The 72,089-nt window shown below is 41.2% G+C and overlaps 1 protein-coding gene across 4 annotated transcripts; it reads left to right on the forward strand.

The window, feature by feature from the left end:
• The first annotated feature begins 29,448 nt into the window (after window positions 1-29,448).
• Window positions 29,449-51,394, forward strand: TRIM3 (tripartite motif containing 3). Of its 4 annotated transcripts, none has more exons than XM_044668076.1 (13): window positions 29,449-29,502; window positions 42,557-42,722; window positions 42,826-43,057; window positions 43,326-43,477; window positions 43,763-43,943; window positions 44,396-45,128; window positions 45,612-45,715; window positions 46,231-46,398; window positions 46,943-47,119; window positions 47,673-47,676; window positions 50,066-50,136; window positions 50,323-50,463; window positions 50,546-51,394. In XM_044668076.1, exons 2-13 carry the CDS (start codon window positions 42,592-42,594, stop codon window positions 50,696-50,698), a joined length of 2,247 nt encoding a protein of 748 aa, XP_044524011.1. In that variant the 5' UTR covers window positions 29,449-29,502; window positions 42,557-42,591; the 3' UTR covers window positions 50,699-51,394. The 4 variants fall into 4 exon arrangements, with proteins under 4 accessions (XP_044524011.1, XP_044524009.1, XP_044524012.1 ...); XM_044668077.1 differs by lacking the exon at window positions 29,449-29,502 and adding an exon at window positions 38,638-38,866 and having other exon boundaries at window positions 42,612-42,722; XM_044668074.1 differs by lacking the exon at window positions 47,673-47,676 and having other exon boundaries at window positions 46,943-47,111.
• Window positions 51,395-72,089: the final 20,695 nt, after the last annotated feature.

The following is a 72,089-nucleotide window of genomic DNA, read 5'->3' on the forward strand; positions in this document are numbered from 1 at the left end:
TTCACACCTAGCAGATTGGCTAAAATGAAAGAAGGGGAGAGTAATGAATGCTGGAGGGGATGTGGCAAAACTGGGACATTAATGCATTGCTGTTGGAGTTGTGAACTGATCCAACCATTCTGGAGGGCAATTTGGAACTATGCTCAAAGGGCTATAAAAGAATGCCTGCCCTTTGATCCAGCCATACCATTGTTGGGTTTGTACCCCAAAGAGATCATAGATAAACAGACTTGTACGAAAATATTTATAGTCGCACTTTTTGTGGTGGCAAAAAACTGAAAAATGAGGGTCTACCCTTCAATTGGGGAATGGCTGAACAAATTGTGGTATATGATGGTGATGGAATACTATTGTGCTCAAAGGAATAATAAACTGGAGGAATTCCATGTGAACTGGAAAGACCTCCAGGAATTGATGCAGAGCCAGAACATTGTAGACAGAGACTAATACACTGTGGTAAAATCGAATGTAATGGATTTCTGTGCTAGCAGTTATGCAATGACCCAAGACAATTCTGAGGGACTTATGGAAAAGAATGCCACCCACATTCAGAGGAAGAATTGCAGGAGTGGAAACACAGAAGAAAAGTAACTGCTTGAACACATGGGTTGAAGTGGACATGATTGGGGATGTAGCCTGGAAACTACCACACCAATGCAAATATCAACAATTTGGAAATAGGTCTTGATCAATGAGACATGTTAAAATCAGTGGAAATGCACATTGGCTATGGTGGGAGGGAGACGTGGGGGGAGGTGAAGGGGAAAGTAAGAGAATGAATCATGTAACCATGTTAACTTTTCTAAAAAATAAATATTATTAAATGTTAAAAAAAAAGAAGTAATGAGTGAAACTTGCAAAAGAGCACATTAGGTTTGATGCGGGGAAAAGTTTTCTAATAACTCAAGTTATTAGAAGTTGTAATAACATGCCTCCAAAAGTAATGAATTGCTTATGACTGGAGGTCTTTAAGCAAAGTCAGGATGACCATTTGGCATGTGCTTTGTAGAGAATTATTTTTTGGGTATGTGTTGAAATAGATGGCCAGTGAAGTTCCTTCCAACTCCAAGCATCCTATGATCAGTTCCTCTCTTCCCTACCTATCCATTCAGTTATTAAGCATCTTAAATTTCTAAAAGATGTAGCTACAGGTCTCTAATTCCTTCATTTCTTTCCTGAAAGATAGGATTCCATATGACTTTACTTTATCTTCTAAATGATGACACTTTATTTCCATACTCCACTTCTGAGGGAGAGATAGACCATTTACAATTACTTTCTCCTAATCACCTTCTTCCTGAAGCTGGTACCTTCTGGATTTAGACTGGGAATTCTTAACAATTAAGATGAACATCTTTTGCCCCTCTCACCAATGAAGTCAATCTAGAATGAAGCTAAGGGGTTTAATTTAGCCTGATAATTGTGTTCAGAAAAATTTCAGATTTTAAAATACCACAGATTCTTACAATGATTTCATATTAGCATCTTTGGATTTCAGTTTATTTTACTCCCAGGCTTTATCCTGAGGACTCTTAGTTCGCCCTCTGGGAGAGCTGTCATCTTCCTAGCTAGTTCAGTCTACTTTCTCCTGTTGAAAGACCAGGCTCCCCATGACTATCTCCTGCTCTGTGAGAATGACTGACTTCTTTGCAAAATGATATCGCAGTCCTGGTCAATTATTGATTAAAAGGTCTCTATAGAGAGAGAGCAGTATTTTATATCCAGAACTACTAAGTATCAAATTTTGGCAAGATCTGCTATTAGGCAGGCTAATAAAAATGGAATGTAACTCTCCATTAGGAAATCTATGTTTGTTATATGCTCCCATAAACACAGGATTAGATGAAATTCACACCTTTTGTTTATCAGGGAAATACTTTGAGATGATTTACCTCCTTTTCCTCTTGGTGAACTTAATTACAATCTAAGCTTATGTTGTCTTTATTGTTCTCCTTGTTTTGCTGCTCTCTTATTCTCTCCTTAGTGTCTTCTAGATTTGTGACTCTTACCTTCTAAGAGGTGGGTTTTCCCAGAAGAGGGACTTGTCCATCTGCGCTACTCAATAACACAAGGCTACTCCTCTGAGCTTTCTCTTTGAAATGATCCCTTGGACCTCATACTTCTTATCTCCATATAGTCACTGACAGCAAATCTCTTATCCAAGACCTTAGGGATCCTCTCTCAGAATTCACCTGAGATCATTCCTGGGCCCTCATGTGGCCATCACCCACTTCATTTGTCTCATTTGATTAGGAAGTTTTCCCTCTGTAGGCCCAGAGAACTGGCCATCAGCTTCCCTGCTTTGTTGCTACTACCTGTACTTCTAACTGAGATACTATCCTGGAACTACTAGAGGAAAGGATACAATCTTCCAACTCTTCCTCTCTTGTCCTTGAGCAAACATAAGACCTTTGGAAGATTCAAGGTTACCAAAGTTTAAGAAGTCTTAACAGTCTCAGGATTGGAGCAGCTGGGTAAGCACAATAGATAGAGTGCCAAGCCTGGATTTGGGAGGACCTGGTTCAGGTCTGACACTTCCTAGCTATGTGACCCTGAGCAAGTCACTTAATCCTAATTGTCTAGCCTTTATTGCTCTTTTTTTGCCTTAGAATCAATATTGACTCTAGGATAGAAAGTAAGAGTTAAAAAAAAAAAAAGTCTCACTATTTTCTTCCTGGTTTTCCACAGAATTTGGATGGAGTTGATTCTAGTGTCTCTGAGTTCCTTTCACCAACTCCTCATATCTCAGAAGGACCTCCAGATGATTGGATATTGCTTCATATAAGAAAGTTACCTGAGGCCAGTCTTATTACAGTCAACTCTCCATTCTCCACACAGTCATCATTCGCTGCCCTAAACCTTCACTTATCTTCTTAAACTTTGGTACTGATAGCAGCCCCAATTTCCAGCTCTCCTACTCAAGTCTATCTCCTCTCTCTGCCTCAGCCTCCCCTCCACCCTTACAACCTTTCTGGCCCAACAAAATCATTGTGGCGGGTTTCCAGAAGTAGGACTTATTATACCTCAAAATTAAGAGCTTGAGAAGGTCATAATGCTGCTAACACTAATAACAATAACAATAATAACGATACCACTATACAACGATATCATGGACTGAGTTGCAGTTTACAAAACGCTTCCCTAACCATTATCTAATTCAATCCTCACTTCAGTTCTGTGATCTAGGTGTAACAGGGATTATTCTTCCCATTTTACAGATGAGGAAACAGAGAAGTTGGCTTGATCATTGGCTTAACCAATGTCATTGTCCAATACTTTAATGAGTCTATGATCTCATTGCCATAAATATAATCATCCCTTGCTATATTGTGGTTCACTTATCACGGCTTCACTGTATTGTGGACTTTTAAAAACAATTCTAATTTTATATTGTGGAGTTACACTTATTGTAGCACACTATTTACTGATGAAATGAAAGGAGACCAATTACAGTGCTGTATTCTGTATCCTGGATGCTGATTGGCTCAGTGACCGTAGGTTAATAAGAGTGTAGAAAAGGTTTATAGGAGAATGGGAAGGGTTTATAAAGCCTTAAAATATATATTAATCATAAAATAAATATAACACCACTACTTTGTAGATTTTCACCTATCGTGGGGGTCTCTGAAACGTAACCCACAACAGGTGAGGGATCACTGTATTCCCTCCAGTGATGGAGATTATAAACCATCTCTGGATGCCCATCCACACTTTTTATGCATGTTCCCCCGTACATTTGAAGCCCAGTGACTTTCCTTGGATTCTCTTGACTAAATATAAGGAGGTCAATGGATCATATAGGCTATGCATTCATCAGCTATCCCTCACTGTTTTTTTGTTTGTTTGTTTTTATACCCTTAACTTCTGTCTTACAATTGATACAAAGTTTTGGTCCTAAGGCAGAAGAGAGGTAAGGGCTAGGCAACTGAGGTCAAATGACTTGCCCAGGGTAACACATCTAAGAAGTGTCTGAGGCCAGATTTGAATTACTCCTCATTCTCACTGTATGCCCAGCATAGTGATCCTTTGATGTCATCCTTTATAGCAGAGATACCAAATACGTGGCAACAGATTGTAAGCATAATACTCTCAAATAGAAATATTTAACCAAATAACTCAAATAACCAAATAACTCAAAAACATAGCATTTCATTTTAAAACGAAGCCGATATGCAGCCCACAAGAATCATTATGTATGGATTAGTGACCTGCATTTCTAAATGAGTTTGACATCACTGCTTTACAGAATATCTACTTTATGAATCTTGGTATGTAATGTGTTGCAGCCAGTAGTGCCTATCTTCATATCTCCACTGCTCTTTAAGTGGTCTTCAACTTCAATTCTTTACTGGCTGTTGTGTTCCTTGTTGTGTCACAGCTACCCAACTAGACCAGAAGAATAAAAGGTATTAAAAAGATGGGCCTTCATTTCAAGGAGAAATTTTGGATCCTTAAAACAACTCTATAGTTTTCAAAAGGCAAACCAGTTTGACCTAGTCCTCCTGTTCAGTTCTGGGTACAATTAAAAAATTTTTTTTCAGGGGGCAGCTAGATGGCTCAATGGATTGAGAACCAGGCCTAGAGATGGGGAAGTCCTAGATTCAAATCTGGCCTCAATCACTTCCTAGTTGTGTGACCCTGGGCAAGTCACTTAGCCCTTATTGCCTGACCCTTATTACTCTTCTGCCTTGGAACCAATACACAGTATTGATTCTAAAATAAATGGTAAGGGTTTAAAAAAAATAATACATTTTCAGTGTGTTTACCTGAGAGAGAGAGAGAGAGAGAGAAGCAGAGACAGAGAGAGATGGAACTAGACAAACAAATAGAAAGATAGAGAAATAGATAAATAGACAAATAGACATACAGACAGAGATGGATTGACAGATAAATAGATTTAGATGTTTGAATGAATGGTTGGATGGAGAGAGAGATAGTAGATAGAGAAAAGTTTATGTAACATAGAATCTGGACACTAGGTATTCTTCATTTACTTGTTTTTTTTCCAATGAGAATAGTTAAGGTAAATTATTTTGTGTGATCATATCTCATTTAGGAGGCAAAATTCCAAAGTTTGCTGCAATAAGCATAGTGTTATGTAGAAACAACATTTTGGGATAACTCGTCTACAGAGATTCCCCCTTTAACTTGGTAACCCCAGATTTCCCCCATTATGGTGACAGATACCTATTTCTTGCTTGATAATAATGATCAGAGGGTCATTAAACAATGTTATGTCTGTTGTTATATCTTTCGAGGAACCTTGTACAGTTTGACATAGCAAGAGAGATATCTTGCTAGTCTTTTGGTTAAAATACTGCCTTAAAGACCTAAATTATAACCTAGTAAATGACAGTGCTAAAATTGGAGTCCAGGTCTCCTGACTCTAGAACCTTCTTTCTGTACCATGTGATGGAAGGAGCTGGGACAACCATAGAGTTTTTAATTACTATGAATTTATGGGACCCAGATTGTCCTTTCCTGAAGTAATTAAGGCCTGGCTACAAACACAGGGCCAGCCCAGTATGCAGCCCCACCCACACTCCTATTCTTCACCTCACCCTGCTTGGGCCAGAAGCCAGAATAAACTCTCAGACTCCTGACTGGGAGGTGGTTGGGATTGGCACTGCTGCCAGGTGTAGCCGGATCCTCAATCCTTCCCGGAACCTGCCTCCTAGGTACTTATTCATTGTCCTTTCACTCTGTGGCCACACTTGGCCTTTCTCATCCTGTCGTCAGAGATTTTCCTAGGTTCTGCCCTACGTTCTCTCAGGACCTCCCTTGGCTCTTTTATATCTTACCCTAGTTTCCTTAAATCCTACCACCAACCTAGCCAAATTGGGTCTTGTCCTGGCCCTTTTGGATCTTGCCCCAGTCCTGGTCCCCTGATGTTCCTGCAGCCCTGATCCCTCTTAATCTTAACCTAGTCAAGTTCCCTCATCTTCTTCTTTTGGTTCTGGACTCCTCAGTTTTGTCTCTTCAGGTTCTAACCTAGTCCTGGGTGTATCAGGTTCTGTTCCAGGCCGGGCTTCCTTAGATCATGGTGTCTCATGTCCTAAAGGGCCCAACTCCTCAGGTTCTGCCCCAGTGAAGAACCTCTCAGGTTCTGCCCTAGACCTAGTCCCTTCCGGTATTGCTCTCAACCCTGACTGACTCAGATCTTGCCTTGGCCTTACCTTTTCAGGCCCTAATCTAATACAGCTTTATGAATCTTCCTATAGTCTCCAGGGCTCAGTCCTAGAGGAATTCAGTCCCTACTCTGACCTTCTTGGCCTGATTATCCCAGGCTCTGGCCACCTAGACTGGATCCTTTAGCCAATAGCTATTTGTTTCAAATATACAAGGCTGAGTAGCCTAAGTGATTGGGAAAGGATGTCTGACATCTAGTGGTTCCCAAACCACAATGTCCTGGTCCTAGCTCAGCCTCCACTGGAAGGGTAAGGTAGACCAATAAGTTGTAGGGCCATACATGCAGAAGAGTCACCCCCAGGGGTCACTCATCAGACTTGCACTCTCAGGAATGGCATTCAGATATTGCACACACTTGGAAGCATACTCAGGAATCTCCCAGTTGTGGGTTGTTCAGAAAACACTTGAGTCATACAATGCCATGCCCAGGGTGCATAGGAAATACTTTGGGCCCCCCATACCTGGTATTGCTTGCAATAATCGGGGTGCTCTGGAGAAATTGCTTCAGGGCACTGTATCTGGGTAAGCCAGCAGGTAGTACTCAAAGCCTGAGACCAGTAGCACGCTTCAAACTGAGCATGTGCAAAAAAACACCATTAGGGACATGAATAGGCGATTTTCGGATAAAGAAATCAAAACTATCGATAAGCACATGAAAAAGTATTCTAAAACTCTTATAATTAGAGAAATGCAAACCAAAACAACGCTGAGGTACCACCTCACATCTAGCAGGTTGGCTAAAATGATAGCAAAGAAAAATAATAAATGTTGGAGAGGATGTGGCAAAATGGGACATTTAATGCATTTCTGGTAGAGTTGTGAATTGATCCAACCATTCTGAATGCCAATTTGGAACTATGTTCAAAAGTTTTTAAAAGACTATCTGCCTTTTGATCCAGTCATACCACTGCTGGGTTTATACCCCAAAGATATAACAAGGAAAAAGACTTGAACAAAAATATTTATAGTTGTGCTCTTTGTGGTGGCAAAAAATTGGAAAATATGGGGATGCTCTTTAATTGGGGAATAACTGAACAAATTGTGGTATTTGCTGGTGATGGAATATTATTGGGCTAAAAGGAATAATGAACTGGAGGAATTCCATGTGAACTGGAATGACCTCCAGGAATTGATGCAGAGTGAAAGGAGCAGAACCAGGAGAACATTATACACAGAGACTGAAACACTGTGGCACAATCAAATATAATAGACTCCTATACTAGCAGCAATGCAATAATCCAGGACAATTCTGAGGGACTTAGGAGAAAGAACGCTATTTACATCCAGAGGAAGAACTATGGGAGTAGAAACACAGAAGAAAAACAACTGCTTGATCACATGGGTCGATGGGGATATGATTGGGGGATGTAGACTCTAAGTGATCACCCTAATGCAAATATTAATAATGTGGAAATAGGTCTTGATCAATGACATATGTGAAACCCAGTGGAATTACTCATTGGCTATGGGAGGGGGGGAGGAAGGGAAAGAACATGAATTATGCAACCATGGAAAAATATTCTAAATCAATTTTAGAATTGAGATAGAATTAGAAAAATTAAATAAAATTTTTCAATTAAAAAAAAAACAAATATCCGGCCTCAGCCACTTCCCAGCTGTGTGACCCTGGGCAAGTCACTTGACCCCCATTGCCCACCCTTACCAATCTTCCACCTATGAGACAATACACCGAAGTACAAGGGTTTAAAAAAAAAAACAAAAAACAAATAACAAAAACAACTACACCATTATCTTTAGCTTTCCCCTATATAATCCCTAGTGATAAATTCTTCATTTCTTTTAAGGGTTTGGTTTAATTCTACCCAAATATATCAAAACTATCTTGACTTTGTACCTCTATGTCCTTGGATTCAAAGTTTTGTCCCATTCTCAGAAAAGACTCCAAACAATTCACTCATTTGGCAGAGGCTATATGTATTTAGTTCAGTAAAAAATGAAAATAAAATATAACACTGTGAAACTCAAAATTAGATGAATTTAGCCATCTTTAGATAAGTTTGAATTTCTAATGCCCTGACCTCTGTATCCTATATCTGGACATGGGTAACCAAGAACAGGTGGACCCAAAGACCATCTTAAGAGGAATGCTTTCAAGCATTCTTAATCTCCCAGATCAAAAGAGGGCTAGAAGTCTAGTTTCACTACAATGGCCTCACACTATTTCACTGCTCCCACAGAGGTTATAGCTTCTGGCTGGTAGCCAAGCAAAACCTGCTATACAATACTTCAGTAGGCTTGCCCTGGGGAAAATAATGCCTCCAGGCTTTGCTCACACAAAGGAGTACACACATATGGATCTCATATGCACACACAAGGATCATACCACAATGACTTTTCCCACCAACAAGAGGAGGTTGAATTCCCCTTAGAGCTCAGAGTCTAGGACATGGTGACATGGTTGGAGAACAGAGTTGGAATAGGAAACAGCCTTGGAATGGGTTTTAAGTAGTCTTTGGAACCTTGATATCAATATTCCATGGAAGTTGGTGGGTTAGCAGCAGTTGGTAGTAAGGCGACCATGGAGAGGTAGCCTCTCTATAGACTCTGGTCCCTGGCTTCTAGCTCATCCTCCCTAGTCCTCTTGCTCATTGCTTTCACCTTCTTCCTGTTTGTTGTGCTATCCTTCATTGTCTTCCATCATTATCTATTTTCTTCCTAGAAAGAGAATGCCATGGATCCATCCAGGGCCTTCATAAGGCCTTCACCCCAGTGGGCAGGCAGCAGGCAGGTGGACCAGCAGACAATGCAGGAGAAGGAACTTTTACTAGGGGATAAAGGGCAAGCAGAATTACTAGGTGATAGAGGGCAGACAGACTTACTAAGGGACCAAATTAACTAAGGATTGACAGACTTCCCAGGAACAGGATCATATTTTCCAGGAACAAGGAGACTAAATTTACCAGAGATGGATATATTAACTAAAAAGGGGGTAGATAGAATAACTATGGACTAGTTGGTTTAAATCAATTGAACTGGGGTAGTAAGACTGATCAGGGAAAGGCAGTTCTGATTCAGAAGAGAAAGGCCAATTGGACTTATCATAAAGAGAAAAATTGGACAGGAAAGAGATTGGACCAAACTATCCAAAGAAAGATATACTGCTCAGATGATAGATGGACCAAACTAAGTAGGAACAGAGATTGACCAGAATACAAGTGGATGACCAGAATACACATGGACACAATCAATCAAAGACAGACTGACTAGAGACAGACATATTGGCAGGCACAAGCAGACCATACCAACTGAGGATAAATGGTTTAACTGGGGGACAAATAGCACCAAACTAATTGGAGAAAAACAATCGTATTGGAGGACAAATTAATCCAACCAGACTGATATGGACGGACAAAGAGACAAATGGGCCAGAACAAATGAGGACAGAGAGATTGACTAGAAGATAAGGAAGACTTAATCCATTATATAGGCACAGACTGATGAGGAGGTAGACAAAGCCAAATGGCAACAAATGAATTTTCTAGGGATGAAAAGGTCAAACCAACTAATGATGGACTTGGGATCTGATGGCTAAACTGACTAGAGATAACAGATTGACTGGTAGTGTGGGGACCAAACCATCTAGGATCAGACTGACCAGGGGACAAATGGATCAAATTGATCAGGGACAGATGGACCAAGTGAAGAAGAGAGAGGACAGGAAAAGTAAACAGAAGAAAGTTCCACAAGGAAGAGGCTGAATACCCAAAACAGAGAAACACTAACTATATGTGAACCAGAAGATAGATCAAATTGAAGAAAACAAAACCACCAGGGACAGATAAAGTAGGGAAAAGGAAGACTGATCAAAAAAACAAACAAACAGGATCACTCAGGAAAGAAAAACTTTCAAAAGTGGTGGCAGACTTGATGATAGACAAAACCAGAACACATTTTATCTATGAATTCACATTACTTGGTCTTGAAGTGTAGAAGACTCAGCTTCAGTTGTACCTGCCCCAAGCCCTACCCAAGACCTAGCAGTTGATCTATTGGCCTATCCATGCCTCTTCTAGGGAAGCTGTAAGTGTGGAGGAAATATCTCAGTAGGGGTAAGAGGGCTGGGCACAAGGAAAGAGGTTATGGACTCTTTCCAAGAGTAACAGTGGGGAATCTGGGGTTGTATTTATATGTTCGGGGGAAACAATGGGGATGTGTGGAGAGCACTGGGAAATGGGTTTGCATGGAGAAGAACAGCAGAGATCTGCCAGGAGGGCATTGAGTCTATGAACTTCCTGGTATCTGAACTGGTTTGGCTCTCTGGTGTCTGAGATCTATCATGTTCTGTCTCTTATTGCTTGTCCTACTCCTTCTGCCACTACCTCCATTCCTGAGGCCCCAGCACCAGTGTGTGTAAAGGGAATCCCCTGGGGTCTTACCTTTATGTCATGTGAGTGGGCTCCAAACATAGGTTGTGGGAGAAATGACCTAGGCAAAATGACCTGGAAAGGATCAGGTTAGGATCTGGGGGTAAAGGAGAAGAAATAAAAAAAAAGGGGTCCAGGAAGTGGGCTCGCTCTATTCTCTTGGAAGCTGTAGTGAAAGAATGGTGGCTGAGAGAGAGAGCCATGAGAACCAACAAAGCAAGATTAGAATAGGGATAATATCCCTCTATCTCTATGCTCTCTTTTTGAAGTAAATATTAATAAATTCTATGGAAATTAAGGACCAGAGTTTTAATTTAGTTTTTTTTTTAAACCCTTGTACTTCGGTGTATTGTCTCATAGGTAGAAGATTGGTAAGGGTGGGCAATGGGGGTCAAGTGACTTGCCCAGGGTCACACAGCTGGGAAGTGGTAATTTAGTTTTAACAAGTGCCTATTCTCTTTGTTTTCCCCTACTGCTACCTTCTCCCAACCACAAGAGTACATTGTCTATAGAGAACCTGCTCTATAACCAGAGACTTATCTGAATGTCCTAGGGTGGTCATGGAATGTAAAGAATGAAACAGATTGGAAACACAGCTTGTTAGCTTAAAGTGCTCCGAGGTATAATGGAGTCACCAGTTTATTATATAGAAAGTTAAAGATCTCCTTCCCCCAAAAGCCCAAGAAAGTTTCCCACAATTACAGAGAGCAGTATTTTTACTATAGTCAAAACAAAAGCCTTAGAAGCTTCCAGGTGTAGATAAAAACCTATGCTAAAATATCAACTATATGTGTTATCATTAAGTAAAGTCTGGGACATTTTTGTTAGGCCGGAAAGCCCCTGAATTTCTCAGTCTTGATGGTGTTAAACAATATTTTTGAGCCTCATTATTTTGCTTTAATTCTGGACAAAATGCCCCTGCTAAGGGTTCAACCTTGGCTGTACCAGGCAGCTGCATTCTTGGCCAAAGGGAAACTGTGTTAACCCTCCTCCTGCTGGATTACTGAGAGCCCAAAGCTTTTTCAATAAGACTATATTGCTTTTTAAAGAAAGGTGTGAATTATGAAAGGAATCGAAAGAGGAATCTCAGATTTTTATCTTAGATATCCCATTCCAGTCTTGAACCTGAGAAAGGTCAATACACGGCTCTGCCAGTCTGTATTGATCTTTTGATAGGTTCCAGATAAAAATATCTACTTGAGATTCTAATTTCTCTTAATAGCTTCCTACATAATCCCCATTTTCTTCAAATTAACATGATTTATTACACAGGAAAACTTTGAATAATGAAAGAAGTTATAAATTGGTTATAATCATCAGTTATAGCTGGATCTTATAGGATTTGCAGATCAAATTGTTTTTTTACGGCTCTCTACAATTGTCCATAGTCTATTCAATGCTTTATTATTTCAATGGATCTCTGATCTATTCACTATGGGTACTCCATGCCTTCTCACTATCCTGTGTATTTTTTTCTATGTTCTTTCTTAAATTCTCTGTAAGACTGTCTATGAAACACCCTGGAGGACTTCCTCCAACATTCTATAGGTACTAGTGCATAACTTGGCCCATATATCTTTGATCTTTTTCCCTTATTAAGTGACTAGCCCATCTCCTTTTATAATCACAAAATTCCTGGATCATGTATTTTATACAGCTTCTTGAGCACAAGTCATTATAAGTAATATACTACAACCTATTTATTACCAACCTGCATTTCCCCATTGCCCTTTGGGTCACTAAGCAATTTCGACTCTTCAGAGATTGTGACATTTTATAATTCTTGGACAAATAATATCAGTAGAAGGAATTTGTTCACAAAGGAACAATAACATTAATGATAATTATAACAATTTTCAATTCAAAAGTTCTTTAAAGTTTACAAAGCCATTTCTTCAAAAAATCTTGTAAAGAAAAGCTGAGAATGGTTATGTGGTTATTCAAAGTCACATACATAGTATGATTTGAACCCAGGTTCATAGATTTAGGGGTTGAAGGTACTTTAATGATCAATTAGTTCCATCCCCTAATTTTTATAGATGTTACCTAGGGCCAGGTCTTCTACCTTCTGCAAAAGGAATCTAGTTTTGGCATCAAAAGTATGGATTTCAGTTCTAGAAGAGCTTAATTCCAAAGGAAGAAGTCAGCCATTTCTTGTATTCTCTGTTTTATTGCCCCTGCCTTAGAATTCTAGAGAAAAACCTCCTAAATAAATAAGCTTATTTATTGTTCATATGTAGGGTCTCCCTTGAAAGGAATTACAAGCTCCCTTAAAAAAAAAAGGGGGGGGGCAGCTGAGTAGCTCAGTGGTTTGAGGGCCAGGCCTAGAGACGGGAGGTCCTAGGTTCAAATCTGACTTCAGACACTTCTCAGCTGTGTGACCCTGGGCAAGTCACTTGACCCCCATTGCCTACCCTTACCACTCTTCTGCCTTGGAGCCAATACACAGTATTGACTCCAAGACGGAAGGTAAGGGTTTAAAAAAAAAAAAGATATTCAGTATACTGGTGAAAAAGCTAACTCTATCCCAGTCCCTTATATATGTTTAAGTCAGCTATTTATTCCCTTCACCACAAAGAAATACTTCAAAAAACCAAAGATTCATAAATGTGTATTAACAAACATTTAAAAAAGGAAACAATAATCTATTACTTATTATAATCTCCCCAGACAGCTTTACAGGTCTATCTACCCTTAGATAATTCCCATTCACCTCAAACCTATACTGCAACACTGACTCATACATCTACATCTGGGCACAGGTCACAATTTGGACTTTCTTCATCCTTTTGGCTGCAGTCTCTTCCCTATTGGTAGTAATCTTCCCCTCCCAAATTGTGGTAATTACTTCTTCTGGGCTACCAGCACTCAACTTGGGATCTTCAGAACTCTCAACCGTACTCGGTTACCACTGAGAATGTCACTTTCTAAAGTTATGACTTGGGTTTAGAAAAGAAAAAACAAAAGTGAAGAGGTAGCCAGGGACTTGAGGTCTAGTCTCAGGCTCTCTAAACCAAGAACATGCTCTTGAAGCAATGAGTGTATAGCTGAAGGAGGTGAGAGGTCAGAATAGGGGAAAGGTAAGAGAAATCCCCTTGCCTTGATTGCTAGAGGCCGGATAGAGACTGCCTACAGTCTAAACAATACCCAATACACAAAACAGGAACTTTCCCCCATCATTCCCTCATAGACCTTCTAAGGACGGCAGTTCTTCCTTACAAGGCTAGTTACCCTCCATACAGCCTTCACTCATGAAGAAACAGGGGGACACTTTAGCAAAGGGGCCCAACACCATGACCTACTAGCAGGGCCATGGAGCATGCTCAGCCTTACTGGGTCTCTTAACATTGCTAAAGACATGATATCAGAGAAATTAAATGACTTGACTAAATCACAAAGGTTCTAAAGAGGAGCAGCCCTGAGATTCTTTTGTACCAGATCCAGTACTCTATCCCCTTCATCTTTACTTGTTTTTTTTAAATTTATTTTTATTTTATTAATTATGAAAAATTTTCCATGGTTACATGAATTAAGTTCTTTCCCTCCCTGCTTCCCACCCCCACTCCCATAGCCAACAAGCAATTCCACTGGGTTTTACATGCATCATTGATCAAGACCTATTTTCATATTATTGATATTTGCACTAGGGTGATCATTTAGAGTCTACATCCTCAATCATATCCTCTTTGACCCATGTGGTCAAGCAGTTGTTATTCTTCTGTGTTTCCGCTCCCACAGTTCTTTCTCTGGATGTGCATAGTGTTCTTTCTCCTAAGTCCCTCAGAATTTTGGATCATCACATTGCTGCTAGTGGAGAAGTCCATTGCAATCAATTATGCCACAGTGTATCAGTCTCTGTGTATAATGTTTTCCTGGTTCTGCTCCTTTCACTCTGCATCAATTCCTGGGGGTCTTTCCAGTTCACATGGAATTCCTCCAGTTCATTATTTCTTTGAGCACAATAGTATTCCATCACCAACAGATACCACAATTTGTTCAGCCATTCCCCAATTGAAGGGCATCTCCATATTTTCCAATTTTTTGCCACCACAAAGAGCATGGCTATAAATATTTTCGTACAAGTCTTTTTCCCTATTATCTCTTTGGGGTACAAAATCAACAGTGGTATGGTTGGGTCAAAGGGTAAACAGTCTTTTAATGCCCTTTGGGAGGAATTCCAAATTGCCCTCCAGAATGGTTGGATCAATTCACAACTCCACCAGCAGTGCATTTATGTCCCTATTTTGCCACATCCTCTCCAACATTTATTACTTTCCTTTGCTGTCATGTTAGCCAACCTGCTAGGTGTGAGGTGTTACCTCACAGTTGTTTTGATTTGCATTTCTCCGATTATAAGAGATTTAGAACACTTTCTCATGTGCTTATTGATAGTTTTGATTTCTTAATCTGAAAATTACCTATTCACATCCCTTGCCCATTTATCAATTGGGGAATGGCTTGGTTTTTCATACAATTGATTTAGCTTCTTATATATTTGAGTAATTAGACTTGTCAGAGGTTTTTGTTATAAATATTTTTTCCCAATTTGTTGCTTCCCTTTTAATTTTGGTTGCATTGGTTTTGTTTGTATAAAAGCTTTTTAATTTCATGTAATTAAATTATTTATTTTACATTTTGTAATTTTTTCTAACTCCTATTTGGTCTTGAAATCTTTCCTTTCCCAAAGATCTGACAGGTATACTATTCTCTGTTCACCTAATTTACTTATAGCTTCCTTCTTTATATTCAAGTTATTCACCCATTCTGAATTTATCTTGGTGTAGAGTGTGAGATGTTGATCTAAACCTAATCTCTCCCATATATTTTTTCAATTTTCCCAGCAGTTTTTGTCAAATAGTGAATTTTTGTCCCCAAAGCTGGGATCTTTGTGTTTATCATACACTGTCTTGCTGAGGTCATTTACTCCACTAAGCCTCCCTTCTGTCTCTTAACCAGTACCATATTGTTTTGATGACCACTGCTTTATAGTACAGTTTAAGATCAGGTACTGCTAGGACTCCATACTTTACATTATTTTTTTCATTATTTCCCTTGATATTCTTGATCTTTTGTTCTTCCAAATGAACTTTGTTATAGATTTTTCTAATTTAGTAAAAAAGGTTCTTGGGAGTTTGATAGGTATGACACTGAATAAGTAAATTAATGTGGGTAGGATTGTCATTTTATTATGTTAGCTTGTCCTACCCATGAGCAATTAATGTTTTTCCAATTGTTTAGATCTAGTTTTAATTGTTTGGAAAGTGTTTTGTAGTTGTGTTCATATAATTCCTGTGTTTGTCTTGAAAAATAGATTCCTAAATATTTTATATTATCTAGGATTATTTTAAATGGAATTTCTCTAACTCTTGCTGCTGGGATGTGTTGGAAATATATAGAAATGCTGATGGTTTATGTGGGTTTATTTGGTATCCTGCAACTTTGCTAAAGTTGTTGATTATTTCCACTAGTTTTTTTAGTTGATTCTCTAGAATTCTTTAAGTAGACCATCATATCATCTGCAAAGAGTGATAACTTTGTCTCCCTTATTGCCTATTTTAATACCTTCAATTTCATTTTCTTCTCCAATTATTACTGCCAGTGTTTCTAGTACCATGTTAAATAGTAGAAGTGATAATGGGCATCCTTGTTTCTCTCTTGATCTTATGGGGAAGGCTTCTAATTTATCCTCATTGCAGATGATGCTTGCTGATGGTTTTAAATATATACTGTTTATTATTTTTAGGAAAAGCCCTTCTATTCCTATACTTTCTAGTGTTTTCAATAGGAATGAATGTTGTAATTTATCAAAGGCTTTTTCTGCATCTATTGAGATAATTATGTGATTTTTGTTGGTTTGTTTGTTGATATGGTCAATTATATGGATGGTTTTCCTAATATTGAACCACCCTTGCATTCCTGGTGTAAATCCCACCTGATCATAATGAATAACTCTTGTGATCACTTGCTGGAGTGTTTTTGCTAATATTCTATTTAAAATTTTTGCATCAATGTTCATTAAGGAGATTGGTCTGTAGTTTTCTTTCTCTGTTTTTGATCTACCTAGCTTTGGAATCAGTACCATATTTGTATCATAAAAGGAATTTGGTAGAACTTCTTCTTTGCTTATTTTGTCAAATAGTTTGTGTAATATTGGGGTTAGTTGTTCTTTAAATGTTTGATGGAATTCACTTGTGAATCCATGTGGTCCTGGGGATCCATCATTATTGTTTTTAAGTCTAGCATTTTTTCTATTACCTCACTATGAAAGTATACATTAAAAAATCATGCATTAAGGTAAAGAAGGTCAGTAGATGTGCAGACAAAAGAAACTACCTTCCAGAATGAGTTGGGCTCAAGTTTTTCATCTGTTTTACTGAGTTCATTCGCTACTGACAATTATTTCCCCCTGGGACCTATAAAATCCTACTCTTGCTAGAATCCCAAATAAGAAATTGATCTTTCCTACTAATCCTAACAATCTCTTTTCCATCCCTCTCCTTCCTTTCCCCTTTATGCTTATTCATTCAGCCTTTAATCCCACAATCACCTGCCAATCAAGAATTAGCCTCATTGATGGCTTGCAGTCATTCCTATTTAATCATTAACTATATGAGACTTATCATGATTTTGCTCCTTTCTGACCAAGGAAGACAATAGAACATTTTAGGACTGTAACATTTAATGCTGGAAAATACCATAGAGATCATCTAGTTTGACTCCTTCATTTTTTAGGTAAAGATTAGACCCAAAGACAATATGATTCACCCAGGGGTACACTGACAAGAGATAGCAGAACCCATATCTTCTGGCTTCAAATCCAGAGTTTTTTACAGTATACATGCTCCTTTTGAGACCTCCTAAAGTATTGGTTTTCCCTATTATCCACATGGAAAATGTTTATATAACACATTACTTCCAAAATTCACAGAAATGGGAAGTCTTTGAGAAGAGGGGTAGAGTCTGATAGGGAAGGAAGGGAGAAATAAATAGTCTATGTGTATGTAGTGATATGGAGAGGAGTGAGCCCCCACATGTGTAGTGAGACTGTCTGTGTTGATGAGGACTGTAGTGGTATGGCTTGAAGGAAGGTAGAATTGATGTCTCTAGCCTTTTTTCCATTCTCCAAGGGAGACTTTAATTCCTACCAGAGGTAAAGTAGGATATGGGGGATTGGAGGTTACCACTCTGCTCTACTTGGACAGAAAGGCGTATCTAATTTGCTCCCTTAAATGTTATAAGTCTATGGGATATGACTGAATCCCATGTACCTTTTGATTATTTTTGTCATCTTGAGGGCAAGGAGGAGTCTAAGTTCTATAGCTAAGGCTATGCCCCTTTTCCCATCTAATACTAGTTTCACAATCAATATACATAGATAATAGAAACCCATTCATCCAAATCATAGCAAAACAAATCAGAGAAGGTATACCTAGGAGAATATATACCAGACAATACAGAATGGAGCAGTTCTTCCATTGTGAATATAACTCAGTTCAACCAAGAGAAAAAGTCCTGGATCTTACCCAAGGGGAAACTGTTTGAATTTTCTAGAGTAGCAAGTCGGGAATAGAGACATGGAGATTGTCGGTTCTTCTCATGTCTTCCCAGAGCCTTTCCCTTCAGTAACCAGAAGCAAGGTTGGCCGCTTCTTTTTTCTCTCTTGAAGCTGAAAACTAGCTAAATACTATGCTCAAAAACTCACATGGAGCATCCCCAAAGGTGGGGCTGACTAGGAACTGAAGCTCGAGACTTTTGCTAAACTCCTCCCCAACTCTCATACAGGGCAGGGCCTTCAGCTCCATGGTTAAGTATAGAGTCCCCTATCAATTGGAATAGGGATTAAATGTGGAAAGTAGAGTGTGCTGTGGGGACATGAGTGAAGAGTCATATGAGGTCTGAGTGGGGGTTTACTATTGGGTTTCTGTAGTTGGTCATATATGTGTGGAGGTGAGAACAGGAATTTGTGGAGGGATTGTTAGTTTTGAGTTGAGGAAATTGATGGGTTCATGTTTGTATGGAAGTCTATGGGAATCATTTTGAGGAAATGAGAAGCCAGTGGGAATAAAAAATATGTGCACGCATTGTCTCTCTGGTAGAGGCAAGAAGAAATTTCTGTGTGGTAATATTGTGAGGGATTCTATATGTATGTGGAAATTAGTAAGTCTATGGCAGGGAGATAATGGGAGTTTTATAGGGGACATGAATTCTGGAGGGGCTCTGAGGTTTTTGTGAGATGAACAAGTGGTTATAATTGCAAATAAAAAAAACTGGAAGTGACAGCTAACACCTTGAATAATAGATTTAGGCCCCAAATAGATCTTGACAGATTAGACCACTGATTACATCTATTACAATTGAATTTGACAAGGATTAATACAAAATCCAGCACTTGGGTTCAAAAAGTCGGCTGCATAAGCACAAAATGGGACCAAATATGACTAAAGAGCAGTTCATATGACAAGCAGAAGATTGGTAAAGGTTAGGCAATGGGGGTTAAGTGACTTGACCAGGGTCACACAGCTAAGAAGTATCTGATGCCAGATTTGAACCCAGGACCTCCAGTCTCTAGGCCTGGCTCCCAATCCTCTGAGCCACCCAGCTGCCCCCAGAATAGCATCAATTCTAAGACAGAAAGTAAGGCTTAAAAAAAATACAACCAAGCTGCCTTGAAAGGCTTCAGGGTCCAGGCTTAAGAAGGTGATAGTGCTGTTGTTTTAGATCACATTTGAAATATTGTATTCAGTATCAGAAGGACATTTTCAAAAGGACATTAATAAGCTAGAGTGTCTAGAGGAGAGCATTTAGTAAGATAGTGAAAGATCTCAAGATCAAAGTATATGAGTATTAAAGCTGTTATTTGAAATAAGGATTAATCTTTACTTAGTCCCAGAGGACATAAGTAGGAAGTTATAAAGAGGCAAATTTAGTCTTGACATAAAGGAAAATACTCCAAGAGTTAGAGGTATACAAAGTAGAGTTGGTTCCTTCTCACTGGAAGTCTTTGAAACAAGGCTGATTGATCAATAGACAAATATACCATAGAGGAGATTCTTATTTAGACACAGTTTTGTAATAGATGAGCTCTAGGGTCTTCCAACTCTGAGATTCTTGAATTCAGTTTGAGTCATGGGATCCTAAAGGGGGAAGAGAAGTTCTGGGTTAAGGTACAAAGAGACCTGTTAGATGGAAATTGCGGGGAAAATATTTCAAATTCATGATGTAGGGATCTGTATGAGAGGGATATTGGAGAGTTTCTGAGGAGAGGCAATGAAATGTTTGTATGATGGTCAAGGTTTATGTCCAAGGAAAATGATTAGGGAAGCCTCTGTGTCAATGGGAAATTGGAATATCTGCATGCAGGGCAGAATAGTTTCTCTTTGAAAGAATAGTTGATATCTATGTGTTGAAGTATAGATGTATTAAGGACACTGAATGACAATGGAATTTTTAATGAGAGGCTTAGGTGGAGAGATACTGAAAGGCCTGTTTTGGGTGAATAATGAAAATGTCTGTATTTGAACTATTAGTATGTATTGGGAAGAGGAAGAGTATTAATGATAAAGGGCAGTGAGTACTCTCTGTGAGTAGACAGAATCCTAGACTTACAGGGTTGATAAGCACATCAGAGATCAAGTCCATCTCTTTTCCAAAGTATGAATCCTGTTTACAATACCTCTTTCAAAGTGGTTTTATTTAAGGCAGTGGTTCCCAAACTTTTTTGGCCTACCGCCCCCTTTCCAGAAAAAAATATTACTCAGCTGCCTGGAAATTAATTTTTAAAAAAATTTTAATAGCAATTAATAGGAAAGATAAATGCACCTGTGGCCATCACCACTTTCCTGGATCGCTGCAGCACCCACCAGGGGGCAGTGGTGCCCACTTTGGGAATCACTGATTTAAGGTATCTAATGTTATAAAACTCATTCCCCCTTTTCCTTGCAAAGGTTCTTGTATGATCCTTGTATGGCAAGTGTGTTCTCCAAGCCTCCAATTTGCCCTATTCCAAGCATAAATTTTTCAATGTCCTTCCTTCATAGACTGACACCCAGAGGTTAGCACAGGTGTGGCTTGACCAGTGACAAAGTACAATAGAAGTGTCACTACTGTGACTATATTAATATATCCTAAGATCTCATTAGCTTTTTGACCTGAATAACACTGAACTCATTTAGCTTTCAAAAAGGGACCATTTCTTTTTCACATGAATTGAGCCCCTCTCCTCAAACTGTTCTTCAATGGTTGATTTTTTTTTAACCCAAGTGTAGAACTTTATATTTGTTAACTAAGAAAAAAACACAGAACTATTAAATAGTCATAAAGCCACTCTTTAATTAAGGAAAAGGGGGAACAGGGCTGATTAGGCCTCTACTTAGAGCCACACCTTATGCAGACTCAAAGATTGAACTCTGCTTGCTCTGGTCCCTGACCTCCTGGGAGTGCCACCACACTGGATAAGGTTCCTTGGAACAAAAGAAATTGAGGAACTTATATACCATTTGGGAAGATCCAGGGGCTGGGAAAGATGATTGACATTATCATACTAAGAGGATACAATCCAGCTTGGGAAAGGAACCATAGTCAGGGTTAGGGTGTAAGGGAACGGGCTACTTTTAATGGATACTAAAGGATGGTCCCTGCCCAGGTGTGTATTCCTGGGAAAGGGTCTCCTATACAATGGGCAAGACTACCTAAGACAAAAGGTATTTAGCATTTACCCTAGGGTCCATTATTCAGTCTGCAACTGCTAGTCTGGGATTCCCTTCAGGGTGATTCTCTAGGGAACTGGAAACAGGGAATAAGCACAAGCTTTGGGGGTCTCCAACTTACAAGCTATTCCTAAAACTTGGGGTTCATCAGATCTCATTAGGCCACAAGTTTGGGGTCGATAGATTCCATGTCAAGACTGATGCATATTAATTTTCTTTTTGTTAGTTTCACTGCGGTATTCCAGTTTGTCGAGATCCTTTGAGATTCTGTTTTTGTTGTCCAGTATGTTAGTGATCCTGTCATGTCTTCTATATCTTTGTTTGATAGACATCTTATTTAGAATAGGGGCAAATCCCTAAGGTATTTCACTAAAAACTTCATTTGAACTTGTCACTACATTAATCAGCATTTTAAAATGTTTTATTAATCAATTTTGAAATCTAATCAACTGAACTGTCCCCCAGCCCACATCTCCCTATTTTGTACACAAAGATACTGTAAAAGACTTTGTCGAATGCCTTGTTGAAAAACAGATGTAATACCTCTTTGCTATTCTAACAGTCTAATCATTTTATTAAAGAAGGAAATAATTCTAGTTTAGCATAACCTATTCTTAATGAACCCTTTTGGCTATTAATGATGAAAGCCTACTCTGAATATTCACAAGGAGTCTCTAATAGCAAGTTCTAAAATTTTACTAGGAATTAAAATTAAGTTCAAGGATCTGTAGCTACAAGACTCCAGCTTTTTGGAAAATCAGTATATCAACATGTTTCCAGGCCTGGGGGCATCTCTATTACACAGTTATATCAATCTGCTTAGCCACTTCCTTCTTTTCATCCTCAATGGAATCAGTTGTAACTTTACCCCCATCCCAGATACACACTCAAAGACCCTAATACTCCAAACTTCCTCCCACTTCCACTGTCTGTCCTTCTTATCTTTTGACTAAGAAGATGGTGTCAGATAGTAGAATTTGGCTTTGTGGACCAATGTATATTATGTAGAAGTAACAGACTTTTATCAGTGGAGGCTGTACATCTAAGAAGGTATTTGGCGGGAGATTAGATCTGATTTGATAAAGAAAGATTTAAGTTAGATTCTGAGGTACTGGGAGAAAAGTGCTACTGCATAGTAGTAGCTAACTTAGATTCCATAGAAAGCAGTAGGTATGAGATAAGAATAGGAATGAAGAGGTCCAGTAATTCACAGGAAGAAGGGCAGGCTTAAGACCCTTGGGCTCAAAGATAAATACATTGATTCCAGTAGTCAGGCTGATAAACAAAGAAAGGTAGAGCTTGGAATTCAAGAAAGGTAAATAGGACCTCAAAGGTATCACCGAGAATTGCTGGAATGCAACTCCTAAATGGAATGCAACAATGGGAAGTTGGACTTTGTACCAAAAGGAACAGATTAAGATAGTAGAAGATGGTTTAGCAATTTAGGTCAAGATGTGAAAGGAAATGGAGGGAATATGGAAAAGCAGTAGAGATATCTAGAAAGGGTCTCTGTAGGTGGACAGTACTAATTTTTACACAGGATAAAGAGGGGATTCTGTGTTTGCCAGAGTCTTAGAGGAGCAGTGAAGGTTTCATATGTGTGGAACTATGCTTGTATGTGGGTATGAGGGGAAAGGACTATGGCAGATCTTCGTAGGGGGGACAGTGGGACCCTGGGTTTCAATGGGGAAGATTAATGGTGATATATGTATATAGGTACAGCACTGTGAGTTTGTGTGGAGAGAGTTTGGGGAGGTCTGTAAAGTGGCAGTGGGCATCTGATTTTGATGGACAGTTTGAATATCTTGGAAGGGGTATTATGTACTGTGTCTGGGGTGTTAAGGATCTGCAAGGGGCAATGATAGATCTGTGTGGGGTCAACTATGGTGGGGTGGAGTCTTTGGGAGTGAAGTAGGGAATTCATGGGAGAAAATTTGGAGGTTTGTGTGGGGTGGAGAATGGGGCAGAGGACAGTCTATATAGGGAAACCAGGAGGAAGTAGATGATTCAGAAACATTTATTAAGTACCTACTGTGGGGGCAGAATGAGGAGATCTGTGTGGAAGTAGTGAGGAGAGATATTAATAGTGAAGCCCAAAGGAAGTGAACAGAAGAGGTTTTGCATGGGGCTTGGGGGAATAGTTGGGGTTGTTTCAAATTGAGTGTGTGTGTATGCATGAGAAAGTGAAGGGCTTTGTTGGGGAGTATTGGTGGGGATTATGTGTATGTAGGTAGCAGTATTGGGTCCGGATAGGGAAAGGTCCATAGGGATCAGTGGCAATGGTGGGGCCCCATCTAAAGGCAGAGGGCCTGTGTTTTGACTGGACAGTGTGGGGTATGAAACATCCTGTGGGGGGACATTGAGGGTGTGTAGATGGCAGTTATGAGTCTGTATAGAGGATAGAAATTGGCAAGCTGGAGACTTTGGGAGCAATAGGGAGATCTTCGTAGTGGAAACCATAGGGGATGTACATAAATGGCAAAACATTTATTAAGTGTTACTATGTGCAAAGCACTGTGCTATATACTGGGGATACAGATAGAAAATCCAGACAGCTCCTGCTTTCAAGGAGCTAATATTCTAAAAGGGGATGCAATACACATAGAGATGGGAGTCTTGAAGTTGGATGGAAAGGTCCAGTGGCCCTTCATAGTACAATAGTAGCAAAACAGTGATACTTCTGATTTCATGTCATTTCCATTGATAAACCAGATCCATTTCTGCTGACAATGCTAAGAACTTAGTATAGATAGTTTTTCTTTATTGGGCCTTTGGTATTTGTGTCTGCTGAGGAAGTGGAAGTCAGTTGCCAGTTAGATCTGCTCTCTACAAAAGCTGCTTCCTTGGCTATGACCATGGGGCTAAAAGCAGGGTTAGTAGGCTGAGGAGCTCTTGGGCTTATTAACTGGTCTGGGCAACCGGTCAACTATCATAGCAGTTGGTCAGCTTTTGGTGTTGGTTGTGGTGAAAATGGTGGGACCCATCAGAAGATTCCCCCTCCCCCCAATTGGTTATGTTAACTTTAAAAAAACAGAGAACTATTAAAGAGTCATAAAACCACTCTTTAATCAAGGGAAAGGGGGATTAGGGCTACCTGGCCTCTTTGGCAGAGCTGCGCCTTGTGCAGAGTCCAAGAATTGAACACTGCTTCGCTCTGCTCCCTGAACACCCTGGGAGTGACACCTCACTAGATGACGACTCCAAGGAACAAAGGAAATTGGGGAACTTATATACCATTTGGGAAGATCCAGGGGCTGGGAGAGATGACTGACATTATACTGACAGGATACAATCAAGCTTGGGAAATGAATCATAGGTAGAGGCTAGGGTGTAAGGGAAGGGGCTGCTTACACAATGGATTGTAAAGGATGGTCCCTGCCCAGGTGTGTCTTCCTGGGAAAGGGTCTCTGATACTATGGGGCTGACTACCTAAGACAAAAGGGTATTTAGCATTTACCCTGGGGTCCATTATTCAGTCTGCAACTGCTAGAGTCTCTTAAAACTCAGAGTTCTAGGTGTTTGCAACACAGTTTGAGAGAGTTAATGGTTCAAGAGTTGATGGCTCTGTGCCCTACCTGACAAATCCTATCCCTTGTCTCTTTTCAGGATACTTTCGTGTTTCATTTAGGATGGCTTGCTGCTTGATAATGGTGTTAGGGTAGTAGGGATGGCTATTCTCAATGGGTGTTCTTTCCCTCTGGGTGATGACTGTGGTGGCCATCTGGTGGTTAAGGAGGAGGCCGCTATTCCTAGGGCATGTATGTGTATTTTAAAGTTTGAAAATCAACTCTTCTCATCTTATACAAGAGGAAACCAAGTGGCCAAGGTCACATAGGTGGTAAATGGCTTTGAACGTAGTGCTTCGACTTGCCTGTGGTTACACAATTAGTAAGCATCAGAGGCAAGATTGGAATCCAGAACTCTTCTGATTCCAGGTCAAATGCTATTTCTGCTGCACTACTACTGCCTCAAAAAGTACACAATAAGTTGAATTCCATTAAAAAAAAAAAAAAAAACAACTTAAGTGCCTACTTTAGGGAGGGCAGGATTCTGAGTGTAATCCATGCAGGGGGAGAATTGTGGAGAGAGCAGTGGTGGTGGTGGTAGTGGTGGAAATCTCTGCAGGAGAAAAAATGTAGAATTGAATTGTGGAGGTTCTGTATTGGTGAATAGTGACAGTTGTTTAGAGTGGATAGTGTCAGTATGAATAGAGAGGTCTGTGTGGGAGACAATGGAAGGTTGTGTGGGGAAGACTTGGGTCATGTTGCCCATTGGGGGCATTTTGCAGGTGTGTGGAGGGACCCATTAATGGGTGTGTGGAATACAGAAAAAAGTTGGTAGGGGAATAGTATAGATTCAGTGTATGGAATCTTCTTTCTGACTTTTAAAGTCCTTTATAACCTGTTTTTTTCCTACTTTTCTTGTGTTCTTACACTTTACCTGCCTCAACATACTTTATGATCCAGTGACATTGGTTTCTTGTTGTTCCCTAGACTTAAAATAAGCTAATTTTAGTTATTGATTAAAAGAAATGTCAAGAAATAGAAAGTACAAAGTCCAGGAGGGGGCATTGTCAAGAAAGACCTCTTTTAGGAGGTGACACATGTTTTTTTGAGGAGAGTGTGCCTTCAGCTTATATAGGGACATGAAGGTAGTAGAAGGAATTTCTTATAAAAGAAATAGCTAGCAGGTCAATATGAGACAAACAAATAATCAGCGAGGACAGTAGAAGAAAATAACTAGAAATTTAAATAGGACATTGTGAAAAAAATGTCAGCCTGAAAAGTTTGTATTATATTCTAGAGGTAATGGAGAGCCGTGGAAAATTTTTGGGTAGAGATGTGACATGACTGGATAATTTAGACAGATCACTTTAGTAGCTGTGTGGAGAAAATATTAGGAAAGGGAAAGACTGGAAGCAGGAAACCAATTAGAAATTATTGTAATAGTCCAGGTGAGAGGGAATATATTATTTTTTCTTTTATAATTCAAAAGATATTTTATTTTCCCAATTACATGTAAAAATAATTTTCAACATTACCATCTCCCTCCCTGCACTTTGAGGTGGTAAGTAATTTGATCTGGGCCATACATGTATTATCATGCAAAACACACTTCCACATTGGTCATTGTTGTATGAGCACACTCATACAAAACCCAAACCCCCAAATAAAACTAAATATATTAAAAATATATATTAAACTAAATTAAAACTAAATATATTAAAAATAAAAATAAACTGATGTGAAAGATAGTATAGTTTGATGGGCATCTGACTCCAACAGTTTCTCTGGAGGTGAATAAGATTCCCTGTCATATTCCCCTTCAGAATTGTCCCAGATCCTTACATTGCTGCGAATAGCCAAGTTTTCACAGATGATCATCATCCAATATTGCTATTACTGTGAACAATGCTCTCCCAATTTTGCTGAACATCAGTTCCTGCAAATCCTTCCAGCTTTTTTCTGAAATCATCTTGCTTATCATTTCTTATAGCACAATAGTATTCCATCAACAACGTATACATCAATTTATCTAATTTATTCCACTAACTGATGGACTTTGAGGGGATACATTCTTGCAAAACTAGGTTAATAGCTGAGTGAGGGGAGAAAAGTAGACACATCTAAGTTGTGCAGGAAGAATCCACAAGGCTTGGCAACTAATTGGATATTTTAATTGAAGCAGGAAGAAATCTATGGGGGTTGAGGTGTGTGTGTGTGATAGGAACAGGAGAAATTATTTGGGGGACACGGTGCAGTCTACAACAGGGAGGGCTGTGGAGCTGGCAGAAGGTACCGTCTGTAGAGGGTCTGAGACCATACAGGGTGAACAGTTGCAGATTTTGCGTGTGAGAAAAATGGACATTATTGGGGAGTGGGTAGAGGAGGGATATTGGCGTTGGAGACAGAGAAATTTGAATTCAAACCCCTGCTCTGACACTTGTAAACAAGTCATTATAGGGCTTCAGTTTCCTCATTTCAAAATAATGAATGACCTTGGAAGTCCCTTCCAGCTCTTAATCTATGAGACAAGAGTGTTTGGGGGAGGGGGTCTCCCTCAAACTGGTAGTATTTATGTGTGGGAAGACAGAGGTGAGTTCTCCTTTGGGATACATAGAAAGTTCCTGAGGTCTATTTTAGAAGAGAAGGTGGGGAAGTCTGTGTGTGGGAATAGTACAAGTGGAATTGGGGCGGGGGTCTATGTTTAGGGAGTCATTGGCTCCTGGGGAGGATGTACAATTAGAGGACCTTTGCGGAGGTAGATGATAGTGGGGAGAGAATGCCGTGAAGAGACCACTGTCTTTGGGCAAGGCATCTATATGATCTTTTGCTGTTTTGGATGATTTAGGGCACTCATAGTGAAGGAAACCCCTTGTGCCTATGCAGTTCTTCCCTGTTTGATACTTTATAATCTAAAAGTGTTGGGGGAGGGCTGCGGGCGAAACTCAGGTTAATAAATCTGAGGCTGAACTTGAACCCAAGTCTTCCTGACTGAGGCTAAGTCTCTAAGGAACGATCTCTACCTAATCATCTATCTACTGTGTAAGGGGGAAGGGGGTCTCCGAGGGAACAATAAAGACCTCCAGGGAGTGACTCTGGGTTGGCAGTGGAAGGGAGGGACAGTGGGAGGGGAGGTCTGTATACGGACAATGGAGAAGAATTCAGCTGGGGCGGTTTAGTTGCCGGGAAGAGGAGAATAAAGGGGTTGCCCCCAGAATACGCCCCTTCGTGTCGGAGTACTGAGAATGATCTATTGGGGATTGGGGAGGAGTTTGACCGGGGAAAATACGTGTTAGAATAATAAACGATTCAGCGGGGAGTTTAGTTGTATTGTGGGGACAATAGATTGATTCAGTGGGAGCTCGGCGTTTTTGGGAAGGGACAATAGGGTTATGGGGGGCATTAGAGATTTTGGTGGGGGGAGGGGATGGCTAGATCTGGAGGCGGAGACAATAGAGGAGTCACAGAGGGATCTAGGGATCTGCCCAGGGCGGGAGGGAGGGGGGGGCAGGCCAAGGCTGGCTGGATTAGCTATGCCACGTCTGTACGGGGTGGTTGGTTCAGACAATGGGCAGGTTGGTCTAGACGGGTTAGAGAATGGGTAGCATAGGTTGTAGGCTGGGTCGGGCGCTGGGCACAGGGATTTATAGGAGAGGCCATGGGATTAGAGGGTACCTAGAATAAGGGCGGGGGAAGAGTTTACTCAGTGGGAGGGGTGAGGGAGTCTGGGACAGACGGCAGCACTGGGTAATAGGCCTAGGTGGGGAGGAGCCCTGGGCCAAATGGGGAAGGCTTGTAGGAAGGACAATACTGTGCCTCGGGATTTGGGAGGAGGGATCTTAGGCCATGGTGGGCTGGGTCTATTTGGGACCAGAGGGAGGTGCGGAGGAGAACACCGTCGGGAGGGGGTATATGTGCCCAGGAAGGAGCGGGGGTATAAGATTAAGGAGCAGGCCTTGGGATAAGCCAAGTAGTAGAGTGATGGGCCCAAGTACAGGTTGTGTGGGTCCTGGTCCTGGGGATAGTGTGGTGGGGCCGGACTCTGGGGAACCTTGGGCGGAGCTCGATTCCCCCGCCCGCTTTGGGGCGGGACAGGGCGAGTGTGTGTGGGTGCTGTTGGGGTGGAGCCAGAGAGCCGAAGGACAGCCCCACCTCTTCTCTCCCCTCCCCCTGCTTCGTCTCCCCTACCCCTCCCAGTCTGCTTAGTCCGGCGGAGTGGCTAAAACGTAGGCGGAGCCGGACTCTGGAACCCTGGACTGGACGGGGTGGGGTGGGGTAGGGTAGGGCGGCGGGAAGCGGGGAGGGCTTTGTGGGGCGGGGCCGGGAGTCGTAGAGCCCCTCGCCAGTCCCTCCTTCTCTTTCCTTTCTCCCCGCCCCTCTCTCCCGCCTTCCCGGCCTTGTGCAGCCCGGGCCGGCGGGCGGGCGCTGGGACGGGGACGTGGGTGCGGCGCGGCGCCGTTCGGTCAGCCTGGTGCAGTGACGGCCCCGGGGACAGCGGGGACAGCGCTGCTAGCACCACGTGAGCCTGAGCTCGGCCGGGCGGCACAGAAAGCCAGGCGGGGAACCTGGCTCCCGGCCCCTCCCAGCTTTCCTCAGCCTGGGGTGAGTGCTGCGGTGCGGGTGGGCGGCCCGGCTGCCTCGCAGGGTGTGCTTGTGTGCCTGCTAGTGCAATTGTGTGGCTGACTCTGTGACAGGAGGCATGCCTGTTTGCGGGTGTAGGTATGTACGCATATATGTTTATCTGGTTCCTGCGTCTCCTACTCTGGTGCGTGAGGTGGGGTGGCATTGATGCTGAAGGGCCTCCCTGTCCCTAGGGCACAGCTGGCATGGGATTGCTTCAGGGCACAGTGCCACCGCCTGGCACGCCCATCCCCTGTGTCCCCTCTCCTTTCCTGCTAGCCCAACCCTTGCTGATATTTGCCCATCAGGGCCTCCTTTCCCAGCCCCCTCTCTCTTCCCCCCTCCTCTCCCGGCCCATGGAAAGGAAGAAAGCCGAATGCATCTCCTAGTTCCGTAATCCCAAGACCCGGACGAAAAGGGGGTAGCAGGTGGGATAGGAGCGATGCTCCTCTGCAGCTCTGTCCACTGAAGGTCGGAAATCTGGGCCCACCTCTTGGCCCGTGTCTGAGGTGGCTCTGAGGGAAGCCTATTGGGAAGCAGGGACTTGCCCAGATGGCTCTCTGTGTTCTTTAGGGGGCTATCCCCCTCCCCCTCTCCCTGAAGACTCTTTTTAGGCGGATGGGAAGGGGCTCCAGGGCCTATACGCATTAGAAGGAATCTGGTTTTTCACTACAACCCCACGTCTGGCCCCTCCCTGTTTCTGGACTCTTGTAGCTTCCCTTCCTTCTGGCGTTGGCTTCCTGCCTATTTCCCTCCCCGGCCCACCCAATCTGGCATGGTCATACCAAGCCAGGCTACACTCTGGTAGAGGGGGCTGTAGGATTGGTAACTGAGTTTGCCTAGCACCGATGTTGGTACTGCCTTGTGGTAGACACTGATGTTCCCTGGATATAGGTATTCTCTCATCTCTTCTCCACAGCTACCCTGATTGTGGCTTGTCCATGTGATATAGATTGTGTTATAGGTCAGGGAAGGAAGTGATCATCCTATTTATTTGGCTTCTTATCGTTGATCCATCCTGCATATACCCTGCTCAAATTTGAACACAAATCAGATCACAGAATTCCTTCTGAGCCACCCTAGGAATGGTCCCTCTGACTCTGTAGCTTTGTCACTCCCCAGTCAAAAATCTATCAATGGTTCTGCAGTAATTGGATCTCAGAGGTCATTAGTAGAGAAATTCCTGCAATTTTACTTTAACCACTTTCAATAATGAGGAAACTCATTTTTTGCCAAAGCTCTCATTCCATTTTTGAACAGTGATATGGTTCTTACATTTGAGCAAAATCAATAACCCAACGACTGGTACTCACTGGTCCTAGTTTTGTCCTCTGAGGTAAGCAGAATAAGTCTAATTCCTATTCTATGACAGTCCTTCCAATAGTCATTAATTCCACAAATATTCACTGAAGATTGTGTTCATGGCCTCTTAATAATAATAATAATAACAGCTAGCATTTGCAGAGTTCTTTAAGATTTGTTCTAAAAATATCTCATTTGATCCTCACAACTACCCTGGGAGATAGATGCTATTTTTATTCCCATTTTACAGATGAGCCAGAAAGGTTGTGATTTGCCCAGTGTTACACAGCTCATAACTGCCTAGATTCCTTGTTAACTTCAGATCCAGTCTTTATCCTTGTTAGTAGATGTCTCCTAATAATAGGCAATAAAATAGTATATATCCTCTGTTCTTATAGAGCTAAATCTACTAGAAAAGAAAAAGTCTTAGGCATAAGAAACTGTAGCACAAGGTAGAATGCGAAAAGGCAGTAAGAGAATTGCAAAGAAAGTAGTATGGATATTCTGAGGAGGGAGAAATCATTTCACAGATGAACTGACATCTCATCTGGGTCTTGAAGAATCATATTCTCCTTAAGCCCTCTTCTTTAGGCTAAACATCCTCAGTTCTTTCACTTGGGCTCCAGGAGGCATGGTTCTGAGTTTCTTTAACTAACCTGGTTATCCTGTTTGCGATGGATGCCACTTTGTCAATGTCCTTCTGAAAATGTGCTCTCCCCCCAAACTGAACACAAAACTAGACGTTGTTTGACTAGAGCAAGACACTAAGATTATCACCTCCCTTGTTTCTGGATTCTGTACTTAGACTAATATAGCATATGATCTTGTTAGCTGTATCAGAATAATGACTCAAATTGATCTTGCAGTCCATTAACCTCTCCCCCCAAATTTTAACATGAAGTACTGTACACACTGCCATTCTTTTTCATTTTATCTGCTTTTGAACTTAAGAGCAGGACATTTGTCACTATTAAGACTTATTCAATTTTGCTTATCAGTCTATGGGCAGCTGGGTGGTGCAGTGGATGGGGTGCTGGGCCTGGAGTCAGAGAGACTTTTTTCCTCCTCTTCAAAATGAGCCGGAGAAGGAAATGGCAAGCCACTCCAGGATAGTATTCTCTGCCATGAAAATCCCAAATGGGGTCATAAAGAGTTGGACACAACTGAAGAATGACTGGACAACATCAGTCTATGCTATGGATGGAGGTTTTTTTTTTTTAACTTAATCTTTATATCTAACTTATTAGCAATCTCTCCTTCATTTTTTCCATAAATCTGAGAAGCATTTTGTTTATACCTTCATTTTAGGTTACTGATAAAAAATCTTGAAAAAGAACAAGATCTAGGACAGATCCCTGTGGCACTCTCCTGGACACTTTGTTAGGTCCAGATTGATATTGCTTCATTAATCAGTGTTCTTTGGTTGTTGAAACACCTGTATATCTGCCTAATTGTACTATTGTTTAACCTTATAGATAGTTTTTTTTTCATTTTGTTAAGGGTATTGTGAAAGACTGTCAAATGCTTAGCCTTCATCAAGATACAATGTATAATATTTAAGCCCATGTCTTACCCACATAGTAACCTCATAAGAAAAGAAAATGTTATTGAGTTATGACACTACTTTCTTATACTTCATAAGTTCTGTGATCTTACTGGGAGTAAAATGCCTTAATAGAAGATCTTCATGAGTTTGTATCCAGGAGAAAGAAAAGCTTTTACCTGGCAAGCAGCAGTCTGGTGATGAACCTCTGCTTAACTAGGCTGGTCCTCTGATGACAGATACACAGTCTGTCGCCAGACTTGGGCAAGAAGTCTTTCCAGCTTGGTGGGACCTGTCAGAGCTTGTAGTTTATTGTCTTCAACTTTAGGAGCCCCAGGGTCACCTCCATGCTATGGTGAGAACAGGATTTTTATGGAGGAACCAATACCACATTCTTTTCTAAATGGTGACCAACACTCATGTAGTAATCTGTAGCCAGAGAGTTATGTCAAATTTACCATTTCATCTTTCTGTTGTACGACTTCTCCTTTTAGAAAACCTTGGCACTTGCCCTTTTTGACTGATCTGGAACTTTTCCCATTTTTAATGATTTTTTCAAAGATTATATCAATATTGACTCTGAAATCATATCTGATGTTTCTTTAGCATGGAAGAATATAGTTTATCTAAACAGAGACAATAGAATTTGAGAGTTGGTGAGTATTTTATCCAGCCCCAACATCCTAATTTTACAGAAATGAGACCCAGAAAAAGAAATGACTTGCTTAAATTCTCAAAGTTTTATTGTGGCAGATTTTCAGTTTAGTGTTGTCTCTATTGCAACAGGTTGCCATTCTCAAAATTAATATAAAGATAAAACCCACAACTTTTTGCATCATTTAAAAAAAGAATTTTACCTACTTGTTTATTTAAGACTCTAAACAAACCATTATTTGATCATTAAAAATATATTTCATTGACATCTTTTGTTTAATATCATGATCATTTCTGGGGGGGGGATAGTCCCCAAAGTGTCCTCCCTTGTGACAAATGAAAATAATAAAAACCATCCAGAATAGTGATTTCACTTTAAAATGTGGCAGACATCCTGCTCTGTCAACCCTCTCCTTGATAGGTTGAGGAGGGAGATATATGTCATCATCTGGGAACTTCACAGATTTTTACCTCTAGTTTGACTTCCTTTTAGTATCTTTTCATGCACATCTTCATAATCATTGTGTGTGACATTCTTTTGGCTTTGCATGTTTTCTTCTACATTAATTCATGCAAATCATTCCACATTTCTCCATTTTCTTTATATTTGTCCTTATTTTCTAATGTATAATAATCTATTATATTCAGATTTCATAATTTTTTCCAGCTATTCTCCAGTCAGTGGGCATCCATTTTGTTTCCAGGTCTTTGTCCAGGTCTTTGTCATCACAGAGTATTGTTGTGAATATTATAGTATATATTTTATCTCTTTTTCAGTCTAATTTGCCTGGGGTATATGCCCAATAGTGGGATCTCTGGGTAAAAAAGGTAATGACCATTTAAATAGTAGTTTAATTTAATTCTGAAATATCATAGCCCTCAGGAAGAAAAGAGAATGTTTACTGGAATTCACGTGTTTTGTTTTTTAAACAACACCTTCACTTTAAAAATTTTCATCCAAACATCTATTTTCAAATGTGTTAGTTCAGTGACTGCTAAGTGAATTTCATTATTTCTGGGAAGGATGCTTAAGGCATAGAACTATTGGCTCTATTCTCCATGATTGGGTATTTGGGAAGTAATTTCTGTCCATTTATTAAGTGCCTACTATGTGTGAGGACCTGTGCTTCAGAGCACAGCTTTTTGGTTCTGTTTGTAGAGCTCTGGGCCTGTAGTCAGGAAGGCCTGAGTTCAAGTCTAGCCTCAGATGTTTACTAGCTTATGACCCCGGGCAAATCACTAAACCTATATGCCTCAGTTTCCACAACTATAAAATTGGGATAGTAATGGCACTTACCTCATAAGGTTATTGTGAGGAACAAATGAGATAATATTTGTAAAGTACTTAGCATGCACCTAACAAATACTTCTTCCTTTCCCTTCTCTTTAATTGTGCTTTACCAGTAGGGATGTAAGGTGAAAAATAAAATAATCTCTGCTCTCAAGGAGCTTACATTTTAATAACAGAGCTAAACACACATATAGCTGCTAAACAAGACAGAGAATGATTATGAGAATAGAGGAGGTGAAAGATCATTTCATGTTTGTCTCAGGGAAGGCTTCAGGGCGAAGGTGACATCTGAACCGAATCTTAAAGGAAAAGAATTTCATTGGGTGGAGGGGTCTGTTGTGTGTTTAGAGGTGATTTATCTGAGACATGGACACTAGATTGTAGAAATGTATAGATATAGAAGAAGGCAGGACAAAATCAGGGAATAATGAATAGTATCATTTGGCTGAAATGTACAGAACATGAAAGGGAATAATTAAAAATAACTAACGTTCATATGCTTTGTTAAGGTTTACAAAGCATATATATTATCTCATTTCTCTTCACAAAAAACTCTGAAGTAGGTCCTGTTATCCCCATTTTACAGATGAAGAAACCAAGACTGAGAGAGGTCAAGCAACTTGCCCAGGATCACATAGTATCAAAAACTGGATTTGAAATCAGGGTTTCCTCATTCCAAGTACAGTTTGCAACCCACTGCATTTCTCTGAGAGAAACCATGAAATATTGGAATAGATTGTCAAGGGTCTTGAATGCCAGGCTGAGTTTCTGTTTTATTTTATAAGAAGTGAATAGTCACTGAGCAGATGAGTGATACATTCAGATCTTGCATATTAGAAAGCCTGGAAGCAGAAATTGTTAAGGACTCTGTTATAAGTAGTAAGAGGGAATGAAAGCCTAATTGAGACGAATGTCAGTTAAGAGTGGAGTCATTGGTGGAATCAGTTGGAAGGAACTTCAAAGGTCAATTAGTTCAACCAATACCTGAAGAGAAAGTAGTTAACATTCCTGAGAGGTAGTCACCTTTCCTCTAATTAAAGATCTCCAGAAATGAAGAACCTATTGCCTTATGAGGCTCATTCTACTTTTGGACAGCTCCAATTGCTAAGAAGTTTTTCCTTCCATCAGTTTAATTCAAAAATATTAAGTCTTTTATTTCCAGAGAATTGCGCAAGGCAGTGGGGATACAAACACACAGAGTTGAAATAGTTTCTGCCCTTGAAGTCATTATGTTCTAAATGAGAGGAACTTGCATCCTAAATCTACCTAAAACCTGCCTTTCTGCAACTTTTCTCCACTACCCCTAGTTTTATTATTCAAAGAACAAATCAAATCCCCTTTTCCACAAGACAATCCTTAAGATAGCTATGCCCCTTCTAAGTCTTTAATTTTTCAGGCTAAATACTCCCAGGTCCTGTGACTGATCTATGGTCTAGTCTCTGTTTCATCGTCCAGGTTGCCTTCCTCTGTACCCATTTAATTTTGTCCATGTCTTTCCTAAAATTCAGTATGCAAGACTGTTCATGGTACTCCATTTGTGGTCCAACTAGAGCAGGGTAAACAAGACTATCACTCCCTTCCTTTTGAATACTCTTCTGTTAATGCAACCCAAGAGCACATGAAAATTTCTTGGCTGTTGTCAGTCACAATGGTGACTCATTGGGTCTGTAGTCCATTAAAACCCCTGGATGTTTTTCACTTTTAATAACCACTTTACAGTATCACAAAATCTTAAGAGTCAAAAGGGAAAATAAAGCCCCATATAAATCCATCACATAGAAGAAGGGAAGGGAAGAAATTTATATAGCACCTACTGTATTATCATCACAACAACCTTGGGAGGTAGGTGCCATTATTATCCTCATTCTGCAGTTGAGGAAACTGAGTGAAACAAAGATTAAGTGGCTTGTTCAAGGTGACATAGCTAGTCAGTGTCTTGGGCTGAATCTGAATTCAGATCTTCCTGATTCTAGACCTAGTGCTATACCTGCTGCAACTAGTTGTTCCATATGCCTGACTGAGAATCAGTGCCTATAGCATCCTCCCAGAGTGGTTAGCTAGTCTTCATTTGAAGCACTCTAATGAGGGAAAACCCTCTATATTCCAAGATACTATTGTTTATCTATATTTCCCTGTCCTAGGAGGCATAATGGATAGAACACTGAACCAGGAATCAAGAAGACTTAGTTCAAATCTGGCCTTGGACACATGCTATGTGTGTGACCCTGGAAAAGTCAGCCTTAATTTTCTCATGTGTAAGATAAAAAGATTAAGAATAGTCCAGGAAGTTGTTATAAAGACAAAATGAGATGTTATTGCTTTGTAAACTCAAAAGCCCTAGAACTCTTACATTTAAATGGCAGCTAGTATTGTTCTGTTCTTGTGCAGTTGCTAAGTATAAAACTTCATTTAAATGTATTAACTTTCATCTTATTCATATTGGGTTATTGTTCTAATAAGACCAGATTTATCAGCTAATTAAAGAGGTGTGTGTGTATTCTATTTTCCACAGCTAAGCTGTGGGCTCTGATTTTCTGGCCTGTGACTTCTCTTTTATTATACCCTTAAATGGCCTAGCATAGAGCTGGGAATATTGTACATCTTCAGTGAAATATCTGTTAAATGAATGAGTTGGAAGGCTTGGGAGAAAGCTTCTTGGAGGAGGTAGGAATGGAACTTAGTCTTGAAAGATGAGGAGGAGGAAAAGGATGGTGAGAATGGTGATGGTAAAACTAATAGTTGAAATTTATATACCCTGTAAGCTTTTTAAAACTCATATATTTATACATGTATACATGTAAAACTATAGCTATGTATATAATATATATGTCCTATCCAGTGTATATCACATGTACACACATACTCATAATATGTTATACACACGTACATGCTTAAAAATTGTACTAAGATGGGGAGGTTGTAGGTTCAAAACACTTCCTAGCTGTGTGACCCTGGGCAAGTCACTGTCACTTAACCCCCATTGCCCAGTCCTCACTACCCTTATGCCTTAGAACCAATATACAATATTGATTCTAAGATGGAAGATAAGGGTTTAAAAAATACTGCACAGACTTTTGGAACACTGTTTAATCTTGCTTGTTCCTCATAGCAGTGCTGTTATGATGAAAAGTTTAAGGGCTATATAGATATTATTTCCCCTTAGAAGTTCTCCATTAGATAAGGAAATGGAAGTTCAGTGGAGTTAAGTGATGTGCTCATAAGGGATATCACTTATCAGGGAAAAGTTAAATTTGAACATCAGTTTTTTCTGACTCCAAGTCCAGATCTTTCTATAACATCTTGTTGGAGAGGATCTTAGAGTTAGAACTGAAAGGGACCTGAGATCCATCTAGTTCAACCTCCTCATTTTATAGTTGAGGAAATCTACTATAAGGTTTGCAAAATCCAAACCCTTTAGATACATTAACTCATTTGATCACTATCAGTGAAGAGGAAAGAGGGGACTTTTGTGGTGGTTGATGGGAAGGGAACACAATGCTATAAAGGGAGGATCATCTGTTGAGAATGGGGTGAAGGACGGCTTTGAGGAAGAAGGAAATCTGGTGGTGAGGAAAGAGAAGAGTGTAGCGATAGGGGGAAGTTAGGATAGGGTGTGTACTCTAGAGGCAGTGAGAGGAATGAAAGGGCTGTCAAGTACCAAGGAGGCAGGGTGAACCTCAAACATCATGTATTTGTATTACTTCTGGTGAGCATGATTCTGCACTTTCCTCTGGCACTGCCCTGTGCTTTAGGAGTACATACTGATACTTGGGTGATGTTAGGCAAATTACTTCTCTGGGCCTCAAATTTACACAGCTATAAAATGAGGAGGTTGGGCTGAATGACCTCTGAGGTGCCTTTTCAGCTTTAATGAAAGAAACCCTAGTCATAACATTCTGGTAAGTGATAATCAAGTCTGTTTCCTAGTGATGGACCAGGATCTGAAGCAACCTATTTCAAAAAAAAATTTTTTTAAACCCTTACCTTCTGTCTTGGAGCCAAGACAGAAGAGTGGTAAGTGCTAGGCAATGGGGGTCAAATGACTTGCCCAGGGTCACACAGCTAGGAAATGGCTGAGGCCAGATTTGAACCTGGGACCTCCCATTTCTAGGCCTGGCTCTCAATCCACTGAGCTACCCAGCTACCCCCATTTCAATTTTTGACAGTATTAAATTATTATTTAGCCAAATTAAGCCAAAATCACCTCAGTACCTTCTTCCTGTTGCTTCTGGTTCTGCTTTATGGGTAGAAACAAACAAACAAACTTAATTCCTCTTCTGTGATAGCCTCCAAATAATTATACCAAATCAATTATGAAGTTGCCCCCCCATTCGACTTACCTTAATAGTTTTTTTCTTCTCTGGGCCAACCAAGATTCAATTGGAATCTTTTCTAGTCCCTTTACCATTTGTAATATGTGCACAAAAGTAAAGGAAGGAAAAATATGGCATGTAGCGTGAAATTACAGGAGTTTATTGGGGGGAGATGAGGGCAGGCTTAATGAATATGATGGTAAATGACTAGATCTTGAAGACTAGGTAAGATTTTGACAGGTACAGACATGAGAGTAGTGGGGGAAAACATTTTAAAGTGGTCTGAGCAGTATGAGCCAAAGAGGCAGGGACATGACTATGTAAGGTATGCTCTAGGATGGCCACTGAATCCAGTTTTATGTGTGGCTGTGTAGGAGAAAGCAGAATGTGGTGTGTGTGTGTGGGGGGGTGGGGGGTGGCAGGAGAGAGGAAGGATATCAGAAGTATGATTTGAGAAAGGAACAAGAGAGCCTTTTTGGGAAGCACTCAGGCCAAATTTAGGGTGACTGATAGGGAAGGCAATCGCTGCCCAAAGGGTGCCTCATGACTATGGCAAGCTGTGGCATACACGGACAAAAGCCCATGCTGTTGTTATCCATGCTTCCACTTTTAATGAGTATGATGCCTCCAGAGCCTTGCCATATATAGCTCTGCCGCCAGGTCTGGCCTCCTTGTCCTGACCCCAGGCTTCTCTGTTTTCCAACCAGCCCTTCCTGTTCAAGGCCCCACCTGCTGCCACTATCTCCCCTCTGCTGCTGAAAATCCTAGGCTGCACGTCCTGCACCGCTGTCACTGCCCCCTCTCCAGGATCTGTGCCCATCTTCCTCCTTGCCTATGATATGATAAGAATGATTAAGATTTCTTACATCAGGATCTTAGGAGCCGGTTCCCAACTACCCAAAGCTTTGGGCTGCTCCGGAACACGCCCTTTTCCCCTCCCCCAGTCCCCAAGCTGAACCCAGGGAAGGGAGTTCCCCACCTTTTCAGCTGATGGCTCCAGCGTAAAGAAGGGGGACTTTCCCTCTGGAGAGTGGGGAGGAGGGTCCCTTAGTTTTGACCCTGGCAGGGGTGAGGGTGGGGAGTGGGGCGTGGGGAGTGGGAGCTGTGCCCTACTCAGAACGCCAGCCAGGGGTAGTGCGAAATGCCTCTGCAGCAGGAAGGGGAAGAGGAGGAGCCGAGGCTCTGTAGGCTCCCTCCTGCCCCAGGCAGCATTAGCCTTGAACACTGGTTGCTTTTCACCCTTCCCACCCTCTGCTCAGCTGCACTGCCACTGTGTTGCCCCAGAGCGCCACCTGGTGCCCCCTTCTGGGGCCTGGCCAGTCCAAGGGTGAGTGGGGCTGGGGGCTGGGCTGGTTGGACTGCATAGTGGCCTCTTGACGGTCTGGGGAGTTCACCCTGTCTCCAAGGAAGCACTGAAACCCATTTCTAAGACCACTGCATCTTCTCCTTCCCTCAGCCCCTCTATGTATGTGAAATCCTCCTAGGTCAGCATCTGCATCACTCTCTTCTCATCCAAATTTTGTTTCCTAAGGCAATCCCAAGGAGCCCTCTCATTCAGTCTCAAGTCTCCCAGTACTTGAGTCTATGTCGCTCATTTCCCAATGTTCCCCTTTCTCATGCCCCATTCCACTAGCTTCCTGGCTCTGGAAGACTCTTCTTTACTCAGCCCCAAAACTCCTTTAGTGGGGTCTGGTCTTTCTCTTGCAGTCTCCTGACATTGCTCTCTATTTCAATCATTGAATCTTGAGATTTAGATCTGAAAGGAACCTTAGAGGCCATCTAGTCCAACCCCTTCATTTTACAGATGAGGGATCGAGGCCCATGGAGGCTTAGTGATTTGCTCAAGGTCATACAGTTACTTAGTGATAGAGTTGGATTTATCCCAGGTTCTCTGACTCCAAATCCAGCAGTCTTTTCACGATACTGTATTATATAGCCTTCCTTATGCTAGTATCTAGAGACTCTTCACCATGTCCTTTAAATATTTGCTACCTTGGGTTATGCCTTGCCCCAAATCCCTGAGCTCCTCAACTCCCAGAGTTCTCTAGTCATTTGAACCTTTCCTCTATCACTCAGTGTTCAGCCACATCTCTCCAGTTCCTATATCCTTTCTGCAGCCCCTTCACTTTTTTTAAAAGCCCTTGAACTCTTTACCTTACTCAAGCTCCAGAGGAACCCCCCATATCCTTTCCTCCCTCCCTACCTTGCCCCCCCCACATTACTCATTTCCTTCTTGAGTCAAAAAAACATTATTCAAACTGCCCCAGATACTTTCTAGCCATATAACTTTGGAAAAATCACTACACTTCTCTGTTTAGTAGTTTCCTCATGTAAAACAAAGAAGTTGATGCCCTTATGGTTACTTCCAGCTCTAAATTTATGATTGCAGCTTTTTTATCCAACCTTCCTGACTTAGCCCCCATAGAACCTGAATACTCCCAAGTCTTGAACCATTCACTTCACCAGCAATGCATTAGCATCCCAATTTTGCCACATCCCCTCCAACATTTATTGTTTCCCTTTAAGGTCCCAGATATTGGGTTTTACTTTACTCTGTCTAGATTCCTCTGAAGCATCTTTGGCTACTTGAGGGTCTCTGTGATGATACACTTTTCAGACCCACAACCCATTTGCCTAGAGCAATCACACAAACCTTATGTTAGGGCTCACAGAAAGTATGTTCCACACTTATTCTTAGGCTTCCCCTCAACTCCTGATCAGGTTCGACTTCCTGAGTGTTCTTGCTTAGATGATTTTCATCTTCCTTTAAGATTCCTACTTCAGTTGGATCTCCTTTGTTATATTCTTTTTTAAATTTTTTTAAATTTTTTAAAATTTTAAACCCTTAACTTCTGTGTATTGACTTATAGGTGGAAGAGTGGTAAGGGTAGGCAATGGGGGTCAAGTGACTTGCCCAGGGTCACACAGCTGGGAAGTGTCTGAGGCCGGGACCTCCCGTCTCTAGGCCTGGTTCTCAATCCACTGAGCCACCCAGCTGCCCCTGTTATATTCTTTATTTCATGCTATAACAGAGATGATAGGTACAACATGAGCCAAATGGCTATTTATGCTCTTTTTCATCCCAGCCCATCAGTTCTTCATATACTTCTCTAGCTTATTTTAATTACTCAGCATCTCTTAGGAGCCCTTGCCATTTCTGGCCAGGAAAGTGATCTCTCAGAATCTCTTATTGGTCATGTCTGACTCCCTGTGACCCCATTTGGAGTTTTCTTGGCAAAGATACTAGAGTGGTTTGCCATTTCCTTCTCTAGCACATTTTATAGAGGAGGAAACTGAGGCAAAGAGGATTAAATGATTGACCCAGGATTACACAGCTAGTAAAATGTCTGAGGACAAATTTGAACTCAGGTCTTTTTTTTTTTAATTATTTTTTTAAACCCTTACCTTCTGTATTGGAATTAATACTGTGTATTGGTTCCAAGGCAGAAGAGTGGTAAGAGTAGGCAATGGGGGGTCAAGTGACTTGCCCAGGGTCACACAGCTGGGAAGTGTCTGAGGTCAGATTTGAACCTTGGACCTCCCATCTCTAGGCCTGGTTTTCAATCCACTGAGCTACCCAGCTGCCCTCAAACTCAGGTCTTTTAAACTTTAGATCCTACACCCTATTCACTGCTCCATCTAGCTGCCCTTTACAATATTAAATGTCACAAATACCAGTGATGTGTGGATGGGCCTGTATCCTCTCCTGCCCATCTTCTCTTGCACTGACTGTCCCAGATTTCTCCACTCCATCTTTAGTCTCCTGCATACACAGCGAGCCAGTTTTAGCACACATTCATGCTAGTGGAAGGAAGAGATTCAGAAAAGAGGGAGTTTGTATGGCTATCTACAGCGTTCACATGGGGAAGAGATGTTATTACTAAGAGATGAATGGATCTGAAGGAACATTCCCATGGAAGCCATTTGGAGGACGATAGAGGGTAGAAGAGGAAATGAGAGGCTCTCTTCTCTGCCCTGCTGTTGCTATGAATGGCACCTCTTTTGGGAGAAAGAGGGGATTGAGTGACTTGTGTTTATCTCTTCCTAAAGACTGGCCTGAGGGAGAGGAGCTAATTGCCTGCACCATGGCGAAGCGGGAGGGCAGCACCAGCCCGGTGGTTCGGCAGATCGACAAGCAGTTCCTGGTGTGCAGCATCTGCCTCGATCGATACCATTGCCCTAAGGTTTTACCCTGCCTGCATACCTTCTGTGAGAGGTAAGTAGTGTGTGTGTGTGGGTGTAGCAGTGATGGGGGAACCAACCCCAGCTCGTCCTGCCCATACTCTGATGCTGCCGATACCCTTTTCTCCTCCTCGCAGGTGCTTGCAGAGCTACATCCCTGCGCAAAGTCTGACGTTGTCATGTCCCGTATGCCGTCAGACTTCCATCCTCCCCGAGCAGGGTGTTTCTGCTTTGCAGAATAACTTCTTTATCAGCAACCTGATAGAAGTCATGCAGAGGACCCCCGATGGAGGCCGTGACCCCACTGCTCCTCACCCGCTCTGTGCTGTGGCTGGGCGTCCTCTCTCCTGTCCCAACCATGAAGGCAAGGTGGGCCCAAGAGAGGGCCAGTGAGGCCAGGGCTGTGCCTGCCTGGATGACACAAAGAGTGGGGTGGGGAAGAAAAAGAGACAGGAGTAGGCTCCTGGGGAGCTGGGACAGTTATGGATGGAGAGGTCTGGGGGCTCTGGCTGGCGGAGGGGGAGGCCAGTGGGGAAGACTGGTCACAGGTAGGCTAAGAGATGATTGGGGGTGGCCGGCTGTTGGGGCTCGAGGGGCTGAGCTTCGGACCTATCAGTTTCTGCTTGTTTGCTCCTAGACAATGGAGTTCTACTGTGAGTCGTGTGAGACGGCCATGTGTGGGGAATGTCGAGCGGGGGAACATGGGGAACACCGTACGGTGCTGCTCCGGGATGTGGTGGAGCAGCACAAGGCAGCCCTGCAGAGACAGCTGGACACTGTTCGCAGCCGGTAGGAATGGTCAGGTTATGCTGAGCCTGTGGGGCAAAGGGACCCTGGGAAAGGGGAGAAGAAGGGCTGCTTAGCTGGCCCCCCTCTCAGGCTAGATAAAATGCTGCAGTGGATTCAAATCCTGCATCACAGGTAATTACGAGCTGTGTGACCCTGGGCACGCCATGCAAGTCGGTTTCCCCAGTTGGACAAGGAGGGAGCCTCCGTGGTCTCTTGTTTCCTTCTGTGGATCTTTGATCCTCTGATCCGTGTAGCGATAGCCCTTCTCTCCTGTTTCCCTTGTAGGTTGCCCCAGCTGACAGCAGCCATTGCCCTAGTGGGAGAGATCAGTCAGCAGCTGGTGGACCGCAAGGCTGAGGCCCTGGCCCAAATCAGTGGGGCCTTTGAGGAACTGGAGCATGCCCTGCAGCAGCGCAAGGGGGCACTGGTCAGGGACCTGGAGGCCATCTGTGGGGCCAAGCAGAAGGTGGGCTCCCAGCCCCCTTTCCCAACTCCCGCCCCGCTCCCATTGCCCATCCTTCCCCCATTTCCCTCTCCTGTTCCTTTTTTCATCCTCCCCATTCTGTTCCCTTAGTCCCTTCCTCATTTGGGCTCTTCTTTTTCTTGGGGTCTAGCCTTAGCACCACTTCCCTGTGATCCACAGTGCTTCCTGTGCCCTAATGGTCCTTGTTCCTGCTGTTCCCTATAGGAATGCCCCTTCTGTGCCCCGTGGTGCTCTCCCTGCACCCCACAGTGCCCTCTGCATGGTGCTCCCCGTGTGCCATCATGGTGCCCCCGTCCCATGTCCCTGTGCTCCATGCCCCTGCTCTGCCCCAAGGTGCACTCACTCTGTCCCCCTGGTGTCCTTTGCATGTTACCCTCCCAGTGCCCCTATGGTACCCTATCTATGCCCCCACGGTGCCCGCCCCATGCCCCCAGGTGCTGCAGGCCCAGCTGGAGACGCTGCGCCAGGGCCAGGAGCACATCGGGAGCAGCTGCAGCTTTGCGGAGCAGGCCCTGCGGCTGGGCTCGGAGACGGAGGTGCTGCTCGTGCGCAAGCAGATGGGGGAGCGGCTGGCGGCGCTGGCCAGCCAAGCCTTCCCTGAGCGGCCTCACGAGAACGGGCAGCTGGAGCTTCTTCTAGAGACGGATGGCCTGCGCCGCTCCATCCTCAACCTGGGCGCCCTGCTCACGACCAGCGCCACGGCCCACGAGACGGTGGCCACGGGCGAGGGCCTTCGCCAGGCCCTGGTAGGGCAGCCAGCCTCACTGACTATCACCACCAAAGACAAGGACGGGCAGCTCGTGCGCACGGGCAGCGCCGAGCTCCGGGCTGAGCTGACGGGCCCCGACGGGGCTCGCCTCGATGCCCACGTGCTGGACCACAAGAACGGCACTTACGAGCTGGTCTACACCGCCCGGGCAGAGGGTGAACTTCTCCTCTCCGTCTTACTGTACGGGCAGCCCGTCCGGGGCAGCCCCTTCCGCGTGCGTGCCCTGCGCCCCGGTGACCTGCCCCCCTCTCCTGACGATGTCAAGCGCCGGGTCAAGTCCCCCGGCGGTCCCGGGGGCCACGTGCGACAGAAGGCCGTGCGCCGGCCCAGCTCCATGTACAGCACAGGAGGCAAAAGGAAGGACAACCCGATCGAGGACGAGCTCGTCTTCCGAGTTGGTGAGGCCCGTACGGGGTCAGTGGCGTGTGTGTCTCTGTCTCTCTGTCTCTCTGACCGTCTGTCTGTCTGTGTGAGGAGGAAATGTAACAAATAAAATTAATACAGAAGGGTATATTTTAAAATATTAAGGTTTTATTATAATCCATATTGATAATTAAGAAAACCATGTGCCTGCTAAAATCTAATTCAAAAATGGCTCGCCGTGCCTTCCCCTTGGCTGCTTCCTAGGAAAGAGCGTCCCAATCAAGCCCTGAGACTTTATACCTCTGTCTACATAATCACAAATCACACTTCCTGCCCACCTGGATTACACAAGAGGAATCATGGGAAATGTAGTTTTCAAGTCCCCTAAACATCCACACGAAGTTTACATCGTGGATATCAATATTAAGACCCTACATTTCCAATGTCACAGAAACAGGAACCGGGACGGGGAGGAGCATTTGCCTTCAGGGCCTATTTTCATCCCTCTCTTCCCACAGGCAGCCGTGGGCGGGAGAAGGGCGAATTCACCAACCTACAGGGCATCTCTGCAGCCAGCAGCGGGCGTATTGTGGTGGCGGACAGCAATAACCAGTGCATCCAGGTAGAGAGCGATCATGCCCTTACCCCAGCCACCCGGCATCGAAGGGATGCCCCCTTCCCACTGTCCGCCCATGTGGGAATGGCGTCCTCTGAAAGACCAGGGCGCTCACCTCGACCCCGCATCAGGGGAGCGAAGCCACCCGGGCCTCCTCTGGACGCACAGCTCCCTTTGCTTGCTGGGAGAACCTAGAACTCATCCCTGCCCTGACTCAGGGAGCATTTCTTGGCGAGGGAATGGTTGGCTATGCGTGTAGGGAGTGAGGAAGGGGTTGGGATGGGGCCGCTGGAGATAGGAGAGAGAGTCTGGATGATTTTGAGAGTCAGACCGTGGAGGAGGAGGTCCTGATTCGAGGAGAGGGCTCGTTCTCCTGTCATGCAGACGCCTTTTTTCTCTAACCACCGGCGAGGAAGAGAAGGGTCTGGAGCCTAGAGCTAGGGGATTCTTTCCCTTCAGTCGCGCTCCCCTTCGTGTGAGCCTGCTTCCACGAGAGTTGGATCTCTCACTGTTCCTCCTAGGTGTTCTCCAATGAAGGCCAGTTCAAACTCCGCTTTGGGGTACGAGGCCGCTCTCCTGGGCAGCTACAGCGCCCCACAGGCGTGGCAGTGGACACCAATGGTGACATTATCGTGGCTGATTATGACAACCGTTGGGTCAGCGTCTTCTCGCCCGAGGGCAAGTTCAAGGTGTGTTTGGCTCCTCAGTTTCCATCTCCTTCCCTGTGCCGAGGTGAGAAGGGAGAAGGCTGTTTGAAAGTTAAGAGGTGAAAGTTAAGAGGTGGTCCATGGGGGGGAGGGAAGGGAGCTGGATCTACAATTGAGCTATGGGGATAGGGAGAAAGAGTTTACGCGTCTCCCAGCTGGAGTTTTGGCACAACTCCTTTTTCCTGGACTGTTTTTGGCTCTGGGTCTAAACAAGAATTTCCTTTCTCTAGCCTAGGTCCCTTAGACCTAGCTCTGGTGTCCTCTATAGTCTCACGTTACCTCCTTTTTCCTTCCTGGAGCCAAGGAGTCTAATCCTCCTCCTTGGAGAGACAAAAGGAAGAATGGGATTGGAGAAGCCTTACTCTGCTCACAGTGGTCCCTTCCTTCCTCTCCTTATACCTCTTGGCCTCTCTATTTCCATCCCAGGCTATTCCTTAGACCCTACGCTCAGACATGATGATTTCCCTAGACTTACCTTATCCTGGATGACTAGCTTAGACCCTTCTTCTCTCTCTGGGCTTTGTAGACCAAGATTGGAGCTGGGAGGCTCATGGGACCCAAAGGTGTGGCTGTGGACCGCAACGGGCACATCATCGTGGTGGATAACAAGGCTTGCTGCGTCTTCACCTTCCAGCCCAATGGAAAGCTAGTGGGTCGCTTTGGGGGCCGTGGTGCCACTGACCGCCACTTTGCAGGTATGGGGGTAGGGTTATAACCAAGAAACCCTGAAAATTACTAAGAGATTTCCCATTACCCCAAGACTCTTTCTTCTTTGGAGACATCCTCTTTATATTGGATCTGAGGCCATCCTATCCACACATATCCATTGCCCTGGGACTTCCACAGCTCTGAAGCAGAAGGCCCTTACACCTAAACAAGATTCCCTCTACCAAATTCCCTACAAAGGGTTAGCAAGATTTTGCTTGATGGCCTTTAGCTCTGGAGAGCCTCCTACCTCTCATAGCAGATGATTTTCCTTTCAGAAACCCAGTCACTTTGAAGTTTTTCTTTATGTTAAACCTAAATCTGTTTATCTGTAACTTCTACCCATCGCTTCTAGTCCTGTCCTCTAGGGTCAAATAGAGCAAATCTAATTTCTTTTCTGTATATCTTCAGATATACAATATAACTTAAATTGCTGGAATCATTATTTTCTTCAAACTAAATGTCCTAAGTTCTTTCAGCCGATCTTCATGTGGGATGATCTCATTTGTTCTCATCATCCTGGTCACCTACTTCTAGATATGCTCCAGCAGGATGGTACTTGGGGCAAATAGGTGGCTCAGTGGATAGAGAGCCAAGCCTGCAGATGGGAGGGTCCTGGGGGCAAATCTGTCCTCAGACACTTCCTAGCTTTTTGACCTTGTGCAAGTCACTTAACCACAATTGCCTAGCCCTTACTGTTTTTCTCCCTCAGAACCAATACTTAGTATCAATTCTAAGACAGAAGGTAAGGGTTTAAAAAAAGTTATGCTCAGAAATTATTGGTCAACACATTTCACAAATAAAATCAAAGAAAGAAAAACTAGTTATAAATGATTGCAGACGAAACTTCAAATTTCCATTATTTCTAGTTTGAGTAAAAAAAAGTTTTGACAGCATACCAACATTTTCCAATTTCCTTGTCCTTTTCTCATTTTCTATGCATTTTTCATTTTTTTTCAGTCTCAGATACAATTAGTCCAGGTAAAGTGCTTTCCTATATTTTTTGGGTTTTCACCCTGTTTACCATTGTTTATTTATCCTTCCCAGTCCAAATATCGTCTACGTTCACAGAGAAAGCAGGAGCAGAATTTGAATTGAGTGGTTCTGCCTTTCCTCCATTGAACATTATTGCTATCCCCATTTACTCTAGGCTGCAATTCTAAGTGTGTGATCATGAGCATGCCACATAACCTCTGCCCACCTCATTTGGAACGTAGGGATAAAAATAGCAGTAACCTCCCAGGGTAGCTGTGAGGATCAAATGAGGTTCTGGGCTTTGCAAACCTTAATGATCTCTAAAGGTTTTCAATTAAGACTGTTATCTTCCTTTTGCTTCTAAGGGGGAAAAAAACTTTTTAGTTCTCTTTGTTGGCTATCCTCCGTTTCAACTCATACTGTATGTTCTACTACTAACACTATCTTTGCAGAATCAAGTCACTCTTACATTCATTATCAGTTAGCCGGCTCTGTTTTTATTTTTCATAATGTTTAGTAAGCACTGAATTGGTTGATGTTCCCTACGTATCCAAATCAGTTCATCTTTCTCTTCCTCATTGGAATTATTTGTATTTGGGTTAGAAGTATTTCATTGTTTTAAAAGTACCTTTTTTTTTCTGGCCCAATAAAAAAGTTTTATCATTGACTCCTATCCAAGGAATTCTTTGAAATATATTCTCTTAAGCAGAGGTTTGCCTCATTTGGTCCTATCTTTCCACTCTTCTCTTCTCTTCTCTCAAGAATTTTAAGATAGAATGAGTAATCTATCCTGCCAAGGTTTTTAGCCCTTCAACTGCAATGCAGTTCAGTTTAATGTAAATGTCTGTTAAGTACCTTCTGCCCTGCAAGGTGCTATGTTCTTACCAAGGGATACAATGAAAACATGAAAACCAGCCCTTGCCCTCAAAATACTTATCCTCTCCCAGGGAAATACAACATGTAAGAAGATAAGTAAATATAAGAGAATTTAATGGAGAAAGAAGATTGGGAAAGGCTTCCTGGAGGAAGTCAAATTGAATTAACATGACTTTCTCTGAAGTAGAAAATGATAGGAATTTTTTTTTTTAGATTGACTCTCTTCACATTATTCTGCTTTTTCTTGCTTTTTCTAGCACTCACATCCTACTTTTCCTGGGGAATATCTTCTTATCACTAGAGGACCATTAACCCTTATTTCTTTTTCTTTTCATGTGAGACTTCTTTTCATGTAATATGTAGCAGCAAAATAACTTTGTTTTGTATTTGCATATATTTTTTTTTAAATCTACTTAAGAAGTCAGACCCAGAATTGAAAAGAACTATATATGTCACTTAATCCAATCTCCCAATGTACAGGCTTTCTATTTAGTTTCCCTAGCAGATGGTCATGAATTTTATCAACTTTTTTTTTTATCAGAAACCATTTAGTTTATCAACTAAAACAAACAAACCTTTTTTTCTTTATCAATCTTTAAGAGTGTCCCTGGCCCATCACACAGTCCCATAATTCTTAAAGTTGATAGTCTAGCTTCTTATGGTACTGTATAATGCTAGAATTAATCAGCACTTCAATGAGTTCCTCTATATTGGTTGGAATCAGGTTTTTTATAACAGTTCTCTTAATTGTTTCCTTCACTTTCTGAACAATAAAAGTATCATTAAGAAGGCAAATCAAGCCTCTTTTATGAGTGAGTGGAGGTCTTCAGAGGTCCAGACAGTAGGGTCACCCACCCCTTCACCTACCTTTTTCCCCTTTTCCCACATGGGTTCCCTGTGTTCATACATACTACCCTCCATGGAATATGTGTGTGTGCACATCAGTGTGTGCATGCACACACAGACACACACGCTGCGTACACATATCTGCTATCCTGGGACCACTCAGTAAATCTCTGAGCAGTTTATGAGAGCTATTATTCCCATTTCCACAAAGAAATTCTTTCTTTCTGCTTCCTCCCTGTGTCTTAAGGTCCCCACTTTGTTGCTGTGAATAACAAGAATGAAATTGTGGTGACAGATTTCCATAATCACTCGGTGAAGGTTAGTGACCTCCCCATAAACACCCTTCTATACTTTCCACACTCTGGATCTCCGGGCCGCTGTTCTCCCATGATTCATTTCTTTTTAGCCCCTTTCTCCCTCTTTTCTCTATTATTCTCAGTCCCTCCCCCTGTATCTCCTATGCTGGGTGTCTTTGACCTGACTTTAAGTCCCCTCCCGTCCCAGGTGTACAGTGCAGATGGAGACTTCCTCTTCAAGTTCGGCTCCCACGGCGAAGGTAATGGGCAGTTCAATGCCCCTACTGGCGTGGCTGTGGACTCCAATGGGAACATTATTGTGGCAGACTGGGGAAACAGCCGCATCCAGGTGAGCCTTCAGTCCCTGGAGCTGTGGGAGGTTAGGGGCAGGGGGCAGGCCGCGCTTTGCTGACTTTGCCTCCGTCCTACAGGTGTTTGACAGCACAGGCTCTTTCCTATCCTATATCAACACCACTGCAGAACCACTCTATGGCCCCCAGGGCTTGGCACTGACCTCCGACGGCCACGTGGTAGTGGCTGATGCAGGCAACCACTGTTTCAAGGCCTATCGCTACCTCCAGTAGCTGCTCCGCCGGCCCAGACCTGGATGGATAGACCGATGGACGCCACCACTTCAGGGATGGGACGGGCCCAGGATCCCTCCACTGTGGGCCAGATCAGGGAGTGATGAATGTGGGCGCCGTGTGCCCCCTGCCACTCCAGGGCCTTCCCCAGGGACCTTCTCCCCACGTTCACCACTTGACCTTTATCCTCTCCCCATCTCTGCCTCTTCCCTTCCACCCCCCCCCCACATCCCTTCACGCTGCACTTTATTTATTCGGTTCCTGCTTTGGTGACTGGGGTGGAGGGGAGGCTGTGGGGGAGGCCACGGGGGCTGGAGAGCCTAGGAGATCTCCCTGAGCTTACCATCCTGCTGCCTGCCCACTTGCCCACCCACCCACGTGGTTTTTGGTTTCTACAAGAATGTGCTAAGCTTCCTCCCTAACTCCTACCCCCACTTAGATTTATACCCCAAGAGGGGGGGTCTAGACCCCCTTTAGGCCTGGTCTTAGCCCCATCACGTAGATCAGCCCCTGCCGGTCCTTCTGGCCTGTCTCCAGGACGCGTGTGGGGCCTCCCCAGCTAGACTGCTTCCCGGGGCAGTGCCGTAGGCTGGCAGGTCACAGTTGTCCCTCTGCCCTCTCAGACAAACTGACAGACAGTAATACCCTTGCCCGGCCCGCTTCGATGTACAAAATAAACGGTCTCCGTGGCTTCCATTTTGATCCTTCTTGGAGGAGAAGGGGATGATGCTGGTTTAGGTAGAAGCATGGGGTGAGGAGGTGGGCCAAGGACCCCAAAGCAGGGAGAAATGGGATGAGGGAAGGAAGCTATTGTTCCCTTAGACCTTGGATCGGAATGTGTTGTGCTCTCAGAGCAGGTTCTCCTAATGCAGCTTTGAGGTTGGACTGTGGTGGCAAGAGAGAGGGTCACTCTGAGACTCTGGGTCTCATCCCTCTTCCTTAGCTCCTTCTCCAAAAGGCCATGTGTGCTAAGGGACCAGAAAGCTGGGAGGATGTGAGGTTCCTAAAAAACATCAGAACAGTCGCCAGCTGGGTAGAGAGGAGGAAAGGGATGAAATATGCATGGAGCCATGGGGAGAAAGGGTCCTGGAGGGCAGGTCTGGCTTGATGAGAAGGGCCAGAGGGGATGATGACAAAGAAAGCGAAGGCAAGTGGGATAGTTGTTGGGCATCTTGTACCCTGAGAAAGGTGGGTTTCCAGGATTTATTTCACAGACTTAACACCTAATATTTGGACCAAAGCAATGGGTATATATACTCCAGTCAGGCTTCCAGGAGATGTCTAGGCAGGTTTAATAAAAGTGTGAACAACCCAGACTTAGGACCTAATTGTGAGAGTGCTTCCACATGTATACACATAGCCATATTCCCACATAAAAAGAATGAACACCAGAATAGAAATTTTAGAGGAATTTAGAATTTGGAGTAAAATGCTAGAGGAAATTTCATATGAATAGACTTCCATAATCTGGGCAGGGACAAGTTTTGGGATGGATTTGTTTCTAGATTGGGTACCCTCCTGGATCCTTGGGGGCTGTCCTTGGAGGGTATAGTAGACTCAGGAATACAATCAGACTTAGAAATGGCTGGGCAATGGAGAGAAAAATTACTATCCATTCTTTGTGAGGAGCTTGAGGTAGGCAGGGGAAAAGAGGAGAGAATCCCAGAAAGTTGTCCCATTTGTATGAAGGAGCTTGAAGATTCCGTTAGCAGATATCTGAGGTATGGGGGACAAACACTTTTAGGTAATTCTCACGATAATCAAAATAGATTTCACGCCTCAAGATGTACAATTTCTGTATTGCACTGTCCATGGGGGCATATTTGAATGGCATAACGACTGGTCACTAAATTATCCACCCTAAAGGAGTTAATGTGAGGATACTCCAAAGGATTTGTCATCTCATCCATTTGTTTACTTTTTCCAGTGATATAGTTCACAACTTACCTGTGTCTGTCCATCTCATGGGACATTTGTTCATGACTTCCTATGAATCTCCCACATCAGGTCCAACAAATGTGGGAAGGACTTTCCTCATGCTTTCTTGATATTGTATGGGTGCCCGTGGAACAAGTGAGAGTTGTTCAGAAATTATCCCTTGTTCTTGTGTAAGCACATCTGTTTTCTTCAGTTATAAATTTCTCTACTACTACTACTAATAATAATGACATTTTATATGGAACTTTGCAAAGACATTTACATTTAAGCCTCAACTCTGAGTGATGATACCAGTAGATAACTCCATTTTACTACTGAGGAAACAAACTTAGAGAAGTTGTGACTTACTCATAGTTGCACAGTTAGTATCAAGGACAGAATTTGAATATGGAACTTCCTGATTCAAGCACCCTGATTCCCCAACATGGCATGCAGGTGGTCTTCCATTCAAAGTCTAGCCAGTGAAGTGCAAGCTCTGGCTGATACTACCACTTTGAAAAGACTTCAAGTACTATTCCAGCAACAGATTATATCTGCTTTCTGAGGATTGACTTCACCAAGTATGAAGAAATTTGTAATCATTTTGGCCACCTGGTCATGAATTCTTTGGCGATGAAAACCTATGAAACAAAGGGGAAAATGGTTTTTCTAGAGTGATTCTGGCAGACTGACAAAAGGGGGAAGAAAGTGCTAAGTCATATCCAATTACCAAGTGAATATCACTGGAGCAACTGAATCATATCAGTCTTGGCACTCTGGGTTATAATATATAGCCTTAATTTCCAAAGGTTGGGGCAACATGACTTTAGGATTGGAACTGTCCCACTTCTCTGAAACAAGCCCAAGATCTTTGGGTCAAATATTACTCAAACAGCCTAGAGGAAGGAAGGCAATCTTCATCTGCAGAAATCAGAGGCAGGGTTCAAATCAACTAGGAAATAAAAGCCAAGCCACATTTGCACTAGGATATTTGCAAGATTGAAAAATCCAAGAGCACACAAATAGGAAAACTGGGTGGAGGGGCAGAATTTAAAAGTTTGAAGGGGCAGGATGAAGTCTCAAATCAGTATGTTAAGGAGTTCCTGGTTTAGCCAGTCTCTTCAAAGATGTGGGATTTTTATGATGGCCACTAGTTTTCCTCAACATCCTGGCATAATTGGGGGCAGGAAATACTGTCCTAATCTAAGTGCTCCCATCAGATCATGTCGTTGGATTCTGGAACTACCTTTATCAGAGGTGCTGATTTTACTTCAGTTGATGACATTCCTCTGGGCTAGACCTGACAAGGCTAAAGACAGAATTGTAGAATTTCAGATTTGGAAGAGACTCCTGTTACCTACCAGTTCAAACTATATATACCCAGCAAAGAATCCACTCTGCAGCCAACCTGACATAGAAGTGTCAAGCCTCTGAAGACCTCATATTGCTGAATCCAAGGTAGCTAGCCTTTTAAATTCCTGATTAGCTCTCATTATTAGCAAGCTTTTCTTTCCATTGATCATACATTTGCCTCTGCAATTTCCACTCTTCTGTTTGTAGTTTTGCTTTCTGAAGATGGAAACAAATCTATTCCATATGTCAACCCTTCACATCCTAGAAGACAACTATCAACTATCATGTCATTCCACAAAGTCTTTATGTCTTCAGGCTAAACATCACCAGTTCCTTCAGTTGATCTTTTATGGCCCTTCACCATCCTGGTTGCCTTTCTCTGGACTTTCCAGTTTATTAACTAACCTTTAAGAATGAATCCACAACTGTCCCCCATACTCCAAAAGAAATCTGACCAGGGCAGTACAAAAGGACTATTACTCTATTGCTGGATGCTATGCCTCTTAATTCAGTTTAAGATTGCATTAACTTTCTTGGCTACTATATCAGAGCATTGATCCATACTGAGCTTGCAATCTTTTTAATTCCCCTTTCCCTACCCCAGACGTTTTTTGGATGAACTACTGTCTAAGTTTGCCTCTTCCATCTTGTACTTGTAAAGTTGGTTGGTTTTTTGAACCCAAGTGTAAGATTTTTGTATTTATACCTATTAAATTTCATCTTATTTGATTTGGTCCAATGTTTTAACCATCAATATATTTTAAAATCCTGAAAGAAGGACCAAGCTCCCAGAGGAGACATGAGGGAAAGGGGCCAAGGACACAGGAGTAAGCCTTGTGATGGAAAAGGCCTATTTGTTCCTCAGAGACTGAAGCAAATGAAGAGAATGGAAGGTGGCATTAAAAAAAGATTTGAGGTGCAAAATTGAGAGTAAGAAGGAGTTCCAAGACAGATGGCTACAGTTTTCTCAGTATAAAGCAGGATCTTTTGCTGAGAGGGAGGAAGAGAAGGTGGTTTTGGTGATCTAAAGAGAAAAGAAATGTATAACAAATGCTTTGAGGAATAAGATAGAGAATCTGGGAAGAGTAAAAGGATCATTGTGATGTAGTGAGTACCCATTTGATAAAATTAAAAATCTAGTGAACTCACTAGGATTGTGTGAGTACTAGTGATAGCATTTGCATTTGGAAACAAAAAAGCAGGGGAGAAGGAATGATGGGAGTTACCCGGAGCTGAAGATGAGCAGTAATAGAGCAAAGAGAAGGCATTCAATCAGTGGTAGAGAACACTGTAAAATCAAACTGATTTAATTATTTGGCTAAGATTTTGAAGGGGAAAATGAGAACAAAGGATTAAGTGAAGTTTGGGAAAGCAGGAAGGGAGGGAGTACAAAGAAGTTGCCATGAGGACAGAGGATAGGTAGAAGGGGCTGAAACACAGAGAGATAGAATAGGAGGTTGTGATTAGAGAGAAATTTCAGTTTCCCATGATAGGAGTGGAACACTTCTACGTAATGAAATCAAGGGCATTACCATCCCTCTGTATGCGAGAATAGAGTCAAGTACAGGCACAGGGATACACTCTTCTCTTCCCTACCCCTTTACTTGTTTCTTTTAAATAAAATATGGTATTTTAGAGCCATATTTCAGTATAGAGTATCATCACATCAAATTTCAGTGATAACCTGTAAAGTCAAATATGATTTCTTGCATTAGAATCTTTTGCTTGTGGAGTAAATCCATGGTCTGAAGCAATCACCCTAGCTCCTACTCTCACTAATGAGTTGTCTCTAGAGAATGGCTAACACCCCCTATCAGGGCACTAAGAGTAGTTCTGAGGTCTTGGGCTCAGGTTCTTTCTAATACTATAGTTCACAATCCCAGACTGGTGTGCTTCCCAGCATCATTGTCAGCTGATATCAGTTAATCAACTATACAAAGGGGTATTGACTAAATTGGCAAGAACGGCTGTTAAAATCCCCTTCTAAGTAACTACAAGATACAAAAACTATCTAGAAATCAATCTATCAAAGCACACAAAATACTTGTATAGATTGAATTACAAAATGCTCTTTAAAGAATTAAAGAGCTATTTAACTAGAGGAATATTCAGTACTCATAGGTAGGCCATGCCAATATGATAAAAATGATAGTTTTCTAATATAAAGCAGGATCCTTTGCTGAGATTACTACCAAAGTTAATTTACGGTTTTAATGCTTCACCAAAGTTTCAAAAGGTTACTATATAAAACCTATTAAATGGCAAAATTCATTAAAAAAATCTAGACTATCAAGGGAAATAAAAGAGATGAAAGGGAAACAGTCCTTTCAGACCTTAAACTATATTAGGAAGCTGCAGTCATCAAAACCATCTGGTACCAATTTAAAAAAGAGTAGATCAATGGAACAGTCTAAATAAAGAGGAATGAAAAACAGTGAAGCTCAAAAACCCAGTGCCCAATAAACTAGAAAGCATAAATTACCTAAAGGAATTCCTTATATGATTAAAAAAAAACTTCTGGGAAAACTGGAAAGCTATCTGGTGTAAATTAGGCTGAGACCAACATCTCCCACTATATTCCACAATACATTCTATATGGATATGTGACCTTAATATTAAAAGTCATTCTATTAAAAAAAAAAGAGAAGCAGATCATATATCTCTCAAAGCTATGGACAGAAAATCAAACAAGGGATAGAGGCAACTACAAAAGATAAAATAGATATATTGATAACACAAAACTAAAAAGTTTTTGTACTTATGAAATCTATCTAGGGAAGTGACCAAATGGAAGACAAAAACTACATTTCTGTGATAAGGGTTTATTCTTCAGGACACATAAACAACACATACATATGCATATTACAAATTGTTACAAAGTCATAACTCCAAAGAAGAAATGGTAAAAACACCTCCCCACCCTACCTTTATGTAGAGATGACAGGTAAATGAGTGTGGTACATTTTTTTTTCACTTTTTTTCCAATGTATCAATCAGTATTGCTGATTTTTACCCTTGCCTTTTTAAAAAATCTTAAAATATTATTTGCAATATAGGATGGTTCTCTGGGAGGAAAGGAGTAGGGGTATTGGGGGAAATTATATTGATGAAAAGAATGTCAGTAAATGCTGATTAAAAAAAAATAAAAAAGAATGGTTGATATAACACTGCTGCCCTCCTCCCCCCAAAGGGGAAAGTGGGTTCAAGCTTAGCACATATGGCAAAGGGGTAACATGGCTTCTGGAAGCTCTTTTGCTCTAGTGCTCAAGATGTTTCTTAGGTATGGCATAGTTTCTTTTGCCTGGTTCTTCAAAGAATCTTGAATCTTCATCCAGTCTGTCTTTGGTTCCTGATGTAGTCATTGATAGATGTTTTGGGAATGTTGTTAGAATTAAATAAGGATAAAGTGCTTACATTCACATATAGAAAGGTCTCACATGTTTTTTTTTTTTATCTTAGCTTTATCCTTACTAATGAGAGAATGAGAAGTCTGATGACCTGTGGGCCCTTGTAAGCTCAGAGGTTCTTCTTTGACCAAGTAGAATGGGGATAGAAGATCAAGGCTCAGTCATCTACTCTCTATCACTACTGGTAATTCTTATACAGAGGTTTGACTGGAATGGCTGCTACCACTAAACTGCTAGATTATTGATTCTCCTTGGTTCTGAACTGTTCTGTTGATATAAAGAAGGCCCATTTAGCATGTCCAAGTCCCTTGTTTAATCCTACCTACCATCATTTAACTTTCAAAAATATTTTCAAATTTATCAATGATTTTCCACACTCTACAAAGCAGGAATTCCAAATTTGAAATCCCAAAATATTGTGGATATGTTTTAGAGGTGTGTGAATATAGATGGGGGGAAAATTATAGCTTTATTTTCACTAACCTCTAAATTTAAAAAACATTATTCTGAAAAGAGGTCTTTAGACTTTTATAGTCTGCCAAAGGGGAATCTTTGACATAAAAATGGTAAATAACTCTCATTGATTAATTGGGATGTTTCTTACCATGTTGAGGTATCATTTACTTTAAGTGGGTGGGATAATTGACTTAGAGATTCAATGACCCTCATTCAAAAAAATATTTTGTATCCTTACATTACTGCATCTGAGGCTGTCTGTTTTATTTTGTTTGTTTTCATGGATTTTGTTTCCCATGAATTTCTAGATTTCTCAAATATTATTAACTAAACATTGATAGCTTTAAAAAAAGATTACATATGTATATATGTGTATATATGTATACATATATATACATATATACACATATATATATATATATATTTAAACCCTTACTTTCTGTCTTAGTATCAGTTCCAAGATAGAAGAGTGGCAATGGCTAGTCAATCAAGGTTAAGTGACTTGCCCAGGGTCACACAGCTAGGAAGTGTATGAGTCCAGATTTGAACTGAGGTTCTCCTGACTCCAGGTCTGGTGATGTGCTACCTGGCTGCTACTCTGTACTTTTTTCAAACAGAAGAAATCTGCCTTCTTTCCCTCTCTTATAACCTTCCTCCCCAATCTGAGAATGAAAGAAAAACAAAACATCTGTTACAAACATATATAATCAAGCAAAACAAATTCCTACATTGGCCATGTCCAAAAAATGTGTCTTATTCTGCCCTTTTAGTTCTTCAACTGTCTATCAGTAGGTGGGGAGCAAATTTTATCATTAGTTTTCTCAAAACATAATTGGTCATTATGCCGATCAGGTTCTTAATTTTTTAAAAAATGTTTATCTTTATATATTGTCATTATATAAATTGTTTTCCTGGTTATATTCACTTAATTCTGCATCAGTTCATATAAATCTCAGATTTCTCTAAAACCATCTCTTCAATAATTTCTTACAGCACAATAACATTCCATCACATTTGTATAACTCGTATAGCTATTCTTCAATTTATAGACATTCCCTAACATTTATATTCTTTGTTTCCTCACCAAGAGCTATAAATGTTTTTGTATATTCTTGGAATTTATTTTGTTTAGGATCAATTAATCCTTTAATCTTCCTTCATTCCAATTCCCTCTTGTCTCCTTTTGCTTCTATTTTCCTATTGAGTTCATGCATTTCTGTACCCAACTCTGTGTGTGTGTATTTGAATATTCCTTCCTCAATTAGTTCAGATAAAAATGTCATCCACTCCCCTCGTTGCAGTTTCCTTGTTTCTGATGATGTTTATCTTCACACATTGATTATGTGAGATAATTTACCTTCACCTACCTTTCTGTTCCCCCTCCTAATGTGTTCTTTTCTCCTTCTCCTATTCCTAAGATCAAGACAAAACCACTCCTTGGCCTTACCTAATTAGACTCCCTCTGTGACCAATGATGATCATAGGTTCTGAAGGGACATGTGAAATCTTTCTCTATGTGAATGTAGACCCTTTATCCTTTTTTAGCATCTGATTATTATTTATTCGTGTTTACCTTTTTATGTTTCTATTAACTACTGTGATTGTACTTCAAAGTTTCCAAATAGCTCTGGTCTTTTCATCAGGAATGATTTGAAATCCTGTTGGATCCAGTTCTCATTTTACTTATACAAATATTTTTAATTTACTTTAAAAAAACTCTTGCTTTATCTTTTCCAGGAATTGTAGTTAAATTTGTTCCCAATCTGGGGTTTTCTTTGAGGAGTTGCATATAGATGTTTTGGAGTCATTTTCTTCTTGTGAGTTTGTGTCTTGAGCATCCCTGTCACCATAATAACTTTTTAGAGAGTGGAATACTTTCCTGTTTATTATTCTAGAATATTTCCTGAATGTATATTTCATGTTAGGAATGTACCCTGTACAGTTACAGAGGGAAGATCTCAGCTGATTTTGTTGCTGCTTTTGGGGGGGGGCATCAAGGGTTGTGTTATTCCAGGATCTCAGTGACAGCTTACACTTAGAACCTGAAAGCTTTTAGTGCTACCAAAATGGTCTGATACAGGACAAAGTCTGATTGTTGCTTTCCTGATCTAAGCCTTCCCATTTTCTGACCTGGGTTTGGGTTTGTTGATATTCAGAAACTATCAGTCAGCAAAGATCCTTTACTTATTTGGAGTGTCAGAACTTTAGGTTCTCCTTTTGACTGTGATTCTTGCCCTGGTTATTCCTGTGCAAGCTTCAGACTGGACTAGAAGCTGGCATTCGATATCCTGTTCCCTTCCAGGGATGTCACACAATTCCTCTCCTCAGTATACACTGGATCTATGACCCAGAACAAAGCTACCAGCTGTCACCTGTTCCCAGACTGCATGTGGTGTTCCAGTATAGTATGGTCCTTAAACACCCTCTTGTTCTGGTTCTTAGCTTCTCCCTGAATACTGAAGGGTTCCCTGAGTTTCCATGCTCTTGGCCAGACCCCCCCCCCACAACTATCTGCAGATCTCTTTTGTGGTCTCCCTATGCCAACCTGGGCTGTAAAAATGAGTCACCATGACTTTTTTCTTGGATTTCCCCACCAGGATTCAGTCAGTGGATTTTCCAGATCTTTTAGAGGAGAGCTATTGTTTTGTAGTTGGGGTTGTGGGGACTCACTGTATTCCTAATTCTCTGCCATCTTGTTCTACCTCCCCTGATACATCTTAAATGGCTATAGTGATATGCCATGAATATAAACTGAAATGCAGTCCATGCACTGCTTAGGGGCACAGTGAATCACCCCTCTCCATCATTATCCATCATATATCCTTATTGATACACATCCATTTCATATTCTTTTTTTTTTAACCCTTAACTTCCACCTTAGAATCAATATTGTGTTCCTTAGAATCAGTACCTTGTTCCAAGGCAGAAGACCAGTAAGGGCTAGGCAATGGCAAAATAAGTGACTTGCCCAGGGTCACATGGCTAGGAAGTATCTGAGGCCAGATTTGAACCTAGGACTTCCCATCTAAGACTTGACTTTCTATCCATTGAGCCACCTAACTGCCCCTATAACAAATTTTCATTCTCATCCACTGATTATGCATAGATTTTTTTTGAAATTCGATTAGTAAATTTTTACATTCTCTGATAAAGTAATTGTAAAGTGTTACATTTTTGTATTTTTTTTTTAAATTCTTACTTTCCTTCTTAGAATCAATACTGTGTACTGGTTCCAAGGCAGAAGCATGGTAAGGGCTAGGCGATGGAGGTTAAGTGACTTGCCCAGGGTCAACACCTAAGAAGTGTCTGAGGCTAGATTTGAACCTAGGACTTTCCATCTCTAGGCCTGGCTCTCAATCCACTGAGCTGCCCAGCTGTCCCCACATTTTTATATTTTTAATGAATGGATTCAAAACCCACCGAAACTCTTCAAAAAAAATTTCAAAAACAGGTTAGGAAGTCCCATTTCCAATTTTTAAAAGCATACAGATATGAGAATTTTTACAGGTGTAATGAATAATTTTCAGTGACCCAGAGGGGAAAAAAACAAGTATCCAGGAGAAAAGAAGGTGCTTTACAGTATCATATGCTACAGAGATTATAGAAAGGGTGAGGATTGAGGTAAGTTTGTCAGCTAAAAGACCACTTGTAATTTGGGAGTCACTTTAACTGAGTGGAATCAGAGATGATGTGATGAAGAGGCTGAGGATCTGGAAGGTTGGAAGGTTGGTATCATCCTTGACAAATAGAAATAGGAAAGTTCGGAAAAGGGTGGAGTTTCATGGGGTGGGGTGAGGGATGGAATATAATATGAGACCTGTAATACAGTTCACAATTCATTCATGCTTGCTCGTCCTGTACTATTTTTCCAATGAAAAATAAAAAGGACAAAGGTTTTTAATCACTGGCTCCTACCCCAGAGCACAAAGCTAGCCTGCTGAGGGATGCCTGTGGCAGTCACAAGGTGAGCTGGAAGCCAGAAAATGTTACCCCTTGCAGCTGCTGTGGGATGCCAAAGTCCCTGTTAAATCAATCAAGGGAGAGTTGGGAGCTTGCATAGTCACAGGAGGACAGCTGCTAGAGAGGGGATAGAGTCAGAGATTGCAGTATGATAATGGGAAACAAGGGTATTGCAGTTGTGATGGAGATAAGCTCTTTGATTGGCTATCACAGGGAGGAATGCAACCCATTTTCCTAACCTCAGATGGGTTATTCCTTAAGGTCATGCCACAGTCCCCTGGGGCTCCCCCACTTTGAAGACCGCTGCCTTCTGTTATGGTATGAATTACCCCAGCTGTCTACTCAGCTCCGAAGAGCTACGCCCTCAGTATAGTCCCAGAATTGGATACAACACAGCTAAGCATTTTTTATATAGCTCTTTAAGATTCGCAAAGTGTTTTACAAATATTATGTTATCTTATTCTCACAGAAATCCTGGAAGGTAAATGCCATTAAGTCCTCCATTTTATAGATGAGGAAACTGAATTGAACTTGCTTAGGGTTAGGGTTACAGGTAGTAAAATTCTGAGCCTGGATTTGAATTCCGTTCTTGACTCCAGGGTCAGTGCTCTATTCACCATACCATCTAGCCACCTCTATGGCCAGCATCTACGTAGCAGCTTAAGGTTTACAAAACATTTCCTGTGTATTAACCCGTTTGATCCTTGGAAACCTGTGAGGTGGGCACTATTATTATCCTTATTTTACGGATGAGGAAACTGAGGCTGAGGGAGGTTAAGCGACCTGTCTAAGGTCACAAAACTAGTGTTTGAGGCAGGGTTCTTGACTCCCAAGACCAGTACAATATCTGTTTAGCATCTAGCAATCTGCTTAAAAAAGAACTTCTATTGATGGAATATGCAATACCTCTTAAGGTAGCCTGTTTTTCCCCTTTTTGTAACTATTTGTTAGAAAATTTATCCTTAAAAAGAACCAAAATCAACCTTTCCCATATTGTTCCTAGTTCTTCCTCCCTAGAGTCTAGCAAAAAAATAAAGGCAAATCCCTTAATAGACCTTCCAAATATTCAAACACAGTTATGCTATTCTCTCCAAATCTTCTTGTCCCCAGGAGAAATATCCTCAGTTCCTTCAATAATATGGTTTCAAGTCTCCCCCTCCCCATTCTGATTGCCCTTCTTTAGAGGGGCTCCAGCTTGTCAATGTTTTTCTAAACATGTGGTGCCCACAACCACAAGTAATAAATATGCCTCAGATGGTCCCATCAGAGCAGAGTACAGCAGAATTGTCACTTCCCTTATTCTGAATACTATTCTTTTATTTTTTTAACCTATACCTTCTGTCTTGGAATTGATACTAAGTACTAGTTCCAAGGCATCAGAACAGTAAAGGCTAGGCATTTGGGGTTAAATGACTTGGCCAGGGTCACACAGGACAGATTTAAACTCAGGTCCTCCTGACTCCAGGTTTGGCTCTCTATCTACTGAGCCAACTAGCACCCCCAATACCATATTTTTATTTATGCAGGCAAAAGGGATTTAGTCTTTTTGACCACCTTAACACATTTGATTTGCAAATCAAATTTAGTACATTGAGATCCACAGGATTTTTTTCAGTGGGGATGCATAGGGGGATGGATGAGGATGAGAACTGCCAAAAATTCTCTCAAGTGAGAACAGGAAGCTGAGTCATAAGTACCTCTGCTCCCAGAGAATCGTGGCTTGTGCCAACAGATTTAAGGTTCTCTCTTTGCCCACAGATATAACACTAACCAAATGTCTCTCAACCAGAGGAATTCTGCCCTCACTGTGTCTGTACAAAGGACTCTGTTCTTAGTAACCCAATACTAAGCCAATAAAGAGACATAAAACATAACAGAAGAATCAGGAAAGGAAATTCCCAGAAATTAAAGGCATTAAGGATTCTCTAGGACCACAATGCTGACTGCCTCTCATTATTACTAAGTCCATAGCAGACCTCTATGAATCATACCCTTGGAAATTTAGTCTCAGAACCCAACTGATTGATTATATACCATTGATACTCTCCTCCTCCTTATCTATCTATGGTCTCCTATTTATCCTCCACAGACAGTCTATCCAACAACAACATAATGTAAGTTTCTTGAAGGCAGGGACAGTTTTCACTTTCGAATCCCTGATGCTTCATGCAGTGCCTGACACATAGTAGGTGCTTCATAATGGTATGTTGAATAAACAAAATGAATGTATATATTGGAAGCTTTTTTTCTAGTCCTTTGAATATCTCTTAGGTACTAGGGCAGTATTGGCACTCCCCATCTGTTACCCTTCTGTTTCACTATATGCCTCGTTCACCATTTCTGCTCAGACATTTCCTAGGTGAGGTTTTAGAACACTTTTTGCTCACAATCATTTCTGGTAATATTTTGGCCACTGCCTAAACACTTACCATGTTATTTCTGTATTACTTCTTAGGTGGTTTATAATTCTGATTCTTCAGAGATTGTGTTCATTTGTGATTTGTAGCCATCTGATATTAGGGGAATATTAACATTGAAAATGATGAGATTTTGCATCAGGGAGAAATTGGAAAATACTGCAAATTTAAGAGTAAATCGATAGTACACATGTCTGCCCCTTGACCGGGTGCTAGAGGAGGAAAGATAGATAAGTGGACACCAAGGACCCAGCTGCTTCCTACAGCAATTCTCTGGAACTTGGGATGAATTCCTTCTGTACACCGACATGTGGCACTATACGCTTGAGGTACCAGATGAAGCTGCTTTCAGTCATTCTTCAAGAGGAACTGGCCAGGGCTTAGTGCAGCTTTCTGGGCACGTGCCTGGGAGTACTTCCAGCTTCCTACCAGTTCCTACCTGGGATCTTCTCCAATCCGTCTAGGGCTTAAAAATATTAAAATAATCTACAATATTTCACAAATTTATCATAATTAATTCATATTTGTTCTCACTCTATTAAAAATACTATTTCCTTCCTAGCTTTGTGTGTTTCAAAAGAGAAAATCTGTATTTAGAATTTTCTAATGTAGTTAGAATTAATTTACTGAGTTAAATCATGATTAAAAGGACATGGTATCAAAACTCCTAACCTCTGGTTATTCCAGTAGAGACCTGAAAGACTTCTACTCTTTTACCTTCAGTCTTTAGCCAGATATTCCTCAGGAATTCTTAATTTTTCAAAACCAAAATTATCCTTTTGCCTCTTATTAACTTCTCTGTCTCTTGTTTGGTCATGACTTCCCTTGTCCATAGCTTTGATAGGGAATTTTTTTCCATGCTCCCCTAATTTGCTTATCATCTCATCCTTTATGTCTAAATCATGCACCCATTTAGAGCTTATCTTGAAATACGGTGTGAGAATTCGGTCTATTCCTAGTTTCTGCCAAACTGACTTTTGGACATTCCCTTTAAGTTAGTAGTTATAAGGAATCCACTCCCAGACCATTATACTTCTTGTTACTGTATGGGTGAGAAATGAGAAGAAAATGCCAAGGCAAAAGAAACCTACATAATCAGATGCTGCACTCAAATTCCCAACTAGAATCAAGCTCTTCCTCCTATCCAGTTCTGGACCCAGTTCATTGTCCATCTGCAGCGTCTGCCTAAGATAGTCAATTGCCCATCATAATGTGAGCAACACACATTTCTTCATGTCTGTTTTTCCTTCGTGGGTTGGTAGACTGTTGGGCTGGACTTCTCAGTGAGCCTGCTCTGAACTTTTCTGGGGCTTGAGGCAATCAGCAAACTGTAATCTGAAAACAGCCTCTGAGTGACATCTATATCTATAGGGATTCCCTCTTCCATTTGGATTCTGCATAAGTTATCCTCCACGAAGTGGACAGACATTTTTGGTGAGTATATACCTCTAATTTATGCTTAATTTGATATCGATAAGGATAGTATCAATGAACAAAGTTCAGTCAACAAGCATTTACTGAGTGCCTATCATGTGCCAAGGCACTAGGGATAATAATACTAGCTAGCATTTATATTGTGCTTAGTATGTGCCAAGTATTGTGTCAAGCACTTGGCAAATATCTTTTTTGATCCTCACACAGCAATCCTAGAATGTAGGGGCTGTTAATTATCCTCATGATACAGATGAAGAAACTAAGGAAGATAATGGTTAGGATCAAAGAGCTAGTAAGTGTCTGAGGTTGGATTTGAACTCATGTATTCCTGACTCCAAGTCTAACACTCTTATCCACTGTGTGACCTAGTTGCCTCAGATACAAAAGTGAGATAGTCTCTAACCTCAAAGTCTCTTATAATTCTGATTCTTTTAATTATCCAGATAACTGTGTCTATCAATGACACCAGAGACTCCTGGTCTGAGGAAAGCTTCTAAGGCTGAATTTTGTTTTACTTTGTCATATGCTTTTTTTCTAGTCATCAAATAATTAAATTATGTGATCTCATATTCTCTCCCTTTTCCTTTGATGTTTGACTCATAAGATAAAATCTATTATAGAAAAAAATTGTCTGTTTTCCCCCTTTCTCATATTTTCATCAAGGATGTCCTTGATTTGTGTATAGACCATTCTCATAAAGATTTTATGGTGATAAAAAATATGCCTATGGCTCAATAACTACTGATCTTCTCCCCTTTCTTCATCCTTTCTATATCTTCAAACCTCAGAATATTATTAATCCTGAAGATGAGATGACCTAAATGCCTACACAGGAAAAAAAAAGCCAAATGGATGAAGAATGCCCAGACTGTGACATGCAGTTAGTTGGATAATAACACAGGCCCATTTATCATCATATCTTGGACACATACTGTAGTGGGACAATGAGCTCAGCCTAGAATTGAACAGGAGAATGGATTGGACTGTCTTTAGGAAGTTTCACAGCTTTGTTCTTTTTTTTTTTTTTTTTATAACCTCAAGCTTCTCTCTGAAACAAAGGATAATTTTTTTTTACACTAATATACTTCCAGTACCATCCAATGGAGAACAGCATTTACATAGTAGATCAAGGGCTGGCCTTGGGGTCAGGAAGACCTGAGTTCAAGTCCATCTTCTAACACATATTGCTTGGGTGAACCTGGGCAAATCAATTAACCAGATTCCTGAGAAAATTCCAGTCAAGGAATTTTAAGGAATGATTCCTTCTTCTTTAAGTTTACCTTAGCTTTATTTTCTATCTATGTACATTGCCTCTCCAAATGAATGTAAGTGTCTTGAGAGCAGAGACTATTTTTGCTTTTGCTTTTGCTTTTTATCTCCAGGACTTAGCTCAGTACCTGGCGCATGTTAGCTGCTTAATAAATACTTATTGATTTATTTATAGCTAAAGAGCATTTAGAAAAGCAGCAGTGATTACAAGAATCAGCTTGTCTTTATCAAGACCAGCTCATGTAACTCTAATCTTATTTCCCTTTGTGACAGGGTTACTAAACTAGAAATACTGCAAGTATAGTTTAACTAGATTTAAGTGAAGCATCTGGTAAAATATCTCATGTGGTTTTGTGGAGAAGATGGAGAGCTGTGTGCCAGAGAGCTCAATGGCTTCAGAGCTGCTTTCTCTATCTCTGTACAGAAAATCATCAGTTACCACTGCTCTTCCTTCTTTGACACTTAAGCTGAATAATACCTCTCCTGATAATTTTCCATGGCTCTACTTTAGCATTTCTTGGAGGATAAACACTAACTTCCTCCTCTGGGCATCTGATTCTCTTCTCTTCAGGAAGATCTTTGAATTTGTGTTTTAGCTCCAAGTGCTTCACTGTTCTTCTTCTTTTTTTTTTTTAATATTTATTAATATTCATTTTTAACATGGTTACATGATTCATACTCCTACTTTCCCTTTCACCCCCCTCACTTCCCCCACCCATGCCGATGCACATTTCCACTGGTTTTATCATGTGTCCTTGATCAAGACCTATTTCCAAATTGTTGTTAGTTGCATTGGTGTGGTAGTTTCGAGTCCACACCCTCAATCATGTCCACCCCGACCCATGCGTTCAAGCAGTTGTTTTTCTTCTGTGTTTCCTCTCCTGCAGTCCTTCCTCTGAATGTGGGTAGCATTCTTTTCGATAAATACCTCAGAGCTGTCCTGTGTCATTGCATTGCTGCTGGTACAGAGGTCCATTACATTCGATTTTACCACAGTGTATTGGTCTCTGTGTACAATGTTCTTCTGGCTCTGCTCCTTTCGCTCTGCATCAATTCCTGGAGGTCTTTCCAGTTCACCTGGAACTTCTCCAGTTTATTATTCCTTTGAGCGCAATAGTATTCCATCACCCGCATATACCACAATTTGTTCATCCATTCCCCAATTGAAGGACATATCCTCCTTTTCCAGTTTTTTGCCACCACAAAAAGCACAGCTATAAATATTTTCATACAAGTCTGTTTATTTATGATCTCTTTGGGGTACAAACCCAACAATGGTATGGCTGGATCAAAGAGCAGGCATTCTTTTATAACCCTTTGAGCATAGTTCCAAATTGCCCTCCAGAATGGTTGGATCAGTTCACAACTCCAACAGCGATGCATTAATGTCCCAATTTTGCCACATCCCCTCCAGAATTCATTACTCTCCCCTTCTTTCATTCTAGCCAATCTGCTACGTGTGAGGTGATACCTCAGAGTTGTTTTGATTTGCATTTCTCTAATTATTAGAGATTTAGAACACTTTCTCATGTGCTTATTGATACTTTTGATCTCTTTACCTGAAAATTGCCTATTCATGTCTCTTGCCCATTTATCAATTGGGGAATGGCTTGATTTTTTATACAATTGATTTAACTCCTTGTATATTTGAGTAATTAGACCACTGTCAGAGTTTTTTGTTATAAAGATTTTTTCCCAATTTGTTATTTCCCTTCTGATTTTGACTACATTTTTTTTGTTTGTACAAAACCTTTTTAGTTTAATATAATCAAAACCATTTAATTTACATTTTGTAATTTTCTCTAACTCTTGCTTGGTTTTAAAATCTTTCCTTTCCCAGAGATCTGACAAGTGTAGTATTCTGTGTTCACTTAACTTACTTATAGTTTCCCTCTTTATATTCAAGTCATTCACCCATTCTGAATTTATCTTGATGTAGGGTGTGAGATGTTGATCTAGACCTAATCTCTCCCATATTGTTTTCCAAATTTCCCAGCAGTTTTTGTCAAATAGTGGATTCATGTCCCAAAAGTTGGGCTCTTTGGGTTTATCATACACTGTCTTGCTGATGTCATTTACCCCAAGTCTATTCCACTAATCCTCCTGTTTGTCTCTTAGCCAGTACCATATTGTTTTGATGACTGCTGCTTTATAGTATAGTTTAATATCTGGTACTGCTAGGCCCCCTTCCTTCACATTTTTTTCATTATTTCCCTTGATATTCTTGATCTTTTGTTATTCCAAATGAAATTTGTTATAGTTTTTTTCTAATTCAGTAAAGAAGTTTTTTGGTAGTTTGATAGGTATGGCGCTAAATAGGTAAATAAATTTGGGTAGAATTGTCATTTTTATTATGTTAGCTCGTCCTACCCATGAGCAATCAATGGCTTTCCAATTGTCGAGATCCAGTTTTATTTGTTTGGAAAGTGTTTTGTAGTTGTTTTCATATAATTGCTGTGTTTGTTTTGGTAGATAGATTCCCAAGTATTTTATATTGTCTAGGGTGATTTTAAATGGTGTTTCTCTTTCTACCTCTTGCTGCTCTAATGTGTTGGAAATGTATAGAAATGCTGATGATTTATGTGCATTTATTTTGTATCCTGCAACTTTGCTAAAGTTGTTGATTATCTCTACAAGCTTCTTAGTTGATTGTCTAGGATTTTTTAAGTAGACCATCATATCATCTGCAAAGAGTGATAGCTTAGTCTCCTCATTGCCTATTTTGATACCTTCAATTTCTTTTTCTTCTCTAATTGCTACTGCTAGTGTTTCTAGTACTATGTTGAATAATAGAGGTGATAATGGGCATCCGTGTTTTACTCCTGATCTTATTAGGAAGGCTTTCAATTTATCCCCATTGCATATGATGTTTGTTGATGGTTTTAGGTATATACTGTTTATTATTTTTAGGAAAGGTCTTTCTATTCCTATACTTTCCAGTGTTTTCAATAGGAATGGATGCTGTATTTTGTCAAAGGCTTTTTCAGCATCTATTGAAATGATCATGTGATTTTTGTTTGTTAGACTGTTGATATGGTCAATTATGTGGATGGTTTTCCTAATGTTGAACCATCCTTTCATTCCAGGTATAAATCCCACCTGATCATGGTGGATGATCCTCTTAATTACTTGCTGGAGTCTCTTTGCTAATATTCTATTTAAGATTTTTGCATCTATGTTCATTAGGGAGATTGGTCTGTAGTTTTCTTTCTCTGTTTTTGATCTCCCTGGCTTTGGAATCAGTACCATATTTGTGTCATAAAAGGAATTTGGTAGGACTCCTTCTTTGCTTATCATATCAAATAATTTGTATAGTATTGGGATTAGTTGCTCTTTGAATGTCTGATAGAATTCACTTGTGAATCCATCAGGCCCTGGCGATTTTTTCTTAGGGAGTTCTTTGATGGCTTGTTCAATTTCTTTTTCTGATATGGGATTATTTAGGTATTCTATTTCTTCTGCTGTTAGTCTGGGCAATTTATATTTTTGTAAATATTCATCCATATCTCCTAGATTGCTATATTTATTGCCATATAATTGGGCAAAATAGTTTTTAATGATTGCCTTAATTTCCTCTTCGTTAGAGGTGAGGTCTCCCTTTTCATCTTCGATACTTTCAATTTGGTTTTCTTCTTTCCTTTTTTTAATTCAATTGACCAGTACTTTTGACTATTTTATGTTTTTTTTCAAAATACCAGCTTCTAATCTTATTTATTAATTCTATAGTTCTCGTACTTTTGATTTTATTACTTTCTCCCTTGATTTTTAGTATTTCTAATTTAGTTTTCATCTGGGGATTTTTAATTTGCTTGCTTTCTAATATTTTAAGTTGCATGCCCATTTCATTAATCTCTGCCCTCCTTAATTTGTTAATATATGCACTCAAGGTTATAAATTTCCCCCTGAGTACTGCCTTGGCTGCATCCCACAGAGTTTGGTAGGATGTCTCATCATTGTCATTCTCTTCAATGAAATTATTGATTGTTTCTATGATTTCTTCTTTGACTAATTGGTTTTGGAGAATCATACTATTTAATTTCCAATTAGTTTTTGATTTGCCTGTCCAGGTGCCCTTACTAATTATTATTTCTATTGCTTTATGATCTGAGAAGGTTACATTTATTATTTCTGCTCTTTAGCATTTGTTTGCAATGTTTCTATGCCCTATAACATGGTCAATCTTTGTGAATGTACCATGTGCAGCTGAAAAGAAGGTGTATTCCTTTTTGTCCCTATTTATTTTTCTCCACATATGCATTAAATCTAATTTTTCTAGGACTTCATTCACCTCTCTTACCTCTTTCTTATTTATTTTTTGGTTTGATTTATCTAGATCTGAAAGAGGAATATTTAGATCTCCCACTATTATGGTTTTACTATCTATTTCCTTCTTGAGCTCTGCCCGTTTCTCCTTTATGAATTTTGATGCTTTGCCACTTGGTGCATACATATTGAGCACTGTTATTTCCTCATTGTTTATACTGCCTTTAATCAGGATATAATGACCTTCCCTGTCTTTTTTAATCATATCTATTTTTACTTTGGCTTTGTCAGATATCACAATTGCCACTCCTGCCTTCTTTTTCTCATTTGACGCCCCAAAGATTTTGCTCAAGCCCTGAACCTTAAACTTGTGTACGTCCACCTGTCTCATATGTGTTTCTTGTAGACAACATATGGTAGGGTTTTGGTTTCTAATCCACTCTGCTATTTGCTTCTGTTTTATGAGTGAGTTTATCCCATTCACATTCAGAGTTATAATTATCAGTTGTGCATTCGCTGACATTTTCGTATCCTCCCCTATTCCTATCCCTTCTTCTTAAACTATTTCCTTTTAAACCAGTGGTTTGCTTTAAGTCAGTAACCCTTGTACCCTCCCTTGATTTACTTCCCTTTCTATTTACTCCCTTATTATTCCCCTATTTTTATTTTTAAAGGTCTAATAAATTCCCTCCCCCTTCTTCTCCTTTCCCTTTTTTGACCTCCCCATTCCCCTGCTCTCCTTGGTTTATCTCTTCTGACTTTCTCAGTAGGATTAGATACAGTTTTTTATCCCAATGGATAATATAGCTACTCTTCCCTCTCCAGTTTGATTACACTGAGAGTAAGGTTTAAATATTACCTCTTAATGCTCTCTTTCTCTCCTTATAATAGTATTTGTCCCCTCCCCTTCCCATG

Source organism: Gracilinanus agilis, chromosome 3 (genome assembly GCF_016433145.1).
Source record: "Gracilinanus agilis isolate LMUSP501 chromosome 3, AgileGrace, whole genome shotgun sequence".
Lineage (NCBI taxonomy): Eukaryota > Metazoa > Chordata > Mammalia > Didelphimorphia > Didelphidae > Gracilinanus > Gracilinanus agilis.

Coding starts and splice junctions, on each gene's coding strand:
- TRIM3 (XM_044668077.1), top strand. CDS start 38,844: ATGGCCACTGAATCCAGTTTTAT. Junction 43,058..43,325: donor GTCCCAACCATGAAGGCAAG/GTGGGCCCAAGA, acceptor GTTTGCTCCTAG/ACAATGGAGTTCTACTGTGA. Junction 46,399..46,942: donor CGCCCGAGGGCAAGTTCAAG/GTGTGTTTGGCT, acceptor TGGGCTTTGTAG/ACCAAGATTGGAGCTGGGAG.